The sequence below is a fragment of the Tetrao urogallus genome (assembly GCF_951394365.1).
Source record: "Tetrao urogallus genome assembly, chromosome: 6".
NCBI lineage: Eukaryota > Metazoa > Chordata > Aves > Galliformes > Phasianidae > Tetrao > Tetrao urogallus.
Window position 1 is genome coordinate 18,990,497 of NC_136819.1, and position 60,948 is coordinate 19,051,444.

Sequence of the window (60,948 nt, forward strand, 5' to 3'; positions counted from 1 at the left end):
GAAGAGACATTAAAACTAAAGGTAGCTTGGATGACTGTCTCCCATCCTTGTCTCGCCGAAGGAACAGATTGCAATGCATTGTTGTTTTGTTTTATTTGGAACTGATTTTGTGCAGTGTGAGTTTTAGGATTAGCAAAGTTATCCACTATAGTTCAGTTGACTGACTGTTGTTCTGTTCTAATTAGGCTTCGTTTGTTATCTTCGTTATTCGATAGGTGTTTTTTTAGCACTTCCAAAATCTGCAAGGAACGTGTATTGTGTTAACTACTTAAGATGTCCACATTTTCTTTCATATGTAGCAGTCCTAGTTATTGAGCATGAGAAATTTCAAATCTTAATGTGTGAACTTTATGGATTAGTATTATTGGGCTACCTTCAGGCTACTGGGATTTTACTGCTGTAATCATTGCTAAAGTGTGGTAAAACATAGTGCTCTCTCCTACTACAGGGAAGGCATTTTATTAGTGCTGCACTTGCAATGAACAGTGGAGATCCTCCTGTTCGTATAATGATTCTCTTCTGCTAATGTTGCTCCTATTGCTACTAAATGCTTTCTTATTTAGGTGTCTGAGGCCGTAATTATATCCTCTTCTTGTCTTTACTACAATTAACTAAATCATTTGTTATCATAATGGTTGTCTTTCCCTCGCTTTGTTTGAAAGATTCCCCTCTTATGCTGTGGCTCCAGGCTTGAAGCACTGAAATGCCATGGAGCTGCTCCCCTTGTTGCTTTTCAGAAACAACAGCTGACTTCTTCCTCCTCACATTTCTTTGTATCCCCTTTCATTTTAGCCCTGGCAGGCAGGCGCAGCAGTGGCCCATCTTGTCTCTTATTTTTTCCTTTAATTTTCCTGTTTCTGTTTCTTGTTTTTTTTTCCTGGCAACTGATCTTTAGGATTCATATAACTTTACTATCCAACTTGGGTAAAAAATAAAAATAAATTAAAAAAAATATAGTCTTTCAGGCCTCTCTACAGCAATTTGAGAGGCTCTAAGCAAAATTATGCAGGGGAATTATGAAGTAAAAAGTACGAGAAAATCTTTGCTATCGAGATTCTTTAAATAGAAAAATAAAGCATACAACTGGGTGTAAAATGGAACAACCAGCCCTGGAGAAGTATTAATCTGTTCAGAAACATTTAAGTTCCTTGATTTTTAATTGCTAATGTACTTGCTCTTTAGGGCATTCTGTTAAACTCCTACGTGGACACTCCTTTATTTATATACAAGCTGAAAAAAAAAAGCCTGCATTATGAAATCTCATTGTTTTTGGCTATGTTTTTCATAGGTGTAGTCTGGACCTTTATTTTTGTTATGTGTGTGATATTTCAGAAGTTGCCATAACCTGAAGGCGAGGGCATTAAATGAAATGATGACCCAAGAAGATGCGGTAGCCTGATTTTGAACGTGTGACACAGGTCATAAAAAGAGTAATTTTTTTATTGTATGAATTAAGTTGCAGAGACTGTTAAGTTAAACTTAAAATAACCCTTTTAAAAGTTGTTGAGGATAATGAATTAGCCAGGAGGAGTGAGAGCCTGCTGCTGCCAACTAAAGTGCTTGGGGACTTAAGATAGAAGCGGAAGATAAGAAGCAGTTTTCATGCATTCAAATAAATTACATGTTGGGCTTGGCTTAATCCTGGCATCAGAGTGATCTCTGGGGTTTTCCCTACATTATCTTAGTCTATGATTATGCAAATATCCTTTTAATGTAGCGACTCCTTAACAGGAAATTAGTCTCCTACTTGCTCGTATGCTCTTGCAACCAGGAGACATTTGCTTGCAAAATCCTACTGTGTCTGAGGTACAAAAGGCACGTTAACTCTTTCAATACCAACATCCTGTAACCATGCAAACAACAGAACATTCTTGGGCAGGGGGTATGGAAACAGACAATCTTTAAGGTCCCTCCAACCTAAGCTATTCTGTGTCAGAGATGTGGCAGATGAACCAGGGCAGAGCTGAGCTGTTCTCTGCTTGGCACTGAAATATTCCTGGGTTTCAAAGTTCAACCAGAATGCAAATAGTATTAAGCTTACATTCCGTTTCAAAGAGGGTACAGAAAGAGAAGTGAGGGAGAAAAATCTGTCAGAAAAGCAGGATTAAAACTGAAGGCATGTACTTTTAGTACGCAGCAAGCCGCTGAGGTCAAGGTAGTTTGCCATCATTGTTTGTGCATATACATGTACTTGAATGTATTGCAGCAATGTTGTTTCCAGGAAATGTGCCAAAATGGGGACAATGAGGATGATCTGTGTTCTCTGGAGAATAAGGATTAAGGGGTGGGAATGAGATCTGGAAAAGCAAATGGCTGGTATCTTTCAGGAGGGGAGGAATTAGTCACAGTATATCTGAGTAAGCAGCAAAGATCAGTTCTGGCCTTCTTGTTTTTGTAAATCTACATGAGGTTAAGTTATTTGAGGCGAGCTTTCTCTTAAAATGTTCCCAGTAATAGGCATTCTTCCTTTTTATGAAAGAAATACTCTTTAGGCATCTGCTGTCTATACAGAACATGCAAGTTTTATCCCCTGATCAGAAGCAAAAACAGTGAAGTCCTGGGAGTTCCAGGGGAGCATGATGAAATTTCGCACCTAGCTCTGCAGTGGGATTTAGGGTAGTATCTGATTTATTCACACTCTTTTGAAACTCCCATCAAAGTGAACTGTTCAAGGCATGACCTTAAGGTAACACTTGAATCAGCCACAGAATCTAGACTTCCAGCCCTTTGCTTTAAATATAAGACCTCTTCTTTCTTCTATATCCAGTGTATTCTGTTTGTAATTATCAGAAATTACCATTAGAGAAATTGGAGCTAATCTGAGGCTCATTTAGGAGCGAGAATTTATGCCCAGCTATTTAAATAAATTCTTGTTGAGCTAGTTTCTGGAGATTAAACTCTGTAATTTTATCTGTCAAGATGGGAGAAACTTGCTAGTACAGTAGCACAGTATCTTAGAGTAAAACAAAACAAAACAACACACATACGTAAGTGTAGAGTGAGTGGGTGTTTGCAGATGCTGTTCAGGCAATATAATTTCTGTGATTTTCCATTAAATATCATCTAGTTAAACATGTTTCCATTCTTAGTAATGCAGAGTAGCCTGTCACTATTTTTTTTTTCTGACTGAGCTCTAGTAAAAGCCAATAGACATGAGAAGGTCTGAAGACAGATAAAAGTCCAAGAATTTAAGAAGGAACTCGATTCAAAATATTAGTAGAATAAAATCCTAAAAACCAGCCAGCAGTCATGGTTTCACTGGGAGTTTCACCTCCAGAATAATTTTTTAGTGATGCAGCCAATGTGCTGAGCCACTGGCATTCAAATTTAGCAGAAACAGGTCCCTGTGGTAATGATATCAGCTGAAAAACAGTATGATTTTATTTATCATCTAATGTAAACTCTTGTGTGCTGACAGGATAAGTATCAGAAAGTCTTTTTCTTCCTTTCTTTTTTTTTTTTTTTTAATATTATTATTATTATTTTTAGGACACAAGGACTCGGAAGCTTGCTCTTTCAAAAAACATCACATAGCACACTTCTGGTGCAACATTAGGCTTAAAGAATCACCAATCACCGAGGCAGTGTTGATGTAAAACAAAACCAAGCAGGGAGACGTTCTGACTTCTGTGAAAGCTCAGCCATACGCACCGCTGTTATAAAAGCGTACCATGACTCAGTACTTGTGCACTGTGTGGGTCTGTAGGTCACAGTTGTATTTCACCTTATGTTTAGAAAAAGAAAATAAAACCACCTCCCCTTATAGGAAAAGGGAGTTCCAAATCAGCTTCAAAGAGGAAGCATTCTCCAAATTTCTTTAACTCACATGTGAATGTGTAAAGCATATGACCGATAATTCCCTTCAGTACTGAGTCTGTACTGACAACTCTCTCAGAGGGTTTTGGTATTTGGTTTGGTGGTTGTTTTTTTTTTCCTATTTTTTTTTTTTAGAATTTTGAAACTAGCAAGTGTTGATATCAAATTATATATAGATCATTTCTATATCAAAGAACAGAAAAATATATAAACTGCTCCAAGTTTAATTGCCACTTTCTTGTTGTCTTCACTGGTGGTAGGTGGATGGTTGGATTGCAAAAAATTGTTACATATTTATTTGCTAAATAGCAACAGGGAATTTAGAGGAAGGATATCAATCCCTTGTATTGTTTTACTAATCAGCAGGATTTCCAGTTGTTAATATTTAAATGATGATTTCAGAGTTACAGGAAATAGGATGGCGTTGTTGAGGTGTTATGGCACTGTAAAGGACTGGCAGTTTTGTCAATGTAAGTTATAGCTTTATCACTTGATATTACTAGGTGCTGCATTCCACAACTCCATTTCCTTCTTGGAAAGCAAGTACGATGTTAGATGGGAAATTATTTTATTGGGAAATACTGGAACTTAATTACTGTTTTTGATGATCCTCTTGAAGTGGGATTTATGAAATTTTACATAATCTTCTCTGGTGGTATTGAAGCCAGATAATCAGCTCTGATGGTGATTAACAATTTGTTGTAAACACGTAAATATCTAACTGGCTAGTAATCTACAGCTCACATCAGAAAATGATCTAGACTTCAAAATGATGTGAATTGGAAGCTATAAATGACTTAGGAAGTGTTAGTATTTTTCTTTGGCGTAATTGGAAATGGACAGTAAGAGCTTTCTGAACACTTTGGGGAATAGTAATCGTTTCACAGGCTTGTGAAGCACCAACGTCAAATTACCAATTTCTTTGTTGAAGGGTTCACTCACAGGCGTGGGAAGAGTGAGTGTATTTAGCTCATTTCTATTTCACTGAGTGAATGGGATTTTGAATATCTCAGAATCATCTATAAAAGAACATAACTTACAGAAAATGTGTGTTTTTTTTGGACAAATTTTACAAAGGTTATAGTATTACAAATTGTATTCAGATGAGCAAGTGAATATTTGTAATTAACATATATGACCCCAGAGGAATGTATTTGGCCAAAAAAAAAAAAAAAAAGCTCTCCTTGACTGTTCCATTGTAGTTTGTCATTATTAAACATGCAGAACAGAACTAAAACAATCTTTATCCTTACAAAGCATCAGTATTATGGAATGATATTGTTGTGCTGTATTAGGACGCCTTCAAGAATACTCTAGGAATGCACTTTTTGCAGAAACCTCGGTTTAAAGGAAGAATCAAAGGTCCCAATCAATAGACAGCAAACAGGCTTCACCAGGTGGATTGTCACGTCAATAGGTCTCAATAAAAAACACCCAGGTTTTCTACCCAGTTTCTTGCTGTAATCTACATACAATCACAGAATGTGTAATTAGTCACTGCAAGCACAGTATTTACTACTGACAAATGTATCTAATAATGAAAATTGCTAACTGTGAAATATATATCAATAAAACTAATCAACAACTTCAGTAACTCAGTGCTAGCCAGCATTTCAAAATTACAGTCATCCTCCCCAAGGGATTTCAAGGTCACTCGCTGCGGGTACACCTCCAGTTCCACTAGGTTAGTGCAAACGTTTGTAACTGCTGAAAAATACTTTTCATAACAAAATCTGCAGGTCTGTCAGCATAACTCCACTGCTTGTTGTAAATTTTAAGAGCTGGGGAGAAAAAGCATTTGGAAAGTGAGTTCAGAAGATAAACTAAATAGCATAAAACACAAAACAGGCAGTGCTATTCTGGGTCCTAACATGTGAGGACACCCAGAAAAAAATGAAGCCTGGTTAATTCTTTGATGTAAGAATATAGTGGCAAAGATTAGTCTCACAGCTCAATCGTCAGGCAGGGAGTAGAGGGGAGGCTATCTAAGCTATACAAAAATTCCTATTAAAAGTTCTTAAGTCAATAACTGACTTACCATGTAAATTTGAGCACAAAGATTTGGGATTTCCTGTTGAGAAAACCTGAAGCCTCCCAGCAAGGTGAGGATAAGTTTTGCTGGTAGGTAAGTAGTTGGCGAGCTTCCTGTGGCAAACTGTTCCCTACAGTATCTCATTCTAGTCAATGGATAGCTCTTCACCACTTGGGGTCTTGATCCGTTCTTCAAAGATAGCTGCTCTTTGTCTGGTAGCAGCAGATGCTGAATGTGCTCTCTTGTGCCCCGCATAGAAAGATAGGCTGCAGTTGCCACAAAGATGTGGAAACACAGGACATGTTGTTGATGACAAACTGGCAGCATAGCAGCAACAGCTCTGTTGACTACACCAGTGCACAAGTAACCACATCTTACTGTTTAGAATCAGCTGTTGCCCAGCATGGGTCGGCTCTCATCAGCAGGCACTTGTCTTATAACATGATGCCTTACTGAAAATGAGTTTTGCTGGAGCCCAGCATTAGACTGTTAGATGGGCACTTAAATATCCACCAAGACAAAACAGGATATTTTTTGCATGAATTTAGCATAATACTATTACCAGTAAATAGAAGAACCACCAGTGTATGTTGCCTTAAAATCAGTGGTCTGATGTACACAACTAAAGAAAGCCAATGCTCTGAATAGGGTAAAAAATCCAAGTTTCTTCCTGACTTCTTGGTTTAGCTAAATAACTTTCCACAAGTAGCTGAGTAAGTCTGATTAGTTATCCTCATCAAATAGAGTCTTCTCCATTTCTGATTTTAGTTATGTCCTCTTTTGCCCCAGCTCTGGCACTCTGAACCCACCTCTGAGTTAACTTTTTAACAGCGGCTGATTAGGAAACAATATAATTATTTTCTTTTTACCCCCTGCAGTAGTTTCTCTTAGGTTAATGAGTTAATTCACTTCACAGAAGCTCAAACAAGTGCCAAAGATGATGCAAGGAAAATGGTGGGAATGTATGGCCCCTAGCAGAAAACAGAAGGGAAAACAAGACCTCTACTTTCTGGCAGTGTAAGTTGTCAATTGGTGTTCTTCCTTAGGATGAGAGTCTCAATACTCAGACAGAAAGTTGGTCAGTTGTGGCTTAGACAGATGCCACTGGGGCTATTCCACGAGGTTTTGAAATAAAGACACTGAGACACATAAACATATAAAGCTAAACTTTAATGAGCTGTCTGAGTAAATTGAAATGAGTTTTGCTTATAGAATAAAAAAACTGTTTTAAACAATTGCATTGAATTTAAAGAGGTAAAGAATAGCTAAGACCTGGAGGAATATCTCGGTAACAACTTCCAAATGCATGCTACAAAATTATGTGATTTTCCTACACAGAATAACAATGAAAATATGACTTAAAAATACATATGCTACAGGCTTAATTTCACAGAAATTAATGTAGCATAAATTAATCAGTAGTTTAAGCAATCATTTTAAATGTAACTTTTAATTAAAAGGAGGTCCTCATATCCTTCCAACGTATAAGGACTGCTTTATCTTTCAGAAATTCAGATCTATAACAAGTCAAACGATGCAGCAGTACAGCAGGATCAGCAAATGCAAATTTGTTAAAATACTAATTTTTAAATCACGCAAGCAATATGTCACATTAGTTCTCTGTAGCAATTTGAATGTGAATTTTCATTCCTCCTGAAGTAGCTTTTGCCAGTACTCATAAACAGCAAAGATTGTGCAGGATCTCTTTGTTTTAACTCTTTTTCTTCTTTGATACGCTGGTCAAAATTGGCTGCCAACATCTGTCAATTCAGCTGAATACAACAGCACCCCCTTCTGGCTTCAACAGTGCGAGGTGGAAACTGGAACTCTCATGATCACATAAGAAGAAATCTGTGTAGGGAAAACAAGATATAAACAAAGATTTGTGTGGTTTAATGATCATGGTGATGAAAGGTCAAAGGTTGGACTGGGCGATCTTAGCACCCTTTTTCAACATTAATGTTTCTATACTCTAAAATTAGGTATTTAGCCATAAGAAATGGGCAAAGGAAAATTAATTCTGCTGAAGAGCAATTTTAGAACTTTTCTCAGAGGCCATGGGGCAGCTCTGTGCAGGTGTGGTAGGCAGATGTCCCTGCATGCAGTGGCAGCACTCCAAATACCTGTTCGCACAAGGACTCATTTGACAGTAAGCGTTCTGTCCCACTGCTTCCTCCTCTGGCGTGGGCATAACAGCTAGTGCCCTGAGTACGTGGCTGTTTAATGCTCACACTGCCTAAGCACCCATTTTTCATCTCTTCTGATGCAAACACAGTGGGCAGAGAGAATTATCTGATGGGTCAACTCTGTGCAATGGGTTAGTCCTTTCTGTTCAGACCACTACTTTGGTCCAGGACTCCTTTATAATCTTAGTAGCAGTATCTTTAAGCTTGCTTAGATTTACAAGAAGAGGGATGCCAAACTCTGAAATATTGTGCTACCACTGTGTTTTGCCCTACTGTGCTGTAAAAAGCTTATGTGGCAATAGCTTCAGAGTGCCTTCTCCTTCAATTACATAAAATACTGCCTGATCATATTGCATATATTCTTTTACTTAAAAATACTGGTTATGAAAACCTTGAAAACACTGATCATTGCTGCATTAGAAAAAAGAAATTCACAGTTTGCATCACTTGGTATGAATATGATACTAATTAATTCAGCTTATTCAAATTGCAACAAGGAATTTCTGCTCAAGAGCAGAAAACTACACCAAATAAGTAGCACCACTGAGAAAAGACTGAAACAAGAACTTGATACTGCAAGCTGAGGAACAGAAGCATGTGTTCAGACATCTCTGTAAAAATTAGCATATTAGGATGAGGTCCTTTTCTTTCACTGTTTTCATTCTGATAATGCTTGATCTACCTTGGTTTTGAAAGGTAATTGCACTCCGAGCTGTACCTAAGTGTTAAAATAGGCACAGGACATACTTAATATATATCCTTTCAGTGCACTGGATGGTAAGGAAGCATGATTTCGGGTGTGGACACAACTACAATGGTAACAGAGCAGGGAGAAGTTTCCGTTCTGGTAATCGAGTGGGAAAGCAGACGGAACAGATGGCGTTATCTATAGTCTTTCCCTGCAAACAGATAATTTCTACAGATAAACTCACACCTGAATGCTGCTGTCATTCACAAGATCCCATTTTCTCCTGCTGGATGTTTTGAAGGATCTAGCCCATGCTGCTTCATCTGCACTGCAATATCAAATAGGTAGTCGTAACATTCACACCTAGAATTAAAAGGAAAAATAGGTGAAGAGTAAAGTTAGGTTCAATTCATTCAAGTCTTACTGCTTTTTGTGATAACAGTTATCTTCCTTGAGCTGTACATCATCAATGTGACAGTCTGACTGGATAGCTGTTATCATTCATTTCCATTGCAGCTGTATGAAATATCAGGAAGGACACCCTAGTGCCCAGCATTTCAGCTACATGATCCTGATGTGTTGCACTTTCAGTAGTAAATGAAGAATGTAATTTCCAATGCCCCTGTACCTCCTCCCTAACCACAAAAAAAAGGGACTAGAGAAAACTGTATGAACAGTATTGGCAGGTGTCATATACAAGCAGAGAATGTCTTAAAGTTTCATACTTGTCCATGTGAAAAGAAAATGCTGTGAATTCTATCATTCAGAATAGACTGGAAAGAAAAATCAAACAGTGAAATAATGGATGAACCTAGTGAAGCCATAAATTCAATGAGGCCAAAAAGTTTATGAATATTCTGAATCACTGACAATGGTCGGAGATAAACAAAACAGCAATCAATCAAATATTGAGGTATAATGGTAAAATACACTATGTTCCTTAATTGTACTCACATTGTTTTGGCTTTTTCCCATGTTTCTCCCCATACATAAACTCCATGACGTCTGACCAAAACAGCACAGGAATCTGGGTATTCTTCCATTGCTTTTGCCATTCTTTCTTTGAGATCCTTCTCTTCCGGTGTATTCTCAATAATGGGAACCACCAGTGTGTCATCGTATCTAAGAGAAAAATAGATTTAAATATATCTTAAACATGAAACGAAATGTTTGGAAGAGATCTATCTTATACCTCAACTCTTCCATTAGAAAGAGCTTCTCCTCTGCATCAAGGTATTAACAGATTCTCAGCGCTAGAGATTTTTAAGCCTCTCTTGTGAGTCACACTGCAGTAAAAGAATTCAGGAATGTATCCCACTTTCATGACCTGCTGGCAGTATCTGAACCATACTTGAGGCACAAAAAGAAAATAACACTTTAATGTATTAGATACAGTTGTTTGTTCACGTATCATCACTTTGTAGTTAGGTCCCTTTGCAACTTTTTCAGACTTTCTTCATCCTGTATTGGCATCGCGTACAAGCTTGATCTCAGATTAAATTATTCAAAAGAATCATATCACAAAGAAGGAAACAAAACTGTTTGCTGGAGAGCAGAAAAAATTGAATTTAGGTAGTCCAAAAAGCCCCTGGAAAAAAAAGATTGTCCTTCTAAGGCATATAAATAGAAAGTAAGTGTCAACACATGAAAAATAAATTCTTCTCTGATAGAGTGGTTGGTGGGCTACATGTGATCTTAAGAAAGCCTGAGAACCCCAGTTCCAAAGACAAGATGATGCATGTTCCTCAGTGGAACTTGCCTAAGAGTTTCTTGTGAAGGAGATTGGGATATTTGGCATTGTTTGAACCTTAATTAACACTGGCAGAAACTTGTTTAAATAGTTTTTAATAAGTCCCCAGTTCACATTCGGATTTATCATTGAGATCTCGTTGATATTTCAAGAGTGGATGCTAGCAGAACTTATAAAAAAACACAGAGGGGAAGCAATGGTAGAATTAATATAGCCTGTACCTCGTATTAAATATTTACAAAATGTAGAGGTCTCATGTCTTACAGTTTTCAATGCTGATGCTTTTCCCAAAGAAGTGTATAAATTAGTGAGGAAAGAAAATTGTTTGTAGGTTTACTTCATCTTTTTACTTGTCTCTCATATATACTAGTCATTAAATTTAGATTTGGAGTGAGTGCTACCAGTTAGGACATTTCAACTAAGGGATTGGTTTCCTAGTTTTCACTCTGTACTCAGACATTAGTCTGGAAGCAAGTACAAACATCACAAATTGATTCCTAATCATAACCTTTTTTTGTAAGAATCGTTAGCTATAATAATAAAACCCACAGAAGACTCTGAAGGAGTTAAACTGTAGAGATAAAAAAATATTTTACTGAAACATAAGGAGCCTGCATTGAGACAAAAGTTCATATAAAATACTTTGAGACAGTCTGAGATTTTGAAAGCTGTTTACTACAGATTTAATTCTATAGAAGCCAAAGGTAAAATTATTCAGGGATCATATTTAGGCCAGGAAATACTTCTGATTATCCTACCCATAACAGATTGCTTCCAGAATCTCCTTTGAATTCAGTGTGCAGTCTGGTGTGAGACAAGGCAATGGAATCTTGGATGGATGCATATGAACTTAGCAAACATGTAATCTGGAGCTTTGATTTTTTAATTTTCTTTTTTTCTGATATGACAGCAGGATGACACAGGACAATTTGTAGATACGGAATGCAATAAATACAGTGTTTCCTGACTAACATACAGGAATTTTGGAAATTCACAATACAAATCCAAAAAAAGGAAACTGTTGGTGTCGCTTTTTTTCCCAAACCAGTGTCAGACAGTTCCAGTATAAGGGATGTTTTTACTAGGAAGCTATGCCACATGAAAAACACAAATGCTAATGCTAACAAGAAGGTAAAGCTGGCAAGTCAACCAAAACTCCAAATAAAATATGTCCAGGCATAAAATCACATGCCAAACACACTGTTTGCTCCCTTGCCAAAGGGCAATTGTTATTTACAAAAATTTACATCAAAAAGTGGAAAGAATTTAGCATTTCAATTTTTCATCTAATTGTCACATATTATATAAAAGATGTTTGCTGGTCTCAATTCAACACTGTGGGTGGAGTCCTCAAAACAAGCCATCACACATAATTTGGAATAACTCAGCACTTACCTCAGAGCTCATCCTTGGAAAGTAATAACATTATCTTTAATGAGCTGTTTATTCTGATTTTTCTTTCAGAAAAGTCCGTCAAGTAAAATCTGAAATCCTCAACTCTCTTAACTTGCTGTAAACTAGCACAGGCAATGATATGTGAAGTCCACCCAAACACAGTTGCACTTTATCAATTCAGGCTAATGTTGGCTGGATACAGTTTCAGTTTAACATTGTATAGATGTGTTAACAACTCTGTTCTTGAGATATTTGTCAAGACCTGGCTCTTTATTTAGTTTGTTTCTACAGCTCAGTGGACCGCAGTAACTTTGACTTGGCAAGATTTTATCTCAGATCTCTTCTATAGGCTTGAGACCTTTGTAGGGGAAGACAGTGATTGATTTATTCCAGAGGTCTTGTTACTACTCATTTATAATACTTTATATTATACACTTGAACACACATAACTCAAATTACTTATCATCTGTTTTGCTGCAAACAAGCAATCAAATAGCACATCTCTGCTCTTAAAAATGTACCGGTAATAGCCTCCTGAAGAACACTTCTGGATTCCTTTTATCATCTCCTGATGGGTAATAGTGAACTCACTCCCTGGGTAAAGAAGGGTAGCCATAACAGCAGCCTTGGAATGAGTATGTATCACTGCACCTGCTCCTATAAAGAGAAAATATATACATATATATGTGAAAGGCATTTATTAAGAAAAAAAACATCACTGCATTTGATTCATTTTCTTTGGCTAGGCATCTTAGCAAATGGTGATCTACTGTATCAGAAGAAAAAATGCACAGCAGCCTTAATAAAGGTAGGAAATAATTGCTCATCTATAAAGGGTAATTACAGATTATTTTAGGACAGCAGTGCCAACTTTTACTTAGTGACAAATTTCAGGAGAAAAACCATTTGCACAAAAGCAAGGAGAAACACTCCTTGTATAGTTTTTGTTTTTTTTTTAAATTGCTATAAAAACGAAAACACTCTAATAATAATTTTATCAGAAATCCGTGATTCTGAAGACTTCCCAAACTTATTTGTAACAGTTAGATACTCCTACTTTATGCAAGCAGTATTTCTCAATTATCCATTGATTCTCTGAAAAAAAACAAGCAAAAAAAATTATCTGCTTGTACCATGATGGAAAGACATTAAATAATTGTAATTAACTCTACGAACGTGGCTGCAGTGTTGCCAAAAATATGAATTTTCCTCAGGTACGTAGAGAAGTTTCTTATGCAGGAAGACTAGATGAGCCTCCTTAAATCCTTTTAAAAGTAACACATGTAAATCTTCCACAATAGAAAAATATCTCTACTGCTGTCAATCTGCAGACATTCCACTCAATGCAGGTGTACAGATCATTTGCAGCTCAAGTACCTCCAACAGCTTTTCCCAAAGTGGGACTGCAAGCCGTGTTGCTACCTAAACATATCAAGGAATTGCACGAAATGAGCCTTCTTTAACATCTCTGACACCAGAAAAGGAAAATGATGCTCAACTGGAAACTGGCACTAAAGAAAAGATTCATATTTTGTTCACTTAATAATTTAGAACCTTTCACAATAGCCAAGCCATGTCAAAGACTTCCCATTCCCTCCAACAAATTATTAATAGACTGGGATAAAAATCAGTGCCGAAAAGATGATCTCAGGTGCAGCTATGTAAGAAGCTGTAGAAGTGGCTTACAGATGTTACTATGGATTACATTCTATTGTATGTGTGCCTGTACAAATTTATTTATTTCACAGGCTCGTGTCTTTTTCACTGTGACTTTTATGTTTAAAGAATCTGGTACTGAATTTTAATTTTGTTGACAATGTATATACAGCTTTTCAGTCAACAGTAAAGCAAAAAGATTTGCCACATACCTCTCATAGTGTAGGCATTCATAAAAAGAGGTGTGCACTGGCTTTTCTTTAGTTTCTTGTGTGCTGGGGGACCACTGATGTCCTGCTCGTTCATGTCACAAACAAACATATCTTCTGGCTGTATCAGAGAAATTATTTTTACCTGTGATGACCTGAAGAGTTTCATTTTCCTTCTAAGGAGATATATACATACAGAAACACAACATATTTAATATAGAATGCAATTTCAACTTCGTAAAAATTCTGTAGTACGCTATGTTCATTCTACCCACTAACACTAATTATCATTGCTGTCTAAGGTAAATGAACATTTGGTACTGTCTTTTAGTACTGCTGCTGAGGAGTACTAAAACTAAAACTTTCTAAGAAAGGAGATTGCCTATATCTAAATAACAGACCATCAAAAGCTCAAGAGAAAAAGTAGTAACTTACAAAAAAAAAAAAAAAAAAAGTAGCTTTACAGAAATGTTTCCTTTGTATTAAAAAGCTATAGCTATTGAATTGTCTACAGCAGAAATAAAACAGTCTCATTTTAAAGAAATAACAGAAAATACAGTTGCAAGAGATCTCCTTACTCATTATGCTCAATCCACTGCTGCTGCCAAAAAAGAGCAAGACATCACAGCCTTGCCATATTATGCCTTTTCCTGTCTTATTTGCTAATGTGGCTAGCAAGCACTACGCAAAACTTCAAGTTTCTATAGGCAAAAAGATTCCTTTCACATTTCCTTGTATTTCCCCTCAGAGCTGTAAACAATTCTTCCTATTGTCATAAAATAGTTATCATTTACCATTTTCCCCTCCACTTATATTTTAGGGGTTTTGCAGTTCCAGGAAAGGAAAGACATAAAACAGCCAACATCACCTTTTCTTGGAGAAAGCCTTTATTTACTAAGAAGACCAAGAGAAAAGATTTCCGATCACTCAAATGACAAGAAACAGAAAAGAGGTGTTAAAGCATAATATGTGTGTACTACAGTAACTTGAAACTCAGATAGCTAGAAAGCCATTTAATCTTGTAAAAAGAAAAAAGCTAATCTAAAGTAACTTTCAGTCAAACTTTGCTTTAAGCCATGCTGGCCACAGGCTTGCTTTGGTAGCTGAGTACTTAAGAGAAGAAATTCAGTTATTTCAGCAATGCAGACGATAGTATTGTAAGCCTTACTCTATGTAAGGAAAAATAAAACACTAAGCATAAGTAGTTTTACCCATCTGAAGATAAGCTCTAAGGTAGAAATAAAGTTAAACATACCTGTATTCTTTCCTTCTGGACTCCTGACGGAGCAATATAGATTTCATTCCTAAGAAAATTTGAAGATAGGTAAAATATTAAAAACCACGTCTTTCTAACAGCATGAGCATTAGAGCTCTAGATTCACTGGAAAAGAAATAGCAAATCTAAACTGTGATAACAAATTTATCACTCTTCCAAATATGTGGTCACAGGTAGATGGGGTTGTCTTTTGCTTTTGTTTTGTTTTTTTTTTTAAATGCAGATGGATCACATAAGAGCTTAAAGGGATATCAAACAGTGCTTTCAACTTGACAAGAGATTCAAAATAGATGCAGAAAATGCAACTTTGTTTTCTCTGTAAAGGAAAACACAAAACCTTCCCCTGTAATAATCTCAAACTCGGCCCCCGGAATTCTGAAGAAAAAACAAAGAGAACAAAATAAATTGCAAGCAGACACAGACACCTGTGGCAAAACTGCTACTTAAAAATCCACAGACTACCTATAAACAGTATCAACTGTCTCTTGTATTATACAATGTAAATACTTTCATTTTTGTTCTAACTGCCTAATCTACATATGGCTACAAAATGCATTTGAGTGTTCATTTGCATTGATTAAAAAACATCACTCAGTGCAATTAAGTGACAAATTCAAGTAGAAGTATATCCTTTCTTCCAATGTCTACACGATCAAAACCCATAAAAATATTGATTTAAATTTAAATAACCTTAAAGTGGCAACTGAAATATTTTCAATAACAACAAAGAAAATCAGATTGCTATCTTGTACTTAATCGTTTACCGAGCAATGCTTCAAATTCAGGAGCACAGAGACATCTAGTGAATAATTAGTCAAGTTACAGGTGTATCTCTCGAGAAGTGTGAGATGTTTAAATATTTTTCTCTCGTCTAGAAATTTATCATTCAGAAGAAGTGAAACAGGACAGCTGACAAAGAATTCTAGATCCAATTTTAATAATGCTATCCCACATCTTGGCATCTTCACCCTGAGTAGCTCCAATGAAGAGTGCAGTCAGTAATGTTGATCAGGACGTAAGATATAACTAGCTGCTAGAACTTCACTTGTTCTTATGGAACAATTCTAGGCTAGTCTACTTGCTCTTTGACTCATGGCTGTTCATTCTGAAACATACCTAACACTAATGCAGGTATAAAAATGAGTACAGTCATTCAGATTACAATTATTAGCTACCACGTAAGATGTACTGGAAGCTACTCAAATATGTAGTCTGAGCTACGAAGTGATAGAACTGTTGAAGAAAACTGTACTACTACATCAGTGTATTCTCTGCTGAAACCATGTGTCTTGTCAAAATGAACAAGAATTACATAGAAACAACAGAGAAAACAGCCTATATTCTGCCTCTGGTAAGAAATTGTTATGTAGATCTTTCTATAGATGAAGAACTTTAAAACCAAGAATCAATCCTCTTGTCACTCCTTTGATTACTTACTGCTGTTTTTTTGCAAAACTATGCAGGGAAGTGAAGTGAATTGCACAAAGCCATTAGAATATCACAAATATTGGCGTTTGGAGCTTTTATTTCAGATATATGTATATATGTGAAAAGTAATAGCTGTGTTGTTTCTTTTTTTAACATACACTGCATGCAACTGTATGTCAGAAAAATGAGAGATCAGAAACTTTCAAGTTTACAGTGTCCATGACTGGGCAGTGACAGACACTGAAAAGTATTTTGCAGAGTGAAGGTTTCTTTCTTTTCTTCAGCAGCCACTAGCAGGGGTTCTGTTTCCATTAGAAGCTTTGAAAGTATAAACAGGAGTAATGAACAGTTAAAGAGCAAAGTGGTGCTTCTCAGATATACACCAAAAATTGTTTTGCTGTGCGGGTGCCACTTCAATTATGTCAATAACAACTCCTTAGAAATTATCTCAGTAGAATAGTACTTTCTTTATTGTAGGAAATGCCTTGTCTGCAACAAATACAGGGTGGGATTAATCTCATATTATCACTGAAAGCTTTTTGTGTAATCCAATCTAGATTCCACAGTCAGTGGAATGAAAAGGGGAAAATGAATCACTCCTTAAAAGCAAGTAGTTTACCTTAGAGACAGAAGAAGGATAGAAATAAGGTACTCTCTTAACTTGACTCTCTTTCTCCATTGAAAGAACCTCAATGATTAATTTAGGCCAAACACCTTCCCTTCTTTGCTTTAAATCTGCAGCAGCGTTCATTTCCCCTTTTATCTTCTTCACTAGTTTTTGACTTTCAGACATCTGCCACAGAACAGAACTCTCCTCACCAATTACAGCCAAGCTTTCTCTGCAAACGTCATGGAATGATCTGAGTTGGAGAGGACCTTTAAAGGCCGTGCAGTTTGTTGCTCTTCTACCTTTACTTACCCGTGTTTCAGGCTGATTCCTCCACCAGTTCCCGTTACCCAGCCTAAACCATAGAACAGCCTACAAAGTTCAGGGATAAGATTTCTTGGATGTAACTTATCCTAAAAACAAATTGAAAAAAAATGACACATTAAAAGCCATCAGAAAACTAAGAATTTACAATCTGAAACTCAGTTTGAACGGGCAATAGTCATACTTCAGCACGACGGTGTTATTTATGACTTTAATTACAAGAAGACCGTCTTTTCTTTTAGGACACGTCTTCCTAAGGCCTGGCTCGTTCTGGACCAAGCGCTGCTACCGCAGCCGGCCTGTCACAGCCGTACGGCGCGCGGTAGCACGGCTACCCCTTCGTTACCTGCGCCGCGTCACGGCCGTCGGCGAGCTGGAGGCCGGGACCGTTGGCGGCAGCCATGGCGCCGTCGTGCGCTGGGTCCTGCCGCCGGGAGGCGTGCCGCGGCGCTGCCTGCCCGGCGCTCCCCGCGCGGAGCCGGCCGTAATCCCGAACGCCCGCAGTCAGGCAGCGCTAGGGGCAGCCCCGCGACGGCGGCGAGGGCGAGGCAAGATGGCGGCCTCCTGGTGGCGGAGCGGCGGCGCCGGGGTGCTGAGGTTGCTGCGAGGCGGGCGGCCCGTGCCGGGCGCTGGGCTGGCCCTGCCCTCCCGGGGAGGCTGGAGGCTCCTGCACGGCACGCAGGAGCTGCTGGGTGAGTGCTGGGCTGCGACCGGCCTGCCGCTGTGTGGGCAGAGGGGAGCCTCGGTGGGCTGGAGCCGTGCAACCTTGTTGGACCGGACCGGTGCTACCGGTGTGTGGGGCTGTGAGGCCCGGGGGGTGAACGCAGGACGAAAGGAGCAGTTCCGTCCCACGGCACATTGAACGGGAGGCCTTGGAGGTGGGCCTGCCGGGCTGGGCGCTGCTGCCTCGGTCTCCGCAGGTCCAAAGCACGAGTGCTTTTTGGTAACCTTGCTCCTGTTTTTGGCCCAAAGCTGGTTGTTGTTCGTCAAATGTTAATTCTTTTAGTCTGTCGGGTTTCTCTCTCGGAATTATTTCTCTTCGGTTTTATTACTAATTGTTCTTACATGTTCATTTCTCCTGCTCTCTAAGGTGTGAGGATGGGCCTCTGAAGAAGTTCAAACATTTTGTGTAATTTGAAAGGCCAAACTTAAGGTGTAGCATTGAAATGCTCTACTTAATTTCAGAGGCAGCTTCTTGGCTTCTCAGCCAGGTGAGGGCTGCCGTGCTGAGCTTCTCTGTTAGTTTGGTGTCACATTCTAAAGAACACACCTTCAGTTCTTCAATTTCCTTTGAAATAGTTCTGCTTATTCTCATTCAGCAGACTGCAAGTGTATGTATTATTCTAGATAATGTTTTCTTACTCTTGTAGGAGTACAAATATGTTTTTTTGTACATGTGTGATATCTGGGATGGAAGGTTAACACCCATCATATCCAGAAGTTAAAATGTAAATGTGTACGTAGCATATAAATGTATGAATGTTTGAAAAAAGGATGTCAGATGAGGAGGGAAAGCAAAGGTCAGTTTCCAAGAAAACTCATCAATGCATTTGAAAGAGGAAGCAAGAAAGCATACAGCACAATTCAAATGAAATTACCAGCAGTGAGAATGTAGGGACAGAAGTGAAAAAATCATGGCATAAAATGATGCAATTGTAATCTTGCAGGAGTATTGGAGAAATAATCTATAAGTTAGTATGAGAAATAAGGCCTAGTCTGTTACGCAACAGAATACACCAACATCCAAGTTTGTATTGCTGCTGGTTTTTGGTTGAGCTTTCACTGAAGAATGCAAGTTATTCAGAGAATAACTTCAGACACGTTAGGTGTCATTCACGCAAATTAGTGTTGGAGCTATCAGCTGCATTACGCAGAACAGATGAGATGGAGGGACAGCAGAAAGACATCTTCATTATCTTCCTGATCTGTATTTAAAAAAAAACAAACAAAAAACAACTACATGAAAGTACCTTCCTGAACTTTTTGTTTGTTTGTTTTCAGAGCTTGCAGTTAAGCAACCATCTGAATAAATTATGAGATAGAAGGCTTAGGAAAACTTTGTTTCATCAGGCACTCAGATTTGCTTTTGTCAGGTGTAACGGTGCTATCTGTGTTGCAGATTGATTTTGTAAGGCTTTGGCATGCTATCGTATTTTTGTGGTTTTTATTTTTTCCAATCTTTTTTCCTATAAAGGAAACATGATCTCAAAAAATTTGTATAGAGTTGTTCAAACTGTGAAGGAAGGTGAGGAGTTATTGCAGTTGGCTGTCCTAACTGGAAGGATGTTTATCTGAGATCCTTCAAGACCCTTTCAGGACTTGTGCCTGATGCTGAGTTTTAAATGCTGTTTTTGTTAGAGGTCTGAAAAACGTTTGTCAATCCAAATATGACTTGAAGACATAATTAGACATCAAACTAATTGCAGTGAGTTATGTGAATAACAGTAAGAATAAACACCTAGTATAATAGGATGGGATGTGGTAGTTTCCTAGGTCATAATCCTGCATTAGGAAGTCAAGGCTTTTGCAAACAGAATGTGAGCGAATCATCGTCACATGGCAAAAGTTATACTGGGTTGATGAGCCAGGAGTATCATCTGGAGGGCATATGCTAATTCTTCTGCCACTCTACTTTGTACCGATAATACCTCAGCCAAGGCTTTGCTGTAGTTTTGAATGCTGTACATCAGGAAGGGGTACGGACTGATGGGAGAGAACTCAGACGAGTGGGAGTTGTTAAAGACATAATAAATTGTCAAACAATTCAATTGAAATGTATTGGCTGTGTAACAGAAGGAATAACCAGAACGTAATTATTTGTAAGAGATAAGCAGTGAAATACAAATGGATGTATTACTGGGGGAAAACTTTCAGTGGTTTGAACAGCATTGCTCTGTTTTATCTCCTTGATTGCATTGTGTATCTCCATAAACAGGGATATGTGACATTCCAGCTGTATCTATAGGTAGTCAAAGCACCAGGGTGTAGATCTGCTTAATTGTAGTTGCAAATTGGTGTATGTTACGCTGAAGTTTCAGCAGGTAATAGACACTGTAGTAACCTTGTGGAGCTGTACAGTAAACTGAGGAGACAAGGTGTTGATGGACTTTCTTTGTAGAAGGAAGAAAAAAAGTATGAACTATTACTTTTTAAAGAATATTTTAAAATATCTTTTTATATTCTTCAGTTTTATCATTGCTGTCAGATTGTAGCAAGTCTTTTACCTTTGCTAACCAGAGGGTTTGGCTTGGGGATTTACGAAATACCTCACGAGTGGCACATGTTAAAGTGTTTGTCCTCAGTTCATCACAGGTTTTGTTTATTTTGTTTTGACAAAGCTGGAAGTGTTCCAGCTTTGTTCCATAACAAAGGAGGTCAGACAAGGGACAATGAAATGGTGTCTTGTTGGATATGCTTAAATAGGAGGTACTCAGATTGTAGCGACCAGCCCATTATAGGTATCTCCTGACTTGTCTTCCATTTATTTGGTATAGGGTGTAAAGGACAAAGGAGGAGGCAGAAATCTCATCCCTAGATGCAACGTTTTTATTGATGATATATTTTAAGAGTTGTATTCTTGGCTACATAGAAAATTATCTTTAAAATAGGAAGTACTGCTTACGTGAAAAAAAATTGTTGTTTTCTAAGCCTTTAACTCAGATAATTGGTTTATGACAACACAAAGTTGATGGCAGTAAAATTAGCAGATGGTGATGAGAGCTGAGAGGTTTCATGTGTTCTGAATTCTCTTAAGTGAGTGAGCCTCACTTGTCTTTAATAGATTGTGTGAACTGTCTGAACTCTTTACTCACCAATAATGAAAGATCAACAATATTTAATTTCCAGAGTGCTTATAAGGACCGTGCTGTATAGCACAATTAACCTGTATCCTGTTTGGATGCCTGATGACTAACCAGAAAGTGACTAAAATAGCTCTGAAGGGTAACCATTTTTGTAGCTGCTGTTCTTGTGTATCTGTGGAAGAGGAAGCCTTAATTGCAGCACTTCTGAACCTGGCTGTGAACATAGATGTCTCTATATGCATGTGCCTCAAGTGAACACAAGGAGTGGATTGTTCAGTGAGGCTGGGGGTGGAGAAATTGGAGTTTAGTTGCACCTCCTTTTTCCTTTCCTTTGCCATAAGTACTTTATTTGTAGTTAGCAGTTCCTTTAGTCTGGATTGAGTCCTGTCCTGCCTTCTGCAGGGTGTTTTGAGTGTCAGTGTTATTTATATTGCTGTGTGATGAGTCAGGTCAGGGAGCTATCATGAATGAAATCGTATTTCTTGTGATAAGATTAACTACCAGCAAAACCCATTCTCTAATCTGGATAACTGAACAGCATCATAAATATTAGCACTGTTGGTAGCATGAGTAAGTAAGTGGTCAGAAGGCTGAACAGCTGCTTTCACGTCTCGTGGATTGATATTAAGGTTAACATAGGACAAGAGGCAGTCATGAAAGGCTAAGCTAATAAGTTTTCCTTAAATTAGCACAATTTGAAATGTAATTGATTCACTGCCTTGCAAAACTGTTGTGAGGGTTGGATTAGATGATCTCAGAGGTCTTTTCCAACCTCTGCGGTTCTGTAGCTGTGATACATTGTAGGTGAAAGAAGCAGTGATTTCGCATAAAAAGTGCTTTGATTTCACAGTTGTGAAATTTTTTTAAGACACCAAAATACTGTTAGTGAATGTGTTCTGTGGGAAGTTTTTTCATTGCACTTGTTGACCATGTCTGTCATCCAAACATCAGAAAGCAACTGGAATGTCTTTTTTACTTGATAGGCCAGCAGAAGCAACCTGGCAACTGACCTTAAGTTTCATTGGTGGTATGAGTTTAAAAATAAATAAATAAAATGGAATGGAGGGAGAGAAGGGAAGCGGTTTGCTGTTGGATAGACCATGGCCAACACATTTGTCTGCAGTGACAACGTGATTAGATGAGGACAGCATTTTGCTCTGGTAATACTGTTGACCTTTTTATGGTACGCATAAGAAAGTGAAAGATCAATGAGTAGTGTGTTGGAGTGAGAAACCACTGCAACCTTTATGAACTGCTTGTTTACCACGATACCTCTTCCCTGTTACAAATCTTTATACAAGTATACATAGAGTTGTCCAGTGACAAAAATAAAAAAATAGATAAAGTCTTTTCAGTTCTTTGCTTTTTTAGGTTTTGTGATATTTTTCTGAGCTTTGGTGCAGGTAATCAGAAGTTTGTAATGTTTTTCTAAATAGCTGATTGCTTTATGTTGTATACCTTGGCAACTAATCAACAAGTCATGTTTTCTTTTTAAATTGCGATCAGTGATGTGTCTGTTAAATTCTTTATTGTTGGAATGCATCTGTAGATCAAGATGTTTCCATATGGCAGTTGTTTTCTAATTTAAGCGGCATGTCAAGCTTTCAGGTGAACCATCTAACAGAAAACATCTGTGACATCAGCAGTCTTTTAGACTTAATTTTTTTATTTTTTTTTAAACTGGGGGGACAAGCTGCAGAATGTTACAGCCAGGTGTTTATTTGCAGAATGAAATCATTGCATAATTCCATATAAATGTAATATTCTGTGTTTTGAAGTAAAATGTCAGCTACCTCCCAAGAAATGATCAACTTTGTCACCTGCAACTTGCAGGGCTTTGCTGCCTTCAGAGAAAGTGGAGCACAGCATTAATTTTCACAAACTTAAATTTTCTTGTTATGGTTTCTAAATAGGATTGCAGAATTGTGATGGTGGGGTGTGTGTATTTGTTTCTGTTGATTAGAAGCAGTCATATACCTTCTACAGTAAGTTTGAGTGCTGCTCCTCAGTTGCAGTTACCATTGTTGCAGTGGGGCACATTAATATAGAAAATGAGTTTCCAATTTTCAGACTTCAAGTGCGCCTTCATTTTTTGGATTCTTTCTTCTGCTTTGTCTCCTGTTTATTTTTCTAATGCATCACATGTGCTTGCTGCCAAGTCTTGTCTTCTAGCTTGATTGGAAGAGACTATGGTTTGCAAAAGCTGCTTGTTATGTAACAGGGAAAATGTTAAAGTACTCCAAATTTTTACTCAGTTTTGTATTTATGCCTTGGGATGGAGCATATTTTGGGGAACGGGTCAGGTAACTCTTCACTAAATTGAAGCGTTTGAGCCATCGTATTTTAAAATGTTTTTTAAATCTCATTAGAAATATGGAATGCTTTCTTTTTCTTTTTCCTTGAAGCATGGTTAACAGTTGTAGATAATCCTACAGTTTTGTGGGATATGACTTCAAAACTGTTTTTGATTTATTTATTTATTTATTGTTTATTTGGTTGTCAAAGTTGACCTGTCAAGCTAGGAAAATGAAAGAGAGCATTTATTTATGTTGTGTACATTTTCAAGTAATGTGTTTTCTATTGGCCGTTATCCATAATACATTTCAGTGAATGGTGAATGTACAGAGCATAAACGAAATTGTAAACTCATGTTTTAACCTACAGTATTAGGAAAAAACTAGACATAGTATGAACACAGGCATTCAGAGGATAGCTTACATTCTCAATGTCGTTTATTTCTTTTTTTTGTATATTGAACCAAGACAAGAGATTGCAAAAAAGAAACTTTAAAAAAAAAAAAAAGATAATTCAGTTACAGAGTGCCACTGTTACCCACAACACAACGATTATATATATATTATATATATATATATGTGATTTGTATATATACACCCTGGGCTCATTTCTACAGTTCGAGTGTTATGGGCAGCATGACCCTAATTGTGATGATGTCTGTGGGAAATAAATAGCTCACCTTCTGCTCTTGGTGCATTATAAAATGGCCAGGTCATTAATGCTTGCTGAGGTTACGAGATAGTTGCTGCATTGTTTAAAATTTGCATTAAAAATGCTTTGTATCCATAAATAATGAGAAAACCATTTATTTCTTTAACTCTACCCAACCTCTGAAATATTTACAGTTTAATACTTTTTATGAGTGTAATTAGTTCTTTCATAGTCCTGTAGCAATGAGACAGACAAAGGCAGATTTATTGGACATGTTAATATTAATTAATTAAAGAAGGAAGGTGGATAATTTTAATTCCCTTAAAACATTGTGTATTAATTGAAGTTTCCCTTCTATCTTTATCTTCTCTGAGATCTTAACCAGGGTAATTCTTAGGACACAGAAGAAATGATGAGAAGCATTTTTGTTTCTGGCTTCTTGTCTTGAAACCCCAAATTTATTTTATTGCTCTTTTTATTCTCAATAATGGGGAAAAAAGGGATACCTGCTAAGTTTTTAAAGCTGTTCTGCTTACTCTAAGCAAGACAAGATGTGAGAGAGATATATTGTTGCTTCCTAGTTATGATAAACCTTAATGCTGCTGACTGGGTACAAAGAAAAGGGAATATGAAGCAGAATTGATTCTTGCCTTTTTATACAACGTTCCTCTTGTGTGTGCATTTTTGTGGTTTAATTGAATACAGATTCAGATAAATAATTCAGAATTGGGCCTTAAATTGATCAGATACTGGAAAACTACACAAAATAGTACTTAAAGAACTGTACTTTTTTGGTCTTGTGGCTATCCTTATAAGTTCAGAATGATGATATCCATTTATTACAAGCTGTATGTCAGAATGCTCCTCTGGTGCCTTGGATCAAATGTTGGGGGAGGCAGCATGCTGTGTGGCCAAGGAATTTGCTGCCTGGTGGGGCTCTGTGTTCCAAAGAATCCCACTTATGTGACATACAACTGGGCACTGTGCAATGCCACTTGGCTCTGTGTATGGGCGTACTGAGCCAATCCAGCTGACCGCGTGTTGCAGTGAGCTGCTGGCAAGCTGCATCTAGGAGGTGGCAGTGTCATGGCAAGAAAAGGCCAAGAATTTAGCTGCTCTGTGTATACAGACACTTATCTATTAGAAACATCTCTATAATCATCTTTCAAGCTTTTTAACAGATGCCTAAGATAAAATCATTGAAATTTGAAGTTAGGCAACTTCAGTCTGCAGAGTTTCATAGAATCATAGAATGGTTTAAAAGGACTTCATAGATCATCGAGTTTCAACCCCCCTGCTCTGTGCAGGGTCTCCAACCAGCAGACCAGGCTGCCCAGAGCCACATCCAGCCTGGCCTTGAATGCCTCCAGGGATGGGGCATCCACAGCTTCCTTGGGCAACCTGTTCCAGTGTGTCACCACCCTCTGTGTGGAAAAACTTCCTCCTAATATCCAACCTAAACCTCCCCTGTCTCAGTTTGAAACCATTCCCCCTTTTCCTGTCACTCTCATAAGCAGTCATTCTCCAGTTTATATGCTCCCTTCAAATATCAGAAGGCCACGATAAAGTCTCCCCAGAGCTTTCTCTTTTCCAGGCTAACCAAGCCCGGTTCCCTCAACCTTTCCTTATAGGAGAGGTACTCCAGATAGGAAGTAGATAGGATTTCTTAGCAAAAAGGGTAAATAAACACTGGAACAGTTCATTGGTGGAGGAGGTGGCTCATCATTGCCTGGAGTATTAGGATTATGGGAGCTTTGTTAGTTTAAAAAGTGTGCTTTAATCTTTCATCTGGAAAAAGTTCCACAACCTGCATTAAAGAAGAGGAGCACGTAGTGTTTGTGGTGGTTTTGAGAAAAAATCATTGATGCTTATGGTTCTACAAATCAGGACTCTGATTGCTTCAAATTTTTAACTTCAGGAGGATGAGGTTACGTGCTTTGTCTTGGCACGCTTTTAATGTTGCAGTTCAGCATTAAAGCAATGGTCCTAATTATAAGTACCTTAGCCTCTGTTTAGGTGTCAGAAGTTAGTCTAGCAGTTGGCTAGGTATGTTCCTTACAGTTCCACCACTCTGTCTTCATGCTTAAGAAGTGTGAGGATAGATGAGTACTCTGAGACTGACCAGAAGATGCTCGATACTGTTCTCATGCGTTTGTGATTTTGCTGCATAACTTGGAAGGAAAGCCAGTAAATAACACCGAGGAATTTCTGGATGGAGCATACATCAGGGAGCTATCCAGTTTCTTGTGGTGTAGATTGGCCTCTCTTAAGAACTGAGATACATGTGTGCACATTTCTTTTCACTTCTTTGGGCTTACATATATCTGACAGGCCTTACTTTCAGACACCATTTCCTGCTTACTTGTCTTCGAGACTTGTTCCATTTGCTCACATGGCCTGAAGTGAATAAGAGGCTGTAGCATGGTATTTTAGCCAAGGTTTTGCTCAGAGGAGCTCTCACAGCAGCAGAGTGAAGAATATGCAGGACCACATGTGGAAACACAAAAATAATGAAAATAGGCTTTGACTTAGTACGTATGCATCCGATACTCAAGAGGCAGGAGATGTTAGTTGCCTCAGCTTATGAATTTTGTGGCATTTCAGTGGGGAAGAAGAAAGACTCACAGCTTTATGATAGCTGCTTATTCTTCTAGTGGGTGTTTATATTTTATGGTTGCTTTTTCAATCTACACGTGATGAAGTGTGTAATTTGAGCTTTAAGCAAGCTTTCAATTTCCTTCTGTTTACAGTTCTGTTGGGCAAAAGTTCTATAACTGCTTCACTTCAATTCACCACAGCATTTTTCAGCAGGTTATACTGAAATTTGAAATACTAGTTTGTGTATTTTTCATAATGCATCCTCTTAATTGTGAGGGGGGAGCTTACATTAAAAACTAATTGCTTCAAAGCTTAAGCAGATGTACCTTCTTTATCAGTCTTACAGTGTCCATATCATATTTTTACTAAAGACAAAACTCATTTTGCTTAACACGTTGTATGGTTTCGTTCTCAGGTTGGCTTTTCTCTATGTAATGGATTCTGTAGTTTATTTTGTTTTCTTTGGTGTTCTTGGGAGTGCATTTAAAGTATATGCTTTGGAAAAAGGACTTTACAATAAGCTTTGGAAAAAGAACTTTGTCTTAATGATTGCATTTAGTTCAGCTGTCTTTCAGGTTCGTGTGCTTTTAGCCTCATTTGTGCTTGAAAGGTATTAAGTCTAGATTGTTGTTCTTATTATCTTAACAATGTTCTTATTTTACAGGTACACCTGCAATTAAAGTTTTAATGCCTGCACTTTCTCCTACAATGGAAGAAGGAAATATCGTGAAATGGCTAAAGAAGGAAGGTGAGACACCATTTTCCATGTCCTCAGTTGCAATTCTTCAGCTTTATGTTCTGTAAGAATAAGTTCTTTGTTTCAGGTTGTATCTTAGCATTTTGAAGCAAAATGTTTGGTGTGTCTGTGCTTTCTTTTAGAACAATACCTCACTTTACAATTGTTGGCTTTGAATACTTTTTCTTCACTTGTATTCCATAAGGTTGCTTTGACCACATTTTGAACATTTTCTATAAGGTTGTTCAAGGGTGTGAGTATTTGTTTGTGGCTTGTTTGTTTGTTCTTAATTCCCAGTGTTGTTGTGATTAACAGTAGCAGCTTTGAAGATAGGACAGCCCTTTAGTTTGGGGAGGGTTCTCTGTTTCCTTATTCTGGTGGGTGATAAAATAGTTTAAGAATATGGTATTTTTGTAGTTGTTCTTTAGGACTTACCTTCTAAATATCAGTTGCAATTTGTTGATCTAAATCTGCATTTTGACTGTTCTACCTGGATAAGTGAGTTCTTTCTTCAAAGTGTGGGTAAGGCCTTCATCACTGAATTACCAAAGTACTTTATCTGTGTCTGTTTTGAATATTTTGGGATGTGAAAAGATGGCAAATCCATAGCTCAGAGGTTCTCTTGTAATGGACATGAACTCTTCTAGTAGGAGTTTCTGCAAAACAAACAAGGAAAAATATGACAGTTTGTACATGGTAAAAAAAAAAAATAATAATAATAATAATTAAAAAATATATATACATATATAAAAATGAATAAATTGGTATTCCTCATAAATTGATCTTAGGATTCAGCAGCCATACAGTGATTTTTCACAGGATTCCCACTACATGCCAACCCCAACGCAAGAAGAAAAAAAGTATTTTAATTAAAATGAAATCTTGATTGTTGATTTGACTTTGTGATAAGCTATTTTAGCATTGTCATTGCTCTACTTGCTATTTAGAAGTAAACCAAAATTAAGTAAGAGATATCAACGTGTTAAGATCTATTTAAGATTTATTGGCATTGATGTGCTGCTGAACTTTTGGCAGTCTGGAAAAGGAGCATAACGATGACATTAAAAAAGAAAGAGAAAAACCACATGCTTCTGTTTGCAAGAGGTGCTCATAGCAGTGTGATTCACCAGTGAGTTGACCATCCATGTGAAGCAGCATTATTGAATAGAAATGGTTGATAACATGATATAAAAAAAACATTTAAAAGCAGTTGACAGAAGTGATTGCATTTGAAGTGTATTTCCCAGGTTCCCCAGCAGGGGCCAGTAGAATACTAGTTGAATTATTTTTTTGCTCTTTGTTTAAGAATGAAATGTTTTCGTTTAACAGTTTCATGGTATGAGCAGATGGTTTCAGTAAGGCAGAAAGAAAAAGGCTGAACTGAATTGACAGCTTTACTATTTTCTTGTCACTGTTCATGCAGTTTCATATAACGTCCGGTGGGCAATAAAGTCCTTCACTTAAAAACTGTGTATCCAAAAATTTTTATTTATTATGTATGAATTTAATGTTGATGAAAGATGATAGATGAACAGCCCTGGAGATGAAAACCCCCTAATTACTCTGGGTAGGAAACAGAACAGGCAACAGCGCTAGCAGTTTCCCCATGCAGTGTAACTTGGTCTTCTGAGAAAGCACCTCCAGGGACTTCTATGCTCAGTCAACTTTGATTTAATTTGCAAAGAGCACTTCAAAGAATGCAGTTTGTATCTTGTGATTTGGATACTTGTCTGCTAGTAATTGAATAGAGAATTCAGGCTATTGAATGTCAGTTGGAAGGGATTTCCTAGAGGGAAAGTCAGTTTCAGTAGAAATACTAATCATTCAGTCTAGCTACAAGAAATGACTGATTTAAGTTTTTTCTTTTAAATGTGAAAATAAAAAGAATTTTTGAATGTATCGTTTATAATCTCAGAGAGCTAGCTACCATTAAGGCAACTCCTTTTGCAAAAGCTGCTTTCTCATTCAAAAACATAAAAACAAAGGTACATTTTGCAAAGCTGTTCATCCCAATCATCTCTACTGGGAAAGCTGATCTGTAATTGACATCAAAGTGGGCCCTGTTTTGGAGCTATCACATTTTGCACTCTCTACTAAAAATGACTATGATCCTTTCTATTACAGTGAATCACTGAAACCCATGAGATTTTGAAGCCAGCTATGAAGTATTCTTGATTAAAATTTCATTTGATCAATTGCCTTCCAAATCTGTGACTGCTTCTTGGCTGCAATGCTTATTGGGAACAGAGAAAAGAAAACAAACCAAACAAGTGGCAAAGTGGTTTACCCATCTCCTTGAAGACTTTTCCTCTTGTCTTCCCTGCATATGAGTCCTCAGCTTTCTACAGACAGCCCCATGTACCCGAGTTATGAGTTTATATTCTAAGGGAGAAATGTGTGATATTTGTTTTGGCTAGCTTGTGCTGTTAGTCCTGGTAGAGTTAGTGCTGAGCAATCCGCAGTAGTGAGAGATCTTCTCAATGGTGCAGAACATTTTCAGACTGATTGTGGATTGCAAGAAGAGAATGAGCAAGCAGATAGGGTGTTAAGCTCCTTTCTTATCTCAGCTATATAGGTTATGGAATTTGCTCAACAATTTGATTTCTTAACAGCTATCAGGTATTTATCTAATGGTCTGATGTATAGGGCACTTGAATTAATAATCCAGTGGGATTGAGCTACTGATATAAAGCCTGGAAATTTGGCTTCTTGTTGTAGGCTGTTTACGCTCTAGTTATTGCAAAGTGCAGTGCAGCAATTAGATTATTAAATTAAATAAATAGGTGCTACTTTGTGACCTCCCCTGCCAAGTTCCATAATGAGATTGTTTATGAATTTTAAAACTATGTAATTAATTGAGGTTTGAATGTCTCTATTGCTTGTTACTGCAGAGATCACAAAGATAATAAATACTTTATTTTTCTTTTATTCTAATTCAGACAGCCATACCTAAATGGAGATATTTATTAAATTGTAGGATAAACTTTAAAATGTAGGTTACCACCTGCACAAGAATTTTCTGATGCCTAGCATCAAAATGACAGCAGAAATTAAATGTTTAGATAATATAGGTGTGGCATTTCTGCTACTGAGGAGATACTAAAATTGTATTTTGTGTTAAAAGAACTGTATCTTATGTTAGACTTCTGTGTATTGTCCCCACTTTTCAGTACTGTATAAGGAAAAGTGCCCTGTTTTGTTGGAGACCAAAGCTTTCAATTACCTTAAACTTCTTCATCTAGTTTTGTTTTTAAGATAGGCCACATGATCAGTATTGATCTGCTGGAGGAATTCAGACATAGTAACTTCTGTGTGTCAGCAGATGTGGGTATTCTTGAAAAGCAGAGGAGGAGCATATTTCATAGTTATTCTACTTACGTTCCTGTAATTAAGGGGTAAAAGGCATTTTTAACATTTGTGCATATTTGTGTTTCACAAAGTAGGTATATTTGTAAAAGATCTTTTTTTTTTTTTTTTTTTTTTTTTTTTTTTTTTTTTGTCTGTGAAAGAGATTGAGAAAGCAAGCTTGCAGGTACGCTTTCCAAAGAGATTGAAGCTCTTCATACTTCTGTTTGAAAAGCTTTGATAGTGTAGGTACAAGCTATGAACCTACGAATCTTAGGTTCGTTCGCTGGCTGTGACTCCTGTCTGAAAAGATTTAAGTATCTTACTTGGACTGCTGACTTGCAATGAATAGAGAGGGTTGAGAATTGCATTTGTGGCAGTGCTTTTGTGCAGACAGTTTTCATTGTGTGAGTGTACTTTGTCTTGGAAAACCTACTATAAACATTGCTATGTTAATGTTCTGCTGTTTTTATTCCTGTCGCTGAATTGGAGTGTTTGTATATGAGAATGAACAATGCAATATGATAGATCATGGCAGGGAATCTACTAGCTGTAGAATGTGTTTAAGAATGTAAACGGGGTGTATTGTATGCTTAAATGTCTCTCTTCAATGGTTAAAGAGATATAAAAGGAAAATTAGATCATGCATTAAGTTCTGTTATATTTTGCAGGTGAAATGGTGAATGCTGGAGATGCGCTGTGTGAAATTGAAACAGACAAAGCAGTGGTTACCATGGAATCAAGCGATGATGGCATATTGGCAAAAATACTGGTAGGGATTCTGTCTGTCTGAGTAGGATGTTATCGTTTCTCTCAATGCATTTATTTGCATTCCTAGTGAAGGAAAAAACCCGTTATTTTTGTTTTGTAGCATCTGTTTAAAGGGATGCTGGTTGATAAGCTGCACAACCAGTTTTGTTAGTGTTTTCTTAAGAGCTTTTCAAATCAAAAAGTTCATATCCTTAAACAAGGCAGAAGTTTTATGTTGTTTCATGCCAGCTATAATTCAACACCATCTTGATTTGAGTTCATTACAGAAAACCAAGTAAATAAAGGGAAGCTAACATTGTTTTTCACCTTCAAAGATTAATCATTAGATTAAATTCAAGCTTCTCTAATGCTTTTGCTTTCCATGACTGTATGCTGCAAGTATCTATAGTTTTAGAAAAAGCAGAGTAATAATAGAATAGCTGTATCTGCATATATTCTTTGTCTCTCCTAATCTGTCTTTTAATGGTCACATCTTGTTCAGTATAACATGCCATAAAAACTTAAATGAGTGGATGAAAATTTTAGAAGGGTAATTTCAGAGAAGTGATTATTCTTTCAGCAGAATTAATTCTTAAATTACCACTGACTTTTTGCCTAAAATATGTAAATTTGGACTGAAAATGGAGAATGAATAATTTTTTTAAAGAATTGTATTTAATATCCATTACCATTTTCTCATTCATGACCTGAGTGAGATCTGCTATGAACTGAAACTACTTTGTATAAAACTTCCACTGTAAAGTGAACCAGCATAAAGTCCATCCACTTTGCTTGCCACTGTGCTGCAGTGGCACCAGCTCAGAGGTTACTCCTCTGTACAGTTAAAGTTGTCTCCTCCAACTGTTTCACTTGTCATGCCTTATTTGTACTTTGTTTATTTGTCAGCAAAATTAGGTTTCTTTTAGAACCTCCTTGGTTGTGGACACACACAGAGTAATAGAAATGTTCCAAAGTGACTTTTTTTTCCCCAGTCTTTCCATATGATAGCCTTCAAGACTCATTGAGGTCTATGTAAAGGAGTTTTCTGGTGTTATGAATTTTGAAAATGCAGAGGACGTGATTAAAAAAATCCAGGAGGTAGAAAGTTAACCAATACAATAACGTTTTTTTCAGTCTCTTCTAGTTCTGAGCTGCAAAGGCTGCATAGATTTGTTTTTATGCTTCTGAAGTATTTTTAAACACATACTGTTAAAAACACACACTCTGCAGTTATCTGGGCTGGAAACATTTATTGGAAAATATGGAATGCTGGAGTTTTCACCTAGCTATTTATCTTAAAGAGCAGTGAATATGAGAAGAAGTGCCATAGGCTCAGTATGAAGAGCAGTGACAGCTTTGAATGCTCATGTCACACTGACTTGTAGACGAAGTCTAACTAGGAGAAGCGTTACTGAATCATCAGCTGTACCTGTTGAATTTCTGCATGTTATCATAGCATCCTTAAAGCTCTCTGATAACAAAATTGCAATAAAGATTTATACAGCACAAACATATCCTAGCACTTATTGGTCTGTTTAAGTACCATATGTAGAATGTTTATTGAAGTAGAGCTGCTCTTTATTTTGTATGCACAGCCTTGTAAAGAAATGAAGACGTGGAAAAAAAAAAATCCAAACCCAACACTGATTAGTAGTTATTAACTGTTACATGTCAATATGAGAAGCATTTTGAACTTGTGGGGCATCTGTTTTGTGTTGTTGTTGATGCTGAATACAAGATTCATAGCAAATGACTGAGTATTACGCTGACAAGCATGGTTTTTTAAATGCCTTATTTAGTGCTAAATATGATAGTGCTGCAAAATTATTAGAGTGTATAATTTTAGTATTTTCTATTTTTAGCATTATTTTCTTTTGTTTTTCCCAGTTTTTGTGCTTCAATGAGTCGATTAGGTAGGTTATGTTTGCAGTTGCTTCAAACTGCTGTTTTGTTTGATTGTGAGTGGTGGTAATACTGCCAATAGGCACACTTACACAAATCTGCTTATCAGCGGACCTTCCTGTGATAGGATCTTTCAGCCTTAGTCCAAGCAGTTCACAATTTTTTTGTTTGGCATTCTGTTATCCTGGGGTACTTTAATCTCAATAAAAATAAAATATGATGAAATCTTGATGCATAATTTCTTCTCTCAGGCAAAGCTTTTCAAAATACTAATGGGAAAAAAGTGCACCAGGAGATCAGAACAGGAAATATCCATCTAAGTCTTAGGGTTGATTTTATTTTTTTTATTTTTATTTTTTTTTCATATAATAATTACTCTTAAAGTATTATTTACCTAGTGTTTATGGAGGGAAAAGAAGTAGACTGGCAAAACTGTAAATATGGAGTATTTTGTGAGAATATAGACAAGATTGGCTTTGCTGTTCTTTCTTAGATCTACTGTTGATCTTTCTGGGTAGAGAGGCAGGTAATCTTGTGAAATGTGATGCATCCTGTTAGCAGAGTTAGAGTATGTGAGCAACAGCGTCCTAGTATTTGCAGCTGCTGGTACAGTCTTTATGGTTTTGCAGCATTCTGTTTTATTAGTGTTTAAGTTTCTAGAAAACTTGGCTTTATCTACTAAGAACAATATGATGCCTTATCGCGTACGTCATTATTTTGTTTCTGTTTTAGTTTAGGCTTTTCAAATGTTTGATAGTAATTTGCCTTTTCTTACAAAGTTATCAGCAGTGCAGATGCACCAGGTCTACTTGAGGCAAATGTTTATGCAATGTGGCTTTTTGAGAGAAGAATGAGTGTGTCTTCTCATTGTTTGGAAATTGGCTGTGTTTGGGCCGATACAGTTGAAGTTATACAGAACTACTTTTTTGCCCCGCTGAGCTTTGGAACCTGGCATTGATGCCCTGGAAACGTTAATGCCTGTGAGGGCCTGGAGAGTTGTACTTCTTCAACTGTTGTGAAGACCATCAGAGTATCCAATTGTGCAGCCCTTCTTCAGGTTGTTAAGTTAATGTAGTGGCTGTGACTTTATTTGCTACTGCATTGAAGAGCTATTTTGACTGTGGTACAGGTACAACTTAACTTTAGAAGGAGCATCTAAAACTAATTGGGCTTATCCAGTCTATATATATTCTATTCTTCCTGCATGATTTCTGTTTGGATGTTTTCTGAAATAGTGAATTACCACATTAGTGTTAGCACTTCCTTTTTGGACAGACTTGTTTTTTGATACCTCTTGTATTAAACTAGGTACACTACAGTGGTGGATGTTAGCATGAAGCAAATGTTATATTCTTCAAAAAGAAGAAAAGAGATGCTACTGTTGCTGTAGGGTTTGGGGACTTTGGCTTCTGTTGTTTAGCTTCTGCATTTATGAGTTGTTTGTTTGTTTGTTTGTTTTTAAGAAGTACCACTACCAGAGACATTGTAGTTATCTCAAGGCACATTGCTGTATGTGTCTGGCAAAATTTTCAGGCTTTCTTCTAAAAGATCCACATCCATTTCGCAAAGAATCTAATGCAACTTTTTCTTAGAGATGCTCTGTAGTGTGTAACTCCTGCACTTTGACTTCTGAATGCTAGCTTTAGATGTATGGGGCTTTGGTGCATTAGTTGATACTTCTCTTTTACCTTATAATAGCAGCTGTAGTTAATTACAGTCATGAGTCTTTGTTACTAATGGTAGAAATGAAACAGGATATATTTTCCTGAAGGAGTGTCATTAATATACCTGAAATTTTCAGTTACCCTTTTTAGTCATGAGTCTAGACAATGCAATATTTAACTGAATGTTCTCATTGCCTTAAATTTAGGTAGAAGAAGGAAGCAAAAATATACGGTTGGGCTCCCTAATTGGTCTGCTGGTAGAAGAAGGACAGGACTGGAAACAGGTTGAAATACCAGCTGATGCTAGTGATCCATCTTCTCCGGCACCACCTGCAGCTGCTGTTACAACTCCTGCAGGTCCGTCAGTTTCAGCCCCTCCTAAAGTGGAACATCAACCTGGAAAACTGCAGTGAGTTTTCATGCCCATTATGGAATTGAACTTTTCTTTGTTTAGATTAGTAGAGCTGATTCTGAGCTTAGATGAAGTTTTGTTCACAGTTGATGTACACTAGTGCTTATGGATCAGGTGGTCAGTTTACATTTAACTTGCTTTCTGTGTTGTTTTTTGTTGGTTTGTTTTTTGAGAAAGATAAGACAACATTCCATACATTCTAAGTTCTTGTACTTTTTGGTACTGGAAAAGAATTGTTTTCATTTTCATAACAAAGGAATATGAAAAACTCAAGACCATGACTTATGTGCTCTATGTGAGAAATGATAGAGGTGTAACCTTTGAATGAGTCCCTGAAGCTCATTGCTTATGTTGCTAAAAACTGCTCTTGAAGAATGCATTTGGTTCTGCACTTATCTTCCTTTTCCAGTATATTGTATAACTACTGAAGGAGGAAAATTTGGAGATGAGTTTTCTAGTCCTTATTTTGGTTCTTTTAAGTCACTGTTATGTTTTCAAGTTCAACCTTATGTTAAAGCTTGTTGAAGGGCCGCATTATGATTTGTTAGGATCACAGCCTTTGAACAGAACTGTTTTCTTCCCCAACTATTGTTTCTGAAATACAGCATATGTCTTATAGTTTCTCTTGATATATGGAAGTAAGTAAACCTTACTATTTAAATAGTTAATTTTTTTCTCCCCACTTCTTTAGGTTTCGCTTAAGTCCTGCAGCTCGCAACATTGTGGAGACGCATGGGCTAGATCCAAGCAGTGTTACACCTTCTGGGCCTCGAGGAATCTTCACTAAAGAGTACGTAGCTGTTCAGTTAGATCGGAAAAAACCTATTAAGTGGATAGGGAGAATAGATGAGGACATGCTTTAAAAAGTCTTTAAAGTTCCAAAATAAAATGAATTTTTTGGTTTTTATATCCTGTCATGGCTGTTCAATTCTGCTATTCTGTTTCCTGCAGTTCAGCCTAACAGCTGGCTGTTGGCACCTAGGCAGCAGTGTGGGCTACTGTTGTGGATGTGAAGGATTTTGCTACTCAGAGGTGCAGTCAGAGCCAAAATAAAACAACTCTGGACTGTTTTCATCAGTTCCTTTTCTTTGATAAATTAAAGTTTTTTTCCTTAACTGAAGTTCAACCAGGAAATCTGTCAGAATTGTTTGATTTCTCTGTTGTTAAACTAGGGAGAGCAATGAAATGCAATGCTATTGAATCCAGAGTTCTGTTGTGCTTTTTTTCCCTTTTATTTATTTTTATTTAGTGCTTGTCTTTGGCTTAAGGAATCTTTGTTGTGATCGAGCTCCTGGGTAGTTTAATCTTCTTCTGAATATTCTGAGCTGATGATTGATATTCAACCCTTAGAGCTGGGAGGTCATATATAAAAACCCACCATGGTAGATCCAGAATTCTTAACCTTGAAATAGTATATTTTCTTTGCATTAGTGTGTGAAGTATTAGAGATAAGAGCTTTCAACAGAAGTACTGCTTTTTTTTTTTTTTTTTTTTTTTTTTAAGTGAAATTGTTGCTTTCAACAGATGCCTTCCTTCACTTTCACAGACCTTGAAAGCTGCTGTAATACCATTTCAAAGACAACTAGGTTAGTGTAACTCTGAAGTTAATTCAGAGAAGCAGATAGTGGAAGTTTTCCTTGCTTTTTCAAAAGTTCTTCCTAGTGCCTTTGGCTGAGTTGAATTAAAATAGGATATTGAGTGGATAGAATATTCTGTGTAACAGCAACAAAATATCTGAAGTTATTTTCTTCCTTGTGGTATTCTCTGGCGCATTAGTAGTCCTGGAAGGTGGAAACCCTCTAGGAGTTTGAACCACCTAATTAACATCCCCTAGTTGTCATGGTGTTGTAGCAAAGCTATTTCAGTTGCTACAAAAACTACTTACTGAAAAAAATAAGATTTGTTGATACGTTGCACTTCTGTAAAAAATGAAAGCAACAAAAAAAAACAACCCAAAACCACACACACAAAAAGATTGGACTGTGAAAATATTTTTAAAATGCGGACTGATTTTTTACTATTTTTTAACCATTACTTTGAAATGATGTTAATCTTTCAGATGCCTGCAGGCTTTGCTACTACGCTTTGAAATAAAATGCTTGCAGGTTTTTGTAGAGTGCTGCTGCAGAAATATTTCCTTGAATACTGCTAACTTGAGATCCCTGTTAAAATGTGTGCTATAGTTTATAGCTGAGTGACTCGTAGTCTTCTTCCCAAGCAGACTGGTGATTGATTATTTTTTTTTTGAGGGAGTGTTGCATGTTCACTTTTAAACACTGAGTTTCCTTATTGAACGGAGCTTATCAGATTACCAGAACCAAAGAAAGATAGTGAGTTGTATAGGCAAGCAAAATTCATTTCTACCAGCATTCTATCTTTAGATTCAGTCTACTGTGAATTCTGCTTTTATCAGCAGTAGGTTGTTTCACATGATAGGTTTCCCCGTCATAATTTCCTTCCTTAGCAGACTGATGCATTTTTTTCTAGACAATATATTGTGTTCTTTTCAGAAATACACTAGCAAATCGATGTGTTAACAGAAATTGACCTCTGTTAAAGGTTACAACATGTAACCTCAGACACTGTATTTAGGAGAGTTATGTTAAAATTGCTGATTGTCTCAGTCTGCTTCTATCTTGTCTCATCCTATTTACTGAGTATGTAGAAATTTGCAAATGCAACCACTACAAGGCATGCATGTTAGGTACCAGCAATACCTAAGTTCTCTGAGACCATGTTCCTCCCACTGGTACCCTCTCATCTGCTCTCAGTAAGTGTGACTGGGGATTTCAGAGCTGCTCAGGCATTTGCGTTGTCCTCTTACAAGTAAGACGTAGGGCATTTATGTTGTACTGATTTTGCAGTCGTTTTATGGGTATGTATTGAGTGCAGATGTATAGATATGAGATCTGGGCTGCATATTGCTTGTTAGCTGCCAGTATGTATAAATGAGTTCCTTCTATAATGTTGATAGTGCAGTAGAAGCTTCTGATGTGTAATGTTTCCCTCTTCCAAGAAGTCTTCCATAAATATGCCGATGTTGTGCATCTCATGTTGCCAACGTTTGGATCTTCAGTGTTTATTAGGTGTGTTTATATCCTCTAGCGTGTCGATTTCACACAATTTATCTTTTGAGCACAAAATGCACTGTTTACTTCAGCCATTCATGGAATTTTGGCTGATGTGATAAAGTGCAAAGTGTTAGTCATGTTTCTGTAGTAGTGATTAAACTGAAGAGGTGCAGAATTTGAATACTACTAATAATAACAGTTTAGTATAACATTCTGTTGTTTAACAGATGTTCACTAAGCTCTGATGTCTTGTCTGGATATTGGACTACTCTCTTTCATGTTTGTTACGTCTCCCTCTCATTGTTCTCCATTGTTGTCCTGTATCGATAGGGATTTTATAGAGTAATTAGAAAGGGATAGTGACTTTTTTTCTTTGCAGTTCTAATGAAATACCTCCTTGACATTGTGCAGAAATCCGTTTAATTTGATATATTCCTCCAACTCTTTTATTCGGGCTCTCAATCTTGCAGCCATGACAGTCCTAAAACATTGCTATGCCTGTTTTTCAGAATCAGTTGAATAATGTTTTTGGTGTTTTTTTTTGTTTTTTGTTTTTTGTTTTTTTGTTTTTTTTAAATAAATAGTAAATCTCAGGCTCACATGAGTTTCAAAAAATTGTCAAGTATAAATTTTAGTCTAAAAATAAGCTCAACTTTCACAATAAAGATTTCAGTTAATGCACTAGCAGCCACCAAAACCATTAAAGCATTTTGGTTGTTATAGGTAGGACCATCTGTTTTTCATGCCATATGCATAATATATTGAAGTAATTTTAAAGCATTTCCTTCACTTTAAATATATAAGAAATTATTGAAGCTTTATTCTGTGTAATATGGGAATGATATAATGAACAGATGGTCTCTGTTATGATTGCCAAGTTAAAACTTTTGAGTACCTCTTGGTAGCTTCCAGTTAACTAGGGAAGTTACATTACATCATGTAGTTTCTGCGTGTGTGTGTGTAAAATTGTAATGGTAGAGGATGATTTTCATTCTGTGAAATTTAATTTCTTCTCCCTTCATGTAGTAGTTATGTTACATCCTAAACAAATATTTTTTTAGACAAGTTTTAGCTAGTAGGTAAATTGAGAAAGCAAGGAACAACTTTCACATTGAATTTACATCCTGACTTCAGACTTTTTTTTTTTTAAAGTATTAGCCAAAGTATCTACTGGGGCTAAAAGAATAAATTAAAGCAAATAATCAAGGAGTAAACAGATACTACAGAAAGTGGAGCTTTTCAGATTTTAATTCTTGACTCTGGAGTGATAAATTGTTAGGAAAAAAATACAGAGCCTTTATTGGTGTTCTGAGATTCTGTCCCTTTACAAAAAGCTAATACCATATGAACTGTTAACTCTTACTTAAGTAGATTCGCACTTAAGCAGTAATTAATGAAATTTGGAAATATTTTTGTTTGGTGTCTAAAGTTTAGAAGCCATTCTAAGGTTGTCAGCGGTCTGATTTTTAGATTTCTTTTACATTTTGTCTGCCAGTTTGTAATAAACCTTTGTGTACGTAAACACTTGAGAACATTTGTGCTGTGGTGATGATGGCTTCATGAAGTGATAGAGGAGCACATAGGGTAAATGATACAAGATTGTGTTACCAGATCTGGAGCATAAAGAGATGATCAATGACTGATGCAGCTTTTTTGCCAAGTCACTAGTGCAGATAAATTTTATTAGTATCGCATACTAGCAGCTTCATTTGCGATAGATGGTAGTGGTGTAGATGAGGTGTGGACTTGCATGCTATCTCTGTACCTGTTTATACATATTTAGGTCAGAAGGTACAGATGAATGATTAGTAAATGTATTACTTCATTGATGAGTGCTCACTTTATAGTGAGCACTATTAATAAAGTAGCATTAGAAACCATTTACAAGTAATTAATTTATATTTAGTTGAAGTGATCACCAAAATAGCAAATGAAACAACTGTTTTTTTTGAGACTTTATAGCATGAGCACGAGTGCTCTGATGCCTTATTTACAAGAAATGTTAGCGCAATTCACAACATGCCTTGTACACTGATGTTAGTGGTCATGAATTTTATGCTTCTATGACACAAATGGCTTCTGTTACTGCATATTCAAAGCCCTTTTGTTAACAGGAGTGCTGAACCTTTGATCTGAGAACAGAAATGTGAACACACAAAGGAAGGTTGCTAACCTATTAGAATTAGTGATGGAATAGCAACGCTTTGGGAATTTTTGAAATTTTTTCTTCATTCTCAGTATTTCATTGTGCTTAATCACCAGGGATGCTCTTAAACTTCTGCAAGGGAAGCAGAAAGGTAAACCCAGTGAATTGAAACCTGTGGTTTCTCCAGCTACCCCTCAGCCTACTGCAGTGCCTTCTGTTTTGCCAGCAACAGCTGTGGCTTCTGCTTATCCAAGACCAATAGATCCACCAGTTTCTACACCAGGACAACCTGCTGCGCCGGTAATGTTTCTTTTAAGTCCTCAATGATGTAAGAAGTAAATATTGCCACTGCTGCTTAGGTAGTGATGTGAAATTTCCGGGACTGAAATCTATCTTTCTGTCTGTCTTCACTGATATTTCAGTCAATTTTTTTAAAAATGACTTTCTTCTATGAAGAAGGTGAGAAGAAGTTTGCATTGAAATATTACTCAATTTATTTGGAAGAGTAAGAAGAAAGATTTGCGGTGAAAACCATGTGAAGTGACCTCTCTGGGAACTGAGAAAGCAGTAACTTGCTTAGGAAATACTCTACTATTTAAATATTCAAGCAATATGTAATATTTGGCACGTGAAGATGAGTGTTTGTATACCCTAGCTGAGAATTCAAGCCTGAATATTTGGGCATATTCTAGCAGACTTCTTCAAAAAAATGAGTAGGGCTAATTCTATGCTGTTAATCCCAGTTCAATGGAATGGACTAGAGCACTCACTGATCTTAACTGTATTTAAATTGAGCAGTTGGAATGTATATCTGATCTTGAGGTGCTCAAAGTGCATCAAGGCTAGAGTTTTGTTGCAGCAGAGGGGAATGTATATTTGTTTTCTTGATATTTAGTGTGTAGCACATGATTTCTTTCAGGGTACGTTCACAGAAATACCAGCTAGCAACATCCGAAGAGTTATTGCGAAGAGATTAACAGAGTCTAAAACTACTATACCTCATGCATATGCTGCTGCTGACTGTGACATTGGTGCTATTTTGAAATTAAGAAGTGAATTGGCTAAAGGTTAGTGATTTAACTGATCTGCTGTAGCACATGGTATTAATGTGTACTTTGTCTTGTTCACATCATCTCATGTTCAGTAAGTGTAGATTTTTCTATGGACAGAACATGATATATTCCAATAATCTTTCTTGGTGTCCTGTATACAGACTCAAGCTGTAATCTTATGGTATCTTGACAAGTTATCCAATTCCAATAAGATACATGAAAATAGAGCTGTTACTTTACTTTGCTGAGTAATGCGATTCTTTGAAGACAGCTGCAGAGAGCTATGTGTTGTCCACTACATTTTTGTTTCATTCCATCCAGATGCAGTACTTAGCTTCTTTACAGTTGAAACTCAAATCATCCATGCAGGATAACAGGGGAAGCTTCAAATTAAAATACATTCCTTCAAATGTAATTCCTTCAAATTAAAATACTATCCTTCAGGTACATTGTTATAAAACTTTTGGTTTGGTGGCTTATTCACTGAGTTCACTGAAAAAAAATTGTAGTTGAAAATGGCATTATCCACTGTAAGGAAAGTTCTTAGCCTGTACCAGCCAACGTGTGGTGAATTCCCCTTGAAGACAGAGTAATGGTATTCATGTGAGTAAGACATGGTAAATATCTTTCATTGAAACTTGCATATGTGCTTAAAACTATGTTAAGCTGATAGGTGTACAGAAATCTTTCACACAGAAAACGATAATTTTGAAATGCACATTGGATTAAAACCTTAATATATAAAGTAGAAGTTGTCATAATTGTCATAATGCTCGCACTTTTATTTATATTAAAATATTCTTACTTAATGAAGTTTTCCCTTTTTGTCTCAACTTGTATTCACTGAAATGACTTTAAAAAAAAATATTGTCAAAGTTTAAGAGTATATTTTTTTTCTTGGACTTCATAAAAATGAACAACAAAAAATCCTGAATGTAAATCTTTTTCTTCTTTAGGTTTATAAACTTCTTATTCTAAAATAAAAATAAAGACTGTAATGGAATAATCAAGATCAGAGAGAAGATTGCTGAGCAGTTTTGCTATCAGATTATGTAGTTGTTTTTGTTTTTTTTAAGCAAGGTTATATCTCTGACACTGATCAGGTAAAATGGAGGGGAAAAAATGAATAAATTCACTGTGTTTTTTCAGTCACATCTTCTCATATCTCCTAACCCAATTGCAGAGATTTAGTTTATAAATTTCAGATACATTTTTATTCACAGAAGAGCTGAATTGAGCAGTTGAAAACGTGTGTTGCATATTTATGCCTCTGTATCATTCCCTCTGAAAGAAATGAATTATTTTAAGCTGTCCCAATCCACTCATCTGTTTTCATCTCAAAGCTGTGAAATAGTCATATGAGCTCAATTAAGGTGATGCCACAAATGTAGGAAGCAGTTTCTGAGCTGAAGGAGTACAGAGCTGAGGCAGGAAGTGGTGCCTGCTTGTCTTGCATTTCATTTTTGTCCATGGAACTCCAACTAATTTTAATCCATTGAGGAATGAAGTTTAGCTCTTCAGGAGAAGTAGCTTTCTCAGTAAATCTATGTAGGTTCCTCCAAAAATAATGCTTTTTATTTGTTTTAATGGAAACTACAACATAAACCATTTGCTATGTCCCTCTGTTGCCATCTCTTGCATGACAACAAAATGTAGCTGAGTGCTGTTGAAGAGATTCAAACTTTACTGCCATACTACCATCTGCTTCTCACATAGTTGGCCAACATAAAATAGGAAGCATTTAAACATATTTGTTTTTAAGGTAGAACCTGATGAATTAGTCAAAATGACCATGACATATGATTGACTTCACTGCTTGAAAATGATTCTATTGGCTGTATGTTTCTATATTGACTATTCTTCACATGTGATGTATTTGATATACTGGAATTCGGTTGATATCAGTCAATATCTGTTTTGTCAGTTGCAGCCAAACTGATTAGTCACAGCTTTTAAAATTAATTTCCATTTTTACAGGAGCAATTCCCTTTTCAAATCAAATCAGGAAAATATTGATTAATTTATCTTTTCATAGCTTCAATTTATAATGCTGGTGAAAGAATAGCTTAATTTTTACAAAACTTGAATTTTCAATACCTACAAGTTTGGAATCTATTCTAGGCACTCAAATTATATTTCTGCTGCTTTGTAAATTTAATTTTCTTGTTCATTCCATTTTATGAAATTTAATTTTCTGCACTGCAGTAGTTCAGTCTACACGAACAACTACTTAATTCTGTTTGACGAAGTAGACATGTCCACATATGCTTCATAGCCTAATGCGAAACCTGTTACTTCAGTTAAAAAAAGTGTCTGAAGGCCCTTTGTTTAGTGACTGTATGATGAGGCAAAACATTATTTTTTTTAATAAGTTATTTAATGCACGCTATGCAGTGAGTGCTTTGCAAGTAAGAATAAGGGGCACGAAAATGCGTACGTTGCCCTGAGATGACAAGCACTGAAAACTACCACCTTCCTGAACAGTTGTCATGTCGTCACTCAAGACAACCATCAAGTTAATGAAAAAATTTCTGGTTTCAAATACTTATGACCAGTGACATATTGTAACTTAATAATCTCAAAGTAATTTTTTATTGTTGCAGCTTTGGGTGATGATCCACAAGTAGATATTCCTTAGGCAAATCATATGGAAATCATTCAGTGATTAAACAAAAAAGTTATTGGTGTTGCCATTTATTCATCTTCATTTATTCTTGTGTGTTTTCTTTCTTTGTTTCTTTTATTTATTTATTTTAAGCATCACAAGAGAAGATAGTGGTGTGTTCTGTTTTTTTTTCTGAAAAAAATCATAATTGCCCTAGACAGAATGCCTGGATCTTTGGGATCTTACTGTCCCATTTGTACATTTTCTGAATACCAATGCTAGCGAAATTCAAAAGCTAATTTTCTTGTTTTCAAGACAAAGTTCGCTAGTATTCATGGTAAATCAAGCCACATAGAACTGTGGATGGTGGGGTTGGTTTTCTTTGTTTGTTTGTATTTGATTTGTTCATTTTAGTCCTCTATGGAATTATTCCATATCATCCAGGTACCTCTAGGAACTGAGGTTGTATTTTCCAATGGGTATCGCAGTACAGAGATCTTTTGCTTTGGCATCACTGTGTAAGATACGTAGTCGTTTGCTATTCCTCTGGCTATCCTGTGAATGTATTTTCATCCACTTAGTGTCACAGAGAGCTGTGGAATGGTGATATTGGAGGCTTACTGTTGTATGATAAGACCACACTTAATTTTTCATTTGTGAGATCCTAAATCAAATTAAGCTGATATGTTCCCGTTTTCTAAATGATGAAGAGGAGCTGCTTCCCTTTCACTGGAGTTTGGAATGACTAGTTTTGAATGCAGGAGTAGCCAGAGCATTTTTCTACTTGATCTTTGTTTATTTTTTAGACATTTTACTCAAAAGTTAATGTAAAAAAAAGTATGCAGTGTTGATATTATATCAGCCTTAAGCACATAAATAGCAGTAGCAGGCCATAAGAAGTGAGATATGAAATTGTCATGGGAGTGGTTACTTGCATTCATCCATACTATGAACTTTTGATTATTTGAGGTAAAATATTATCAGATGAACTGCTTTGATTTGTACTCCTTTATGACTGATTTGTCTGATATGTGGATGCATCAGTGTAAATTTCATGCTGTTATGTTAGAATTCTAGGTTTCTGCTTACACATAAATTGCTATTTGTGGCACGTATTGCTATTCAATTTTGTGGCACTTGGTTAATTCCTCAAAATTAATGATCACATAAGAGAAATTCACTTAACAGTTGTCTATAAACAACTTTAACTTCACAGAAGCATTCTTAAAGGTATGTGTATTAAATGTCAAAAAACATTCTAAAAAAATAAGTAGTTTTGCTTCTTGATTTTTTTTTTGTCTGACAGCTGTCATGATGGCAGCTGAGAAATTCATCTTATTATGAGAATTATGTATTTAATATTGTGTAAATATAATATATCTTCATGTAAATACAATATATCTTCATGATAATTCTGTAGCAAGTATGGAATATTCTACATTGTATCTGTAGGCTTTACTGCAGTTGTCAGTCAGTATTTCAGTCCTAAAACCTTCATGAAAAATAACGCAGCACATATTTAGCAATCATTTCTATCCCTTCTTCCAAATTTTAGGGGAAGAAAGCAAATGTAGTAAATTATATGCAATGTTTCTTATGCTCAGATACCATCCAGTCCTGTGGAGGTTATTTTGTATGCTTGTAGATAACGCTACCTTTCTTGTATGTAGTATTGCTCTTTACTTAATTCACTTGCTTACTTGCATATTATTTTGCTGCTCAGTTTAAAATATATTATTAACTCAACTTAAGGATTCACAGATGTTTTCACCTTCGTAATTCTTACATTATAAGGTCCCAGGGGTGACTGGACAATGACATACCTTTAAATCATGGCTGAATAAAAGCTGATCTTTGCAATTATTCCAGCTAATGCGTGAAAGTACATGAAGATTAGTAACATGCAGTATTGTTTTTGTACAGTACTTTTCTACATGCAGAGTAAATACAAAAGGCCTAAACCACGCATGGACTACTTGTCATAGGAACGAGTATTAACACTCAAGTTTCTAAGTGCTCTAACTTTATGTCAAAAACTAGAAGGAATGTCTCTGCTGAGGAGACTTTTCATTCCTGATATTCCTTTCATTACAAGAAGAGGAAAAGGGTTCTCACTTTTATGGTAATAAAGATGAGTTACATTCTGGCACTGTTTCTAAGAAGCAAATCTACTGATTTACTGGAATCTTGTTATCACACAGATAAGCACATCTTAAAGGCAATGGTGTTTTTCTTTTTTCAGATGACATTAAAGTATCTGTAAATGATTTTATTATCAAGGCAGCTGCAGTTACTCTCAAGGTAAGTGAACAATTGACTTTAATACATTTTATAGTAAACTGCAAAAGGGTATTTTGTAAGACTGTGTGAAGATAGGAATGCAATCATAGCAAAGCTTCTAATACTTTGTCATTTAGCGTCAGTTCTTCTGAGCTATGTGAGTAGAATTCTCCACACTGTCTATACTGTGGACAGTAAAAATGAGGTTTTTTGGTAATGCTCTTCATAGTACAGTAATGAGCAGAAACTCTGCAGGTGGTAGAGCAGTTGATGCTTTGTCAGCAGGCTGAGGCAATTGGCAAGATAGTGTATTTGGGTATTTTATTTTTTTCTTAAAGTTTTAAACAAATGTTTATTGAAATCTTACACCTGTGTTGTGTATTAGCTCAGATGTATTTCAATGATGTACTTGGTCACTAGTGCTTTGAATTAAATGTTCTTCAGGGAACCAATCTTTGCTTGTTTCTGAAAGTTGTCATTTGTTCCCTTTGTATGTGTAAAGGTTCAACTACTGCAATACATCCTGAAGTTCAGATTCTATATTTCAGTAGTACCTACTCTTTATATGGCAAGCTATATGCTTCACAGTGTTGGTTAGGTACTTGCCAGTTTTTTGTGTGGAACTGAATGCATTGCCTTCCAATTTGTCAGTTATTTTGCTTAGAAGACATTCCCAGTACCTCTTATATTTCTGAAACTGAAAAGTTTCAGAAATGATTCTTTAGAAGAATTCCCATGCTTTGAAGATCTGAGTCCAGAGGGTGCCAAATCACTTGGAAAAATATGAAATTAGTCATTTTCTAAATTTATGAAAAGAAGGAATTGTTATGACTTTACTTGAATGTTTACTTGGAGTGTTTGTTTTGAGTTCAGTTTACATTTAATTTTAGAATAAGTCAGAGATATGAGCCCTGACTAATCTGAAGGCCAGTATTTGTGAGGTTCAGGAGGAAACAATACTGCTGTTTAGTGACCACTCTTAGATGGAATAGATCTATTATAAGAAGGTAACTTGGTAGCAATCCACTCTAGATCCTCAGGAATCCCTGTGGAATTTGCCCTTGCTATCAAGGCAATATAGTTACATGTGACAGTGAACGAACACGGATTTTGAAGCAGTGTGGTGTTGCTGTGGACTTGTTACCCAGACCTTGCTGCACAGTGATCGTGCATTCTAGCCATACGGTGAAAGAGAGGTAAACTCTCTTGTATCATTGCATCGTTTGAGCAACAGCTAAACTCTAAAACTTACGTGTGAGGTTTCTGCTTAGTTGCATTACCTCACAATAAGATAAAAACATCAGAAAGGGTGAAAGCCATTTTTCTCATTTGACAGGACTGTTTTAACTATTTAAAATGTGAAGGAAGAAATTAAGTTAAAGAGCTACTCCCATAGACATATGCTAATTCTGTTTCAGTTCTCATAATGCTGTAAAAGATTGGTTCAGCACAGTGATGGAACAGATAGTAAATCAAAATAAGATTTCTCAAATAATTTTGCATTGCTATTCACTTTACATTGTTGTGCTATATTATATGCTGATACTTGGTGTGAATACATGTCCTAGTCACTGAGGACAAAGGAAGCAGAGGGTTTTTCAGTTCCACAAAAACTATTACTTTCCATGTTAACTCATTGTAGGTTGTCATTTTACCTTTTCTGATTTCAGTAACATTTCCTTTTGTAACATTACACATTGTTGGCTTTCAGTTAGGGATAATATTTCTAATATTCAGTTTTCCACATGGAGGTTCATTTTGATTATTTACTTTTTACAGAAAAATCTTACATAGAAATGTATCTGAAATAATAAATCTAAGATAGTAATGTAGCTTTTTGTAACTATGATTAAAAGAAATTCAAAATTAATCTCAACTTGGTAATAGACTTACACTACCTATATGTGAAAAGCAGCCTGATTCATGTAAAATGATAAAGCCATTTTACTTATGCATTGATTAGATAATCTAATTTCCTATGTAACGCATCTGGACATTTTCTTGTGTGAAGTTGAAATAATGAAATAAGACTTGTTTTTCTTCCAGGAAACAATCTTAATTTTTAAAAAAAAGAAATTCTAATATTTACACCACAACCCTTGTCAATCAGTTTTAAGGTTGTTTTAATTACTTGACAATTCCTTGCTCTTCATTTGTAATCTGCTGATTCCAAGTTTACCTGGGTGTAATTTAGACTTTATTTTATTGAGCTTTGCACTTGAATTTTTTTTCTTCCCTTTTTTCTATTAAAGAATTTGTGACATGACAGCGTTAATTAGCATCTCAATGAATGGAGCTTATCTGATTGTTCCTCCCTTACTTTTTCTCCTGCAATATGATGTCAATTTTCAGTTTCCTAATTTCATTAAGGTCACTTAATACAGACCTTTGTGAAAGTAGTATCCGTACAGTATCTCTGAGCAGTTACTTGAGATTTCACCTATGTGTCTTGTTCTGTTGTTTATTGTTTATTTGCTTTTTTTTTTTTTTTTCAATGACTTGACTTGTCTTTATATGGTAAACTCAAAAATCTCATTAAACTTATCAGTAAATGTTATCTGAATCTTCATTGTGAGTCTGCACAGAATGACTTTCAAAGCACGTTAGGAGAACTTCATCCCAGTAATACTGAGTGACATGCAGCATACTCTGTAGCTTCCATTGTTAAGAGTCAGACTTGAGATAAGGCTGGAAAATAATACATGAATACAGAACAATCTGAATTTTTTGCACTTTTCAAGTTAATGTCCTGTGATTTATTTAGGGGGATAAATAACACTGCTTTGTAGTTTGTGTGCTGAGCGTTTGTAAGGCAGTATCAGTGACTTCTGAAGGAATCTGGAGGTTTTTGTTAATTTGTTAGTCTTCTGATAGTACAAAAAAAAAAAAAAGAACTGGATTGCGTATTTTGAAATTGCATATTTTCAGTTCCTGGAGTATACATTCATACTTGACATACATTCATTCTTGACAAAGTAAGTTTAAATCAAACTAATAACGTACATTGTATTACCTTCTTTTCTGGCTTGTGGCAGTCCTGTTGTCAGATGTGACTTGTTCTTTTGCCGTTGTTTACAGACATCTGATGCACTAATTAATTGGGTGGATGCAGTATCTGTCTAGCTATATGTCTTACAGAATTTTCCTTTTTTCTTGATAACTGATTGCACCACTGTTCTTTTACCAGCTGTCTTTTTTTTTTCCCTTTGTTTTTTTTCTAGCAAATGCCAGATGTGAATGCAACATGGGATGGAGAAGGCTGCAGGCAGCTGCACTCCATTGACATTTCTATTGCTGTGGCAACAGACCGAGGTCTCATTACACCAATCATAAAAGATGTTCCTGCCAAAGGAATACAGGAAATTGCTGCCTCTGCAAAGGTAGGACGTGAGTGTATAGTAAGCTGAGGAATATAAAGCTGTGTAGTTTCTTGTATTGGAAAATGAAACATGACCCAGGTACACATCAATTTCAAGAAAAGCAGTTTTGAAATTGATCTAACACTGTTTCTTAGGTTTAATTATTATTAATTTTGCAGCTGTTTATTTTTAATGAACCATAACTTAACCCTCATGTTATTTAATTGCATTTGGGCTAGACTGTTTGAAAAATAAACCTGTATTGACTTCTGTGTTTTATTGCTATTGATGTATTTCAGTAATCCTCACGGGGTAATTTCTATATTTTCAATTTTTGAATTTGAGGTTTTTTGCTCCTTATCCCAGAGATCTTTTTGAGGCTGCTTCTATTGCACTCTGTGCATTATCCACAGCTTTTCAATATGCAGCTGAAAATGTCACTACAAGGATAACATTAAGCTCCTTGTACCAGTGAGCAGTATTTTGCATAGGCTAGGTGCCCATTAGTGACTTGAACTCTTGGCAGTTGTTGCTAGATATAGAAGAAATGTTTTGTGGCAGACTAAAATATAATGAATGTTGAAATGCACCAATCTGGGCTTTTCTATGTCATTTAATGAGTGAGGTCATCTAAGACGTTCAGTATCTCAGGAATGCAATGAAAGTAGCTGCTGGGGCATGAAACTGTCCCAAAACTGGACACAAGCTGTGTTTTTATATGTCTAACTAATTATAAGTCTAAACTGCCAGAAAGGAACTAATAAAGTTATAACAGAAAAAGATTCCCATGAAACATTGAAATAAATATGTACCTCTCACACAGACAGGGAGACACAAACTGGGAAACTGCATCTGTTTCTCTACCAGTCTCACTGTGTTTTCATAAGTGTATTCTTTCTGTAGATTGCTTATATGTCTCCTGCTTCATGTTCATTGTGGAACTTCTTTCCAGGCCGTATGCATTCTAATAGCGTGTTTTTCATTTTTTATCACTCAGTGCAATTGCTGATGTGCAATTGCTGATATGCTCAAATTGACCCTATGGTGTGAACACTATTCCCATAGTTATTACCTTCTAGTTCAGTAATTATTCAGAGATGAATGAATGCCTAAAATAATAATCAGTGCTCCTTTTGGGAACATACAAGAAGGAGATTGTTTACAGTCTGATATTGTGATAGGACATGGGGGAATGGCTTTAAACTTAAGAAGGCAGATTTAGGTTAGATGTTTAGAAGAAGTTTTTTGCTCAAAGGGTGTGAGGTGCTAGCACAAGCTTCTCGGAGAGACTGTAAATGCCCCATCTCTGGAGGCATTCAAGGCTAGGTTGGATGGGATCCTGGGCAACCTGGTGTGGTGGCTGGCAACCTTGCCCATGGCAGGGGATTTGGAACTAGATGATCTTTAAGGTCAGCTCCAATCTAAGCCATTCAATGATTCTGTGATTCTTTTAACTTTTTAAATCCATAGTAAGAGAATTTTTGAAAACTTCTTCAGAACTTGATATAAGCTTGAATTATTCAGTGGGCAATGTGTTAGAATGAAATTCCTTTAAGCTTCTTGTTTATTTCTAAGTTGAAAGCATTGCAATTGTTAAACTACTGTGGCCTTTCAGAATGTTTGTATAAAAAGAAGATATTATTTAACAGAATCAGCAATGTCGTGGATGTTGCCATGCATGAGCAAGTTGGGCTTGCCTCATGAAGGAGGCTAGGAGGATGTGCCAAGATTTTATTTCTGTTGAAAAGTACCCATCAAAAGAATTAAGCAATCTGTTTTCTTCATATGGTAGAAAATGATAAAAGTGAATGTCATAAATGGAAACTATGATGGAATTGGTGTCTTTTTGTTTGTGTGTGGGTGGAGGTAGAGTCATTATCAAATAACCTTCCGCAAAGATAATGAGTTGGTTAGTAATTATAGTTGTCACATGGGTTGGTCCCTTTTCATGTCGCAATAAAACTCGTAAGTTTATATGGATAAGTAGTAATGTTACACCAGAAGCTGTATTGTATCATTGATCAATTATGATGGTGGTTATAATTCTGAAATATTGTACAGTTGTAAATTGGTAAAACAAAAGTATGAATACCTTGGAAGTAATAAAGGATTATTATGTTAATGCTGAATTGTGTGAAGTCCTATGTAAGAAGGTATTCTAAAAACACAAAGATTTTAAATGAATAGAATAGCCATGTCTAAACTTACGTTTATAGTTGGTTAATTCCAGTTTTGCTTTTAATTGGCGATTGTCTGTTATGGCTGACAGAGGTTATAAAGAAGTCATGCTGTGAAGGAGTCTTGTGAATATGGTGTTTGTAAGCTTATTTTCATAAGTTGCTCCAAAAGTAATGCCTCTTCTTTATTTCACAGAACTGGGAAAGTATGTTGGGGCAATTGCTGTGGAATGTGGTTGGGATGTGGAAGGCTGGAAAATATATGGAAAATTTCTAGAAAGCAGACTTCCTAGGAAGCATTTCTCTGAAGTTGCATGGAAAATTACAGAAATTCTATTGGTGGGGGATGGAGGAAGACTGCTAGAAAGCTCATGGAAAATACTTGAAATGATTTTGGAAAACTCCTGGAAAGCAAAGAGAGATTTCTTTGAGATCCGCAGGGAAGAGGGGGTATGAGAGTTTGTAGGAATGCCCTCTTGGGATGGTGATATTCATAGGAAACACCTGTGATTCCTGAATAACACATCTGTGGAGGAGAGGGTTTCTAGAAGGCACTTCAAAAAATCTGTAGAGCATGTGTATGTATTCATGGAGTCCACTTGGAAACTCTAATTAGTTTTATTATTTTGAACCAGAAGGAAAATGCAAACAGAAATTTCTGAAGTGTTAGATGATATTTTTTCCTACAGTTATGTTGAGGGCAATATTGTGTATTTGTCTCATCATTATATCACTAGGTTATTTTTGTTATATTAAAAACACTACAGAGAAAAGACGGTTGCTTTTATTTTGAAAGCTGGAACAAGATTTGTCCAGTGACAAAACAGCTTATATTGAATCTCCAGAATAGTTAGAAAAATGAAGATTTGTGTCCTGGTCTTGTCTGACTGATCATTGCAATTACAAATAGGGTCACTACAGTGCACACCAAAATCAGGTGACTTTTTTTGTGGTTGAACATTACATAAAATGTCTTAATGAAGTAGAAATAATGCGAGTGTTATAACACTCTTTCATTTCTTTCCTCTCTCTCATTTTTTTTCTTGTTGTATTTTCTTAGGCTCTAGCAAAGAAAGCAAGAGATGGAAAGCTGTTACCTGAAGAGTACCAGGGAGGATCTTTCAGGTAACACTTCCTGGCAGTTTTAATAAGAGCGCTGTGAGTTTAGAATTGCTTTATTCTCAGAGATTCTACTAAGTGTCAATGCATTACCTTTTAAAATATTGATCAGTTAAGGATGAAACTCCATGGGATGATTATGATGGATGATTATGAGCCTAGTCCAAGTGCCAAGTATCGGGAAAATTATCGTCTTAGCACACGTCTTCAGCAAGTTAAATTCATTACAGCCTGCTGAGACACTCAAGTTTTTTGTACCGAGGCAGTTCTGACTTTTGTTTTTGCACCTATTTTTTCATAATTGCATAAGAATGTTTTTTGTTTGTTTGTTTTACTTTGATTCCATCCTGTAGTTACGAAAACATATTTATCATAGAATGGCCTGGCTTGAAAAGGACCTCAAAGATCATCTAATGTCAACCCCCCTGCTATGTGCAGGGTCGCCAGGTCTCCTGAGATGTAAATAAATAAATAAACATTTTTTTAAAAAAAAAAATTGCTATAGCAAAGTTGTGTAGCTACAATTTGGATTGCATATACTCAGTAGATATTTTTTTCTATAAAATGAACTGCAAAAAGAGATAGCGATTTTAGTTGTAGGAAATAAATAGCTTGTGTTAAACATTTGCATAAATGTAGTGATACAGTTGCACAATAAATTCTTAACTGACCTTCCAGGCTTTCTATTTCCAAAAATTAATATACTGTATTTTAGAATAAACAGGATTGTCACAATGTTTTTGTTACACAAATTTTAGCGCGGCTTACCATTGCCAGTTTTCGGATGCTGAGTCTGAATGCTCATCGTTAATGTTCTTCTATAGCTGATTGTTAGTGATGAGAATAATGCTAGAGATTACTCTGTTCTGCAGAAATATTGCTCTAGTATGTAGTCAAGTGCCTGAGGTGCAACTGCCTGGAGTAAGTATCTGTGTCATGCCAGAGGGGAGTGATTGTGAAAATCTGTGAGTCCTTCAATAGAAAACGTATATAGAAATGGTGCATCAGAGATGTGGATAAAGAATTCAAAAAAATTGCCTGCAGGAGAATAACTGTGGGCACACAAATTTTGTTTTCCACTTTTTTTTTTTTTTTTTTTTTTTTTTTTTTTTTTTCTTCAGTAACTAACAGAAAGGAGGATATGGTGGGCCAGCTTCCTCTGGTAAACAAGCTATCATGAAGGTCCAGTCCTTCCTTATGTACTGCTTCCCAGCTGGTGATAGAGACAAGGGAGAAAAGTGTAATGAGGCTTTTTTGTGTCTCTGTGGTAGCTAGATATTTGAAAACATACAACTTGGTTATCAGCAGCCATTTTAACTTCAACTTGTGAGGTATGCTCTAAAAGATTTTTTGGTTTGGAATAGGAACAGGAAATTACAGGAGTTGTTTTGTTTGGTAATGTTGTGGTATCTTACAGTGTATTCAATTCCTCTTTGGAAAAACTATATTTTTAGGAAAATATAAGGAACTATGGATGTTACTGTGTGTTCCCAGGTAGACAAATTGTTGCAACTGCCATTGTGTATGTTAGAGTGTAATGCAAGGATATAGTTCTGTAAAGAAAGAGGAACTGAGGAATAGATGCTTTAGTTGTAATTAAAAAACTCAAATCCATGAGAGTCTGAATTTGTCCAATTGAAATGTAGTTCAGAGCTTCTTAATGAGTGATTGGCCATCAGAAAGAAATCAGCTGATAGTAATCACTGAATATAGCCTTTATTCTTCTAGGGGTTACATTATTTCTGATATTAATGGTAACTCTTTTCATTTTCGTTTAGTATCTCCAACCTAGGTATGTTTGGCATCAACGATTTCATTGCAGTCATAAACCCTCCGCAGGCCTGCATCCTAGCTGTGGGTCGAGCAAGACCAGAGCTCAAGATTGTGGAAGATGAAGAAGGGAATGAGAAACTTAAGCAGCATCAGCTCATGACAGTGACTCTCTCAAGTGATGGTCGTGTAGTAGATGATGAACTGGCCTCAAAGTTTCTGGAAACCTTCAAAGCCAACATTGAGAATCCAATACGTTTCGCCTTGTATTGAACTCAGTGAAGATTGCTTCCTGATTTGACAGCACAGAACTCTGTTACAGAAAAACAACCCCAAGTAAGAATAGAGAGAGTAAATAGTGTGAGATAGGCAGTTAAAATATTTAATTTATTGAATTAACATGGAAAATATAAATTTTCATGCTTTTAGTCATTTCCAGTGACCAGTTTTTATATTGTAAAGCTGAAGACCTTAAAGTTAGCACGTTACGTTTCTTTAAACATTTAGTACTAATAGCACATAACGTGTGTGTAGAAATTAAATTTCTTCTGTAAAGAAAAGCTTAAAAAAATTATATAAAATTTAAAAGGGAATTGAGGTACTTTTAAGGGCTAAATATCTAGCTTTTACAGTGAGATAAGCACGAACTGTAATTAAGCAATATGCTGCTGAGTCCTGATCAATACTGAGGTTCTGGAGTAACTGAGTTCAATTGCTGCAGTAGTTTCTTTCAGTTTGCAAAAGTCTTCTAGCACATTTTACAATCCAGCTTAGACTGAAGTAAAGTTTGTGAAATTTTAACAAAGATTTCAGTGAATTCTGACATAAGAGCAAAGGAGTTATAAACCAATTAAAGGTTTTGTTTAGTTACATTTACATTGCAGGTTTAACTATTCTTTATCTTCTTTACTCTAAGCTATACTGGGCAAAGTGAGATGAGTGTGGAGATGAATAGGGAAGAGAAATGACAGGAAGTTCTGAGAAAGACTAAATTAGATCTTAGATAAAAATGTAATTTCACAGAATGTGAAGTAACCTGATGGAATCTACAGCTACATTTATATAATTAGATCTCATTAATACATTTTTAAACAGTAGCTGAATCTATCATTTTTCAGTATTTTAAGATTGCTGCTTTATTTCATACCGTGCAGAGGGCAGAGATGGGAATAAACTTGTCTGAAATGGATGATATCTCACTGGTTTTAGATTTCATTGATTCTAGTTTGATGTCACCAACATGTGAGGAAAATAGAATTTTGTGTACCAGTTAATTAGTAATAGGTTTTCTTTGGCTTAATATAAAAAAAAGAATAAATAGTCATTGAATTTAGCAGCTGTCCCAACTCAGAAATCTTCTTCAGTACCACAAAATATGAAAAATACTGTTTTCGGGTGTTCATTTATATAATTGTTAACTTAAAACCCAAGGCAATTGTGCCAGCACTGTTGTGATAGAAAAAGTGGCTTTGATCAGAGGTTGCAGTATAAAAGGTCATTTTTTGCACACTGAAAATTTGCTGATTAATTCTGTTTTTCCAATGCATTAATGATGTAGGTATAAAATAATCTGTTGTTAGCCATGTATTGAATGGTAACTCAGCTGGAGGAATGTATTCAGTGGCATGAAGCTTAAGTGAACGGAGATAGTTTTCTTCCTACAGATAAATATGGAACCACTTGTTGTATGTGTTTGTAATGAAGTAACTGCATTTACAGAACCTGATTATGTAAGTTCAGTTGAATTCTGAGAGTCTGTATTCTGGTTGTTTTTGTTAAGTTTTGGTTATTTTACAGATTTGTAGGACTTGTTTATTGAGCTGCTGCCGTAATTAAAAAGATAATTGCAAGACAAAAACTTCAGTTAATGCTGAGTTCAGTGTTTTCACTAAATGTTTACTACTTTGTCTTGTTATGATGCCATAAATTTCCTAAATTGTTACTGTAACAATAGGGAGGAAAGAAATTTCTGATTACCAGGCTTAGTCTACTGTGTAATAATGGACATATGCATTGGTATTTCCAGGAGTTTTACACTGATCAATTCTATTCATGATTATGTGCTGAAGATTGATTTTTCTCAGCAGTGTTGGCGTGTGAACCCAGCGCTTCTATAATCTATTCCCTGCCTGGCCGTAGCTAAGGGCTGCATGACTGGTGTGTATACAGAACTGTAATCTTGTGTGTTTGTGTTCATGCAGTGCAAGTCAGTGTATTGCTTTTTGTTTGGAGCCACTGAAAGGCGCTGTTGTGTGTATATCATTTATTGTGCCGTTTCGTTCATGTGCTAATACTTCCCTTATTTAACACAAATAGCTAAAGACAATGCAACTTCTTTTCCAGGTTAAATAAACCTGAAACAACTTTTGAACGGGGCAAATCTGTCAGTAAGGCTAATACAAGTTTTAAGTCTGTTTTCTCTACGTATGCCTGCTAGCCAGCCTTGTCGTTTGACAGAAAAAGGATGTGTGATTTGTCAGTCATCAGCCTGTGGAGGACCTCTCTGCAATTTAGTCATGTTCCAGTAACAGTCAGATCCCAAATAAATGCATCTCCGTGAGTAATTGTACCATTCAACAACATTTACAGCTTTAGCAAAAGCGAGATGTTACTAGCTGCTCATGCAGATCATAATAAACAATGACTTTCTTTATTCAGGAATTCAAGAATTTGGTAATGAGGCCAATGGTTGAAATGGCCCAGAAAATGAACCATGTAAAATGCTTATGTTTACATTTGAAGCAAGTTTGTCTTGGAGTAAAAATTTCACATAGAAGTACAAACTTTTGTGTTTTATTCTTTAAAATGACATCTGCCAACATCTCTTTTAGGTACCTGAGCAAGAAATACCATGAAAACCTCTATTTTCTTGAGTTAAAACACTAAAAATTAAAATTTGAGGTCTGTGTTATTGTTGGCTGGGAAATGTCTGCCTTCAGGATATGCTTGGTGAAAATTGCTTTCTTTGTATAATTTTCCTCTGAAGGAGGCATAGTTAGGAAAACTAAAGGATAGCTATTTTGAACATTGTGATTGTTGGCAAGTCATGAATTGTACGTGTTACACTTCAATCCCTAATTTTACTCTCAGAATCTTTGGCTTTCTTTATTTCTTTTTCCTGCCATGTATTCCTTTTGCAATAAAATTTCTGGAATTAATCTTCCTAACATAATGCCTTAAAGATTCTCACTTGTGCAAAGTGACTGCACTGTACTACTTCCTCCTAATCTTTTGGTCCAAATGTTTATTTCCACCAATATAAAATAACATAGATGCTTTTATTTCATCTAGAGATCATTCCTATTGTATACAGTAGAATTTTAAAGTTGAGCAGGAAACCATAAACACGACAACGTCTGAATAAATGCTTCTATGTACTCTTTTGTACAGCAAGCTGTATTTTGGTTGCATTACAGTATATGTGGTTGTTGAGTGAATTGGGGAAAACTAATGCAGAATCACTGGACCGAAGTGTCATGCTTGGTATGATTTCCTGTGCCATAAAATGAAGAAGAAGAAAAAAAGTTGCCTTTAGGATTAGTTGTCTTATGGTGGTTTGGAGCTGATTTCTTTCTTATTTACTTTGCTTGTCTCATATGACTTCGTTTTATTTCCATTAAATCTTTTCCTGGATTGCATCAGATCATAACAAATGCATTTTACTCTCTCGTGTCCATTCAGAATGTTGTGAATTATTGTAATTTCTTTGAAAGCAGTATGAATAAGGTACAGGAAATAATGGTTGCATGATGACCAGTGCCAATGGGATTGAGTTGGTGATATTTTTTGTAGTCAGATACACATGTTGCAGCCCCTTTTCAGTACCACTCAGATTATCTTGGCTGTTTTACTTATGGGTTAATCAGGGTAAGAATAATCTATGTGTATGTTTTACGTGCCAAAAAGGGACAGTATCACAAGTAGCCCCTGGGAATCTTGATTTCTTGTCATTTGTGCCATAAGCTTTTTTTATGGAGAAGAATTTTGGGTGGACAACCCAGTATCTTTCCAACCGCTCTGCTTCAAGGATGTGAAAATCCATAGCATGGAGCTGAAAACATTGTAGGAAAAGGTGCGGTTGAGATGTCGCAAATGTGACAGCACACAATTTTTACAACTTCAGTGGCTGAAAAGTATCCCACTGTTGTCTTAAGGCAAAAGAAAACTGTGTTATGAGGAGTCTTCCTGCCAAGCAGGTGATTTTTCCATAGGCAAGCAAGTTACATGAAATGACAAGACCTATAGGTTACTGAAATAGCAGCTTACTGCATGATTTAATTTCTTTTTTTTTTTTTTAATCTCACTGTTTTTAACTACCTCTGCATTGTTGATGATAATTTTTTTTCCCCTTTCCTAAAATGCAGAAGTACTGTCTTAAGAATTCACAGCAAAGCACGTCATTGACTTGCTTATCAAGGAATGCTGTGCCTATGTGTTCAAAATCCTCTTTGATCTGTTTCCAGACCAAGCTAGAAAAGAATGCAGGAGTTGGATTGTCATGACAGACAGACTGTCTTCTGTTATTCAACCCAAATCACCACCCTGTAAATGGCAAAGCTGTATGTTGCAGTAGTGCTAGATAAAGAGCAAGCATTCTTTGAAAAGATAGCAGTGGTGGTGGCCTTGTCTGCAGACTAATGCACGCAGTGTTCCTTTGTCTCGCACACTTGGATGATTCTATATAAATTGGATGCAGGGTTGTAAATTGACATTTACAACCTATTTTTTTAGATAGAAGCTTCTGGGAGCCAGACTACATGGGGAATTTGAATGGAACTGCCATAACTGTATGAGAATAATTCCCAGTAGCATGGGAAGAGAATCTGTAATATAAACATGCAACGTGAAACTGCTCCTTAGCAATTTGTTCATTGTTATTTTGATGACTATTTTTATTCCTACAAGATCACTTACTACATCATTGTGCCAGTTATTTTAGTAATCTGACTAACTTGTGTTTCCTCCATAGGTAATATTTCAGCTTATGTTCTGTACCACATCCATGTTGTAGAAGGGTTTCTGCTAAGCTTCCTGTTAGTGGATGACTTCCTTTAACTGTCTGGTTCATGCTATTTAGAGGATGGTGCTTTTTTCCAAGGCTTTGAAATAAAACATCCCTTTACTGCTACTTATGTACAGCAAAACTGAAATCTAGCTAGCTATCTGTGTGCTTCTGTTAATTTAAGCTTTTCAAATAGGGAAGAGATTCATCCAATACTGTACATTAGAATCCATTACTATGGATCAGAAGTAGCTATTAGTTCACTTTATTCTGGCGCTTGCTAATAAGCAATCAAGCACCATCATTCAAGAAGTATGCTGGCACTTGAAATTTTATCTACTCCAATGTGGATTTGTAGCCTTGATATTTGTTGTTTGATTTTGTTTGTCTGCTTTACAATTGAAGTATTGAATACCATGCGAGTAAAGGACACAGTGCAAGTATTTGCAGAAAAGGTTTTCATTGTTTGTTGTGTTTTCTTGTTGTTATGATGATGTTTTTCATTATCATTGAAGTTTTCAAATATTAGCTAAGTTATAGTTGGTATTTTGATAAACCTACTTTAGTAACTTGAACATTCTAATCCTTCACTGAGTTTGCATACTGGGTAAATTTTAGAAACTTCTTTAAATTTTTACTTTCTTAATTCTACAATGTCTCTTACTAATTTTTTTTTTTTATTGTGTTAATGTGAAAAATGAAATGTGGTGTTTTACAGCAAAGTGTGTGAAGTACACTTTTTAAAACTCTGTTGTATTTTGTAAATGAACAGAAATGCGTGCAAGTTTATATAAAATGTATTCCCATGAAGGTGTGTTAGTCAGTCTGTCCATCTCTGTGCATA

At 36.2% G+C, this 60,948-nt stretch overlaps 2 protein-coding genes across 2 annotated transcripts; one reads left to right on the top strand and one right to left on the bottom strand.

The window, feature by feature from the left end:
- Positions 1-8,985: 8,985 nt before the first annotated feature.
- On the bottom strand, positions 8,986-17,770 carry APIP (APAF1 interacting protein; the record flags this gene model as incomplete). The annotated part of the gene is made up of 7 exons (XM_079537333.1): positions 8,986-9,085; positions 9,677-9,844; positions 12,389-12,524; positions 13,736-13,853; positions 14,988-15,036; positions 17,356-17,456; positions 17,714-17,770. 7 exons carry the CDS (start codon positions 17,768-17,770, stop codon positions 8,986-8,988), a joined length of 729 nt encoding a protein of 242 aa, XP_079393459.1.
- Positions 17,771-17,920: 150 nt separating this feature from the next.
- Positions 17,921-55,375, top strand: PDHX (pyruvate dehydrogenase complex component X; the record flags this gene model as incomplete). Its single annotated transcript, XM_079537098.1, has 11 exons — positions 17,921-18,059; positions 27,379-27,462; positions 31,467-31,567; positions 35,318-35,520; positions 36,215-36,313; positions 40,857-41,040; positions 41,660-41,807; positions 46,640-46,698; positions 49,899-50,057; positions 53,274-53,338; positions 55,111-55,375. 11 exons carry the CDS (start codon positions 17,921-17,923, stop codon positions 55,373-55,375), a joined length of 1,506 nt encoding a protein of 501 aa, XP_079393224.1.
- Between the last annotated feature and the right edge of the window lie 5,573 nt (positions 55,376-60,948).